The sequence below is a fragment of the Scyliorhinus torazame genome, chromosome 24 (genome assembly GCF_047496885.1).
Source record: "Scyliorhinus torazame isolate Kashiwa2021f chromosome 24, sScyTor2.1, whole genome shotgun sequence".
Lineage (NCBI taxonomy): Eukaryota > Metazoa > Chordata > Chondrichthyes > Carcharhiniformes > Scyliorhinidae > Scyliorhinus > Scyliorhinus torazame.
The window spans coordinates 42,027,693-42,099,781 of NC_092730.1; the positions used below are offsets into that span (position 1 = coordinate 42,027,693).

Genomic DNA, 72,089 nt, shown 5'->3' on the forward strand with positions numbered 1-72,089 from the left:
TAAATACACAATGTAAATAATAATAACAGTAATAATAAATGTAAGTAATATTAGTAAACAATAACAAATCGTAAATAGAGACAAGAGTGAAAAGTTGGGTTAATCGCGTCAGTAAAACGACACAAGCAACATTCAGTTTACGGACACTCCTGGAGCCTGATGAGATCAGCAACTGATGTATTTGCATTGTGATAAGAAGTCTTACAACACTAGGTTAAAGTCCAACAGGTTTCTTTCGAATCACTAGCTTTCGGAGCGCAGCTCCTTTCTCAGGTGAATCGAAAGAAACCTGTTGGACTTAAACCTGGTGCTGTAAGACTTCTTACTGAGCCCACCCAAGTCCAACACCGGCATCCCCACATCATGGCTTACATTATGACGACTAATACAAAAACATGCAATTCGTGGCCATGAGGCGGTAGGTTCAAATCCCACCAGAGTCGGCTTTTGGGTATCACCGTGGTTAACACTCAGGGGCTCGGGGTCAATTCCAGCCTTGGGTTACAGTCTTGCACGTTCTTCCCGTGTCTGCGTGAGTTTCCTCCACTGTCCGAAGATGTCCAGTTTAGATGGATTGGCCATGTTAAATTGGCCCTTAGTGTCCAAACGTTTACGTGGGTATGGGCCGTAGGTTGGGTGCTCCTTGGGGTGATCAGTGCAGACTCGATGGGCCGAATGTCCTCCTTCTGCACAAGAAGTATTCTATGATTGCTTAAACAGGGTGAAGATGGCAGCCTCAGGACACAGAGACAAGGTAAGCTCTCAGGCCAGAGTAAGAGCCCTATGTAATGATTCATAACATTGGAAATAAACTGCATAAATACATTTATTGTGGACTGGTGCCATCTCCTGGCTGAACGGGAGGCGTTCGGCAAAGACTTTTTCATTCATGAGCATTTTAAATTTGGACACTCCTCAAATACAATACACAAAATAATCTTCATTCGTGCGCTTCTTTCTTAAAATCGAGCTTCATTCTTTTTCAGTACAAATGGTTTTTGAACACATGAGTTCTCAGTTAGAAACAATAGTAAACAGCTGGGTTATCCGGGCCAGAAAAATGAGACAAGTACATTTCAGTTTACAAACTGTGTTATGGACACTCCTGGTACCTGGTGAAATGAGCACCTAGGTTACTTACAAAATGATGACTAATTAATAAAAGTGCTGATTTAAGCAGGTTACAAACGGCAGCATCGGGACACAAGGACGAGTTGAGGTCTCAGGCCGCAGTAAGAGTCCTATGTAATTGTACCGTATGGCCTGCCGAAACAGGCGCCGGAACGTGGCTTTTCACAGTAACTTCACTGAAGCCGACTTGTGACAATAAGCGATTGTTGTTACACACAGAACATCAGAAATAAATAGCATCAATAAATGTATTGTGGACTGGTGCCATCTCCTGGCTGAATGGGAGCCTTGCGACACGGACACTTTCGGAACATTCTTAAATTGGAGTGAAATAACATAAACATTGTAAGAATGATTAAAAACAATTTCTCAAGCAAATGCAAAGTGAAGATAAACAATAGTTGGGCCATGGTGAGTCAGCAGTGACGGTATATGGGGAGCATTGCTCCCTTCCCGGCTGTTGACAAGCCTTCAATTTGTTGCGCTGCTTTATTTAGAACTTTCAGTTCGGCTGGTCAGTTTCACAATAAGAGACATTAAAAATTCTGACACATGATAAATTCTGGCAAAAGATGTGACAAAAATAAATTTCACATTGCTTTGTGAATTTTCACAATTCTGGTTCCTGATGAAGTTAATATGAACGTTACTGAGGTGGTGATCTTGTCCTGACAAATCAGAAAATTCAGAGCGAAAGCAGAATGACAAACACAGCTTCAGGGCACAAGAAGATTATTCTGTAATGACATTTCATCAGAAAACAACACCGCATTTTTCGAACAAATGGCTCCAACATGGCCATTAGTTTCGCCGCGAGTAGGGTTCGAACCTACGCGGGGAAACCCCATTCGATTTCGAGTCCAACGCCTTAACCACTCGGCTATCACAGCTTATATCTGCATTGCCAATTCGTTCTATAGAAAGCATTGGAAAAGCAGACACGCGGGATTGCAGTCATGCGATGAACGGTGTCCCAGTCTTTCTATGAGTAGGGATTGAATCTGCGTGGGAAAAAAAAACTTTAGATTTGGCGCCACGCCTTCACATTATTGAGAATGTTGAGCTGAACGAACTGATTTGATAACAGGAACACAAGGTTATGTCGCTGGACTGGGAATCCAGAGGCCTGAACTCACCTTTCGTGACAAGATTTAATAAATCTAGAATTGAAATTTAGTCTCAGTAATGGCGGATAAAGGTTCTGCTGCAGACGGATCGTATTTCCACAACTGGGAACACATTTACACAACAGGGAATGATTAGCACAACCACAGTGAAGATCTGTCACCGGCAGAGTCACGGTTCCGACAGAGAGAACAGTTACACAGCAGAGAGCTCAGTTATACAGCAGACAGCAGAGAGCACAGTTACACAGCAGAGAGCACAGTTACACAGCAGAGAGCTCAGTTACACAGCAGAGAGCACAGTTACACAGCAGGGAGCACAGTTACACAGCAGAGACCTCAGTTCCACGGCAGAGAGCTCAGTTACACAGCCGGGAGCACAATTACACAGCAGAGAGAACCGTTACACAGCAGAGATCTCAGTTCCACGGCAGAGAGCTCAGTTACACAGCCGGGAGCACAATTACACAGCAGAGAGCACAGTTACACAGCAGAGAGCTCAGTTACACAGGAGAGTGTGCAGTTTCACTTCAAAGAGCACAGTTACACAGCAGAGAGCACAGTTACACAGCCGGGAGCACAGTTACACAGCAGAGAGCACAGTTACACAGCCGGGAGCACAGTTACACAGCCGGGAGCACAGTTACACAGCAGCGAGCACGGTTTCACAGCAGGGAGCACGGTTACACAGCAGGGAGCACGGTTACACAGCAGGGAGCACAGTTACACAGCAGGGAGCACGGTTTCACAGCAGGGAGCACAATTACACAGAAGAACGCAGTTCGTTGGACTGGGGTGAGCACAGTAAGAAGTTAACAACACCAGGTTAAAGTCCAACAGGTTTGTTTCAAACACTAGCTTTCGGAGCACTGCTCCTTCTTCAGGTGTCATTCCTCTTCATTCACCTGAGAAAGGAGCAGTGCTCGGAAAGCAAATGTTTGAAACAAACCTGTTGGAATTTTACGTGGTGTTGTAAGACTTCTTACGCAGCAGGGAGCACAGTTACACAGCAGAGAGCACACAGTTACACAGCAGAGAGCACAGTTACACGGCAGAGTGTGCAGTTCCACAGCAGAGAGCAGTTACACAGCAGAGAGCATGGTTACACAGCAGAGTGTGCAGTTACACATCAGAGGGCACAGTTACATAGCAGAGAGCACAGTTAAACAGCAGAGAGCACAGTTACACAGCAGAGAGCTCAGTTACACAGCAGAGAGCACAATTACACAGCAGAGTGTGCAGTTACACAGCAGAGGGCACGGTTACATAGCAGAGAGCACAGTTACACGGCAGAGAGCACAGTTACACAGCAGAGAGCACAGTTACACAGCAGAGAGCACAGTTACACAGCAGTGTACAGTAACACAGCAGGGTGCACAGTTACACAGCAGCGAGCGCAGTTACACAGCCGGGAGCACAGTTACACAGCAGAGAGCACAGTTACACAGCAGAGAGCTCAGTCACACAGCCGGGAGCACAATTACACAGCCGGGAGCACAGTTACAGAGCAGAGAGCATAGTTACACACCAGGGAGCACAGTTACACAGCAGAGTGTGCAGTTACACAACAGAGAGCACAGTTACACAGCAGGGTGCACAGTTACACAGCAGGGTGCACAGTTACACAGCAGAGAGCACAGTTACACAGCAGAGTGTGCAGTTACACAGCAGAGAGCACAGTTACACAGCAGAGTGTGCAGTTACACAGCAGGGTGCACAGTTCCACAGCAGAGTGTGCAGTTACACAGCAGAGAGCATAGTTACACAGCAGAGAGCACGGTTACACAGCAGAGTGTGCAGTTACACAGCAGAGGGCACAGTTACATAGCAGAGAGCACAGTTACACAGCAGAGAGCACAGTTACACAGCAGAGTGTGCAGTTACACAGCAGAGGGCACAGTTACATAGCAGAGAGCACAGTTAAACAACAGAGAGCACAGTTACACAGCAGAGAGCTCAGTTACACAGCAGAGAGCACAATTACACAGCAGAGTGTGCAGTTTCACAGCAGAGGGCCCAGTTACACAGCAGAGAGCACAGTTACACAGCAGGGTGCACAGTTACACAGCAGGGAGCACAGTTACACAGCAGAGAGCACACAGTTACACAGCAGAGTGTGCAGTTACACAGCAGAGAGCACAGTTACACAGCAGAGAGCACGGTTACACAGCAGAGACCTCAGTTCCACGGCAGAGAGCTCAGTTACACAGCCGGGAGCACAATTACACAGCAGAGAGCACAGTTACACAGCAGAGAGCACAGTTACACAGCAGAGAGCACAGTTACACAGCCGGGAGCACAGTTACACAGCCGGGAGCACAGTTACACAGCAGCGAGCACGGTTTCACAGCAGGGAGCACGGTTACACAGCAGGGAGCACAATTACACAGCAGAACGCAGTTCGTTGGACTGGGGTGAGCACAGTAAGAAGTTAACAACACCAGGTTAAAGTCCAACAGGTTTGTTTCAAACACTATCTTTCGGAGCACTGCTCCTTCATCTGGTGTCATTTATCTTCATTCACCTGTGAAAGGAGCAGTGCTCCGAAAGCAAATGTTTGAAACAAACCAGTTGGAATTTTGCGTGGTGCTGGAAGACTTCTTACGCAGCAGGGAGCACAGTTACACAGCAGAGAGCACACAGTTACACAGCAGAGAGCACAGTTACACGGCAGAGAGTGCAGTTACACAGCAGAGAGCACAGTTACACAGCAGAGAGCACAGTTACACAGCAGAGAGCACAGTTACACAGCAGAGAGCACGGTTACACAGCAGAGTGTGCAGTTACACAGCAGAGGGCACAGTTACATAGCAGAGAGCACAGTTAAACAGCAGAGAGCACAGTTACACAGCAGAGAGCTCAGTTACACAGCAGAGAGCACAATTACACAGCAGAGTGTGCAGTTACACAGCAGAGAGCACAGTTACACAGCAGTGTACAGTTACACAGCAGGGTGCACAGTTACACAGCAGAGAGCACAGTTACACAGCCGGGAGCACAGTTACACAGCAGAGAGCACAGTTACACAGCAGAGAGCTCAGTCACACAGCCGGGAGCACAATTACACAGCCGGCAGCACAGTTACACAGCAGAGAGCATAGTTACACAGCAGGGAGCACAGTTACACAGCAGAGTGTGCAGTTACACAGCAGAGAGCACAGTTACACAGCCGGGAGCACAGTTACGCAGCCGGGAGCACAGTTACACAGCAGATAGCACAGCTACACAGCAGAGAGCTCAGTTACACAGCCGGGAGCACAGTTACACAGCCGGGAGTACAGTTACACAGCCGGGAGCACAGTTACACAGCAGACAGCACAGCTACACAGCAGAGAGCTCAGTTACACAGCAGAGAGCGCAGTTACACAGCCGGGAGCACAGTTACACAGCAGAGAGCACAGTTACACAGCAGAGAGCTCAGTTGCACAGCCGGGAGAACAATGACACAGCCGGGAGAACAGTTACACAGCAGAGAGCATAGTTACACAGCAGGGAGCAATGTTACACAGCAGAGTGTGCAGTTACACAGCAGAGAGCATAGTTATACAGCAGGGAGCACAGTTACACAGCAGAGTGTGCAGTTACACAGCAGAGAGCACAGTTACACAGCAGAGAGCTCAGTTACACAGCAGAGAGCACAATTACACAGCAGAGTGTGCAGTTACACAGCAGAGGGCACAGTTACATAGCAGAGAGCACAGTTACACAGCAGAGAGCACAGTTACACAGCAGAGAGCAGAGTTACATAGCAGAGAGCACAGTTACACAGCAGTGTACAGTTACACAGCAGGGTGCACAGTTACACAGCAGAGAGCGCAGTTACACAGCCGGGAGCACAGTTACACAGCAGAGAGCACAGTTACACATCAGAGAGCTCAGTCACACAGCCGGGAGCACAACTACACAGCCGGGAGCACAGTTACACAGCAGAGAGCATAGTTACACAGCAGGGAGCACAGTTACACAGCAGGGTGCACAGTTACACAGCAGAGAGCACAGTTACACAGCAGAGTGTGCATTTACACAGCAGAGAGCACAGTTACACAGCAGAGGGCACAGTTACATAGCAGAGAGCACAGGTAAACAGCAGAGAGCACAGTTACAAAGCAGAGAGCTCAGTTACACAGCAGAGAGCACAATTACACAGCACAGTGTGCAGTTACACAGCAGAGGGCACAGTTACATAGCAGGGAGCACAGTTACACAGCAGAGAGCACAGTTACACAGCAGGGTGCACAGTTACACAGCAGAGAGCACAGTTACACAGCAGAGTGTGCAGTTCCACAGCAGAGTGTGCAGTTACACAGCAGAGAGCACAGTTACACAGCAGAGAGCGCTGTTACACAGCCGGGAGCACAGTTACACAGCAGAGAGCGCAGTTACACAGCAGAGAGCACGGTTACACAGCAGAGAGCAAAGTTACACATCAGAGAGCACAGTTACACAGCAGAGAGCACAGTTACACAGCAGAGAGCACAGTTACACAGGAGAGTATGCAGTTACACATCAGGGTGCACAGTTACACAGCAGAGTGTGCAGTTCCACAGCAGAGTGTGCAGTTACACTGCAGAGAGCACAGTTACACAGCAGAGAGCACAGTTTCACAGCAGAGAGCACAGTTACACAGCAGAGTGTGCAGTTACACAGCAGGGTGCACAGTTACACAGCAGAGAGCACAGTTACACAGCAGGGTGTACAGTTCCACAGCAGAGTGTACAGTTACACAGCAGAGAGCACAGTTACACAGCAGAGAGCGCAGTTACACAGCAGAGAGCGCAGTTACACAGCCGGGAGCACAGTTACACAGCAGAGAGCGCAGTTACACAGCAGAGAGCACAGTTACACAGCAGAGAGCACAGTTACACAGCAGAGAGCACAGTTACACAGCAGAGAGCACAGTTACACAGCAAAGAGCACAGTTACACAGCAGAGAGCACAGTTACACAGCAGAGTGTTCAGTTATACAGCAGACAGCACAGTTACACAGCAGAGAGCACAGTTACACAGCAGAGTATGCAGTTACACATCAGGGTGCACAGTTACACAGCAGAGAGTGCAGTTACACATCAGATAGCTCAACTACACTGCAGAGAGCACAGTTACACAGCAGAGAGCACAGTTACACAGCAGGGTGTGCAGTTCCACAGCAGAGTGTGCAGTTCCACAGCAGAGTTTGCAGTTACACAGCAGGGTGCACAGTTACACAGCAGAGGGCACAGTTAAACAGCTGAGAGCACAGTTACACAGCAGAGTGTGCAGTTACACAGCAGGACGCACAGTTACACAGCAGAGAGCACAGTTACACAGCAGGGAGCACAGTTACACAGCAGGGAGCGCAGTTACACAGCAAACTGTGCAGTTACACAGCAGAGTGTGCAGTTACACAGCAGAGAGCACAGTTACACAGCAGGGAGCACAGTTACACAGCAGAGAGCACAGTTACACAGCAGAGTGTGCAGTTACACAGCAGAGAGCACAGTTACACAGCAGAGAGCATAGTTACACAGCAGAGTGTGCACTTGCAGAGTGTGCACTTACACAGCAGGGAGCACCATAACACAGGAGAGAGCACGGTTACACATCAGAGGGAACAGTTACACAGCCGGGAGCACAGTTACACAGCCGGGAGCACAGTTACACAGCCGGGAGCACAGTTACACAGCCGACAGCACAGCTACACAGCAGAGAGCTCAGTTACACAGCAGAGAGCGCAGTTACACAGCCGGGAGCACAGTTACACAGCAGAGAGCACAGTTACACATCAGAAAGCTCAGTTGCACAGCCGGGAGCACAATGACCCAGCCGGGAGAACAGTTACACAGCAGAGAGCATAGTGACACAGCAGGGAGCAATGTTACACAGCAGAGTGTGCAGTTACACAGCAAAGAGCATAGTTACACAGCAGGGAGCACAGTTACACAGCAGAGTGTGCAGTTACACAGCAGAGGGCACAGTTACACAGCAGGGAGCACAGTTAAACAGCAGAGAGCACAGTTACACAGCAGAGAGCTCAGTTACACAGCAGAGAGCACAATTACACAGCAGAGTGTGCAGTTACACATCAGAGGGCACAGTTACATAGCAGAGAGCACAGTTACACAGCAGAGTGTGCAGTTCCACAGCAGAGTGTGCAGTTACACAGCAGAGAGCACAGTTACACAGCAGAGAGCGCTGTTACACAGCCGGGAGCACAGTTACACAGCAGAGAGCGCAGTTACACAGCAGAGAGCACGGTTACACAGAAGAGAGCAAAGTTACACAGCAGAGAGCACAGTTACACAGCAGAGAGCACAGTTACACAGCAGAGAGCACAGTTACACAGGAGAGTATGCAGTTACACATCAGGGTGCACAGTTACACAGCAGAGTGTGCAGTTCCACAGCAGAGAGCACGGTTACACAGCAGAGAGCACAGTTACACTGCAGAGAGCACAGTTACACAGCAGAGAGCACAGTTTCACAGCAGAGAGCACAGTTACACAGCAGAGTGTGCAGTTACACAGCAGGGTGCACAGTTACACAGCAGAGAGCACAGTTACACAGCAGGGTGTACAGTTCCACAGCAGAGTATACAGTTACACAGCAGAGAGCACAGTTACACAGCAGAGAGCGCAGTTACACAGCAGAGCGCAGTTACACAGCCGGGAGCACAGTTACACAGCAGAGAGCGCAGTTACACAGCAGAGAGCACAGTTACACAGCAGAGAGCACAGTTACACAGCAGAGAGCACAGTTACACAGCAAAGAGCACAGTTACACAGCAGCGAGCACAGTTAAACAGCAGAGAGCACAGTTACACAGCAGAGTATGCAGTTACACATCAGGGTGCACAGTTACACAGCAGAGAGTGCAGTTACACATCAGATAGCTCAACTACACTGCAGAGAGCACAGTTACACAGCAGAGAGCACAGTTACACAGCAGAGAGTGCATTTACACATCAGATAGCTCAATTGCACAGCAGAGAGCACAGTTACACAGCAGGGTGTGCAGTTCCACAGCAGAGTGTGCAGTTCCACAGCAGAGTTTGCAGTTACACAGCAGAGAGCACAGTTACACAGCAGAGAGCACAGTTACACAGCAGAGTGTGCAGTTACACAGCAGGGTGCACAGTTACACAGCAGAGGGCGCAGTTACACAGCTGAGAGCACAGTTGCACAGCAGAGTGTGCAGTTACACAGCAGGATGCACAGTTACACAGCAGAGAGCACAGTTACACAGCAGGGAGCACAGTTACACAGCAGGGAGCACAGTTACACAGCAAACTGTGCAGTTACACAGCAGAATGTGCAGTTACACAGCAGAGAGCACAGTTACACAGCAGGGAGCACAGTTACACAGCAGAGAGCACAGTTACACAGCAGAGTGTGCAGTTACACAGCAGAGAGCACAGTTACACAGCAGAGTGTGCACTTGCAGAGTGTGCACTTACACAACAGGGAGCACAGTAATACAGGAGAGAGCACGGTTACACATCAGAGGGAACAGTTACACAGCAGGGAGCACAGTTACACAGCAGAGAGCACAGTTACACAGCAGAGAGCACAGTTACACAGCAGAGTGTGCAGTTACACATCAGGGTGCACAGTTACACAGCAGAGAGGGCAGTTACACATCAGATAGCTCAATTGCACAGCAGAGAGCACAGTTACACAGCAGAGTGCACAGTTACACAGCAGAAAGCACAGTTACACATCAGAAAGCACGGTTACACAGTAGAGAGCACAGTTACACAGCAGAGAGCACAGTTACACAGCAGAGAGCACAGTTACACAGCATAAAGCACAGTTACACAGCAGAGAGCTCAGTTACACAGCAGAGAGCTCAGTTACACAGCATACAGCACAGTTACACAGCATAGAGCACAGTTACACAGCCGAGACCACAGTTACAAAGCAGAAAGCACAGTTACACAGCAGAGAGCTCAGTTACACAGCAGAGAGCTCAGTTACACAGCAGAAAGCTCAGTTACACAGCAGAGACCTCAGTTACACAGCAGAGAGCACAGTTACACAGCAGAGAGCACAGTTACACAGCACAAAGCACAGTTACACAGCAGAGAGCACAGTTAAACAGCAGAGAGCACAGTTACACAACCGGGAGCACTGTTACACATCAGAGTTTGCAGTTACACATCAGAGAGCACGGTTACACAACGGAGAGCACAATTGCACAGCAGGATATATATTTACAGACGGGGCCTATCATTGTAAAACAGAAAACACATTTTACTAAATAGTTAGTTGTTCTCTCTCAATATCTTGCTGGTTTGCTCGGCACCTATTCTGTGTGTCATTGTGTGTGTGTCCTGATAGTCTCTTCCTGCTTTTCGGTGTGCCTTTCTCTGTCCTCTGTCTGTTACAGACGTGCTGATGATCCGTGTTATTGTCCTGCAAGAGTGAGCTTCACAACACGTGGGTTCTTGATTGAAGGAAAAAATGGAAGAAGTGAATAGTTATCTGGCTGGCACAGAACAGCAATTGTGGACATAGTGGAACTAAAGAGCAGAGTGGCGCAGCGGAAGCGTGCTGGGCCCATAACCCAGAGGTCGATGGATCGAAACCATCCTCTGCTACTTTTATTCTCACTCACACCAAAAGTAAACAAGTCGCGATTCCCCAGCACATCCGCATTTTCTTTTCAGTAAATTAGAATCAAAGTGTTGCTTCCAGTTTGATCCGGAAATTTGTCCCGGGAATTAAACAGACAGCATTACATCACTGTGAAGTTCAAAGTAACAAAATTGGAAGCTCTTCAATCGACTCTCTCGGCGGGAAACAGAGTCCTGTTGCTGTGGTGCGTGAGTATTATTGGTGCCAACATCACATCTCCACTGATTGGAATGGGTTATGTTTTATTAACACAGTCATGGCATTTGGTAAAGATAGAACCAGGAGTGTTTCAATGTTTGAAAATCCTTTAACAGCGAGAAGAGGAAAAGTTTATATAATAACTTCCAGGAATATAACTTCACTGTTGGGACCACAGCTGTTCTCTTTATATATTAACGATCTAGATAACGGGACTGAGGGCATTCTGGCTAAGTTTGCCGATTATACGAAGATAGGTGGAGGGGCAGGTAGTATGGAGAAGGTCGGGAGGCTGCAGAAAGATCTAGACAGTTTAGGAGAGTGGTCCAAGAAATGGCTGATGAAATTCAACGTGGGCAAGTGCGAGGTCTTGCGCTTTGGAAAAAAGAATAGAGGCGTGGACTATTTTCTAAACGGTGACAAAATTCATAATTCTGAAGTGCAAAGGGACTTGGGAGTCCTAGTCCAGGATTCTCTAAAGGTAAACTTGCAGGTTGAGTCCATAATTAAGAAAGCAAATGCAATGTTGTCATTCATCTCAAGAGGCTTGGAATATAAAAGCAGGGATGTACTTCTGAAGCTTTATAAAGCATTAGTTAGGCCCCATTTAGAATACTGTGAGCAATTTTGGGCCCCACACCTCAGGAAGGACATAATGGCAGTGGAGCGGTTCCAGCGGAGATTCACACGGATGATCCCAGGAATGGTAGGCCTAACATACGATGAACGTCTGAGGATCCTGGGATTATATTCATTGGAGTTTAGGAGGTTGAGGGGAGATCTAATAGAAACTTACAAGATAATGAATGGCTGAGATAGGGTGGATGAAGGGAAGTTGTTTCCATTAGCAGGGGAGACTAGCACCCGGGGGCACAGCCTTAGAATAAAAGGGAGTCACTATAGAACAGAGATGAGGAGAAATTTCTTCAGCCAGAGAATGGTGGGTATGTGGAATTCATTGCCACAGAGGACGGTGGAGGCCGGGATGTTGAGTGTCTTTAAGACAGAAGTTGATAAATTCTTGATTTCTCGAGGAATTAAGAGCTATGGAGAGAGAGCGGGTAAATGGAGTTGAAATCAGCCATGATTGAATGGTGGAGTGGGCTCGATGGGCCGAATGGCCTTACTTCCACTCCTATGTCTTATGGTCTTATGGTCTTATGGAATATCCCACAGAGGGGCAATAAGGATATTTAACAATATCCAATAATAAACCAGAATAAGAGCGGAGATCCCAGTTTCCACTCTCGGACGGATGTGAACAATCCATCCAGACTATTTACTACAAGAGAAGAGGAATTTTACCCGGAGTCCTCCCTCCAGCCTCTTCTTCCAGCTCTCTTTCCTCAGTGTGAAACCCACGAAATCACGCAAACGCTTCCGATCAAACCATTATTGCGATGGCCGGGAATCGAAACCGTGTTAATTGCTTGTTATTCACTGCCCAGTAGTTCTGCTCTCACCCACAAGCAGTGACATCCTTTCCACGTCCACTTTGTCAAGACCATTCAAAATCTGATGTACTTCAATCAGATCAACTGTCACACTTCACATCTCCACTGGAAACAAGTGCAGTCTATCTCACCTTTCCTCAATCGCAAACCCGCTCAAAGACCAACAAAGAACAAAGAAAAGTACAGCACAGGAAGAGGCCCTTCGGCCCTCCAAGCGTGTGCCGACCATGCTGCCCGACTAAATTAAAATCTTCTACACTTCCTGGGTCCGTATCCCTCGATTCCCATCCTATTCTTGTATTTGTCAAGATGCCCCTTAAATATCACTATCGTCCCTGCTTCCACCACCTCCTCCGGTAGCGAGTTCCAGGCACCCACTACCCTCTGTGTTAAAAATTTGCCTCGTACATCTACTCCAAACCTTGCCCCTCGCACCTTAAACCTATGCCCCCTAGTAATTGACCCCTCTACCCTGGGGCAAAGCCTCTGACTATCCACTCTGTCTATGCCCCTCATAGTTTTGTAGACCTCTATCAGGTCGCCCCTCAACATCCGTCGTTCCAGTGAGAACAAACCGAGTTTATTCAAACGCTCCTCATAGCTAATGTCCTCCATAACAGGCAAAATCCTGGTAAATCTATTCTGCACCCTCTCTAAAGCCTCCACCCCCTTCTGGTAGTGCGGCGACCAGAATTGAACACGATACGCCAAGTGTGGCCTAACTAACGTTCTATACAGCTGCAACATGACTTGCCAATTATTGTACTCAATGCCCCGGTCAATGAAGGCAAGCATGCCGTATGCGGTCTTGACTACCTTCTCCACCTGTTTTGCCCTTTCAGTGACCTCTGGACCTGTAGACATTGATCTCTCTGACTTTCAATACTGTATATTCCCTACCTGCATTAGACTTCCAAAATGCATTACCTCACATTTGTCCAGATTAAACTCCATCTGCCATCTCTCCGCCCAAGTCGCCAAACGAACTAAATCCTGCTGTATCCGATGACAGACCACGTCGCTATCCGCAATTCCCCCAACCTTTGTGTCATCTGCAAACTTGCTAATCAGACCAGTTCCATTTCCCTCCAAATTATTTATACACACTACAAACAGCAAAGGTCCCAGCACTGATCCCTGCGGAACAACACTAGTCCCAGCCCTCCAATTAGAAAAGCACCCTTCCATTGCTACTCTCTGCCTTCTATGACCTAGCCAGTTATGTATCCACCTTGCCAGCTCACCTCTGATCCCGTGTGACATCACCTTTTATACTACTCTACCATAAGGGACCTTGTCAAAGGCCTTACTGAAGTCCAAATAGACAACATCCACTGCCCTACCTGCATCAATCATCTTTGTGACCTCTTCGAAAAACTCTATCAAGTTAGTGAGACACAAAACCGTGCTGCGTCTCACTAATACGTCCATTTGCTTCCAAATGGGAGTAGATTCTGTCTCGAAGGATTCTCTCCAGTAATTTCCCTACCACTGACGAAAGGCTCATTCCTGGCACCAATCGAGGAAACCTTCTCTGAACCGTTTCCAACGTATTTACATCTTTCCCTAAATAAGGAAACTAAAACTGCACAGAATTAGCGAAATGTGTAGCTCCTGCAATAAAAGGGACAGTAGCAATATGGATATAAATGTGGTTGAATAATAAGAAACAGAATGGAATGGTCAATCGAGACTTTTCGGACTGGAAGAAGGTTTGTAGTGTTCCACATGGGTTCCTACTGGAACATTTGCTTCCCTGATACATAACAATTTGTAGATCATGGTGTACAGGGAACAGTTTCAAATTTGGGGATGGTAAAAACTTGGAAATTTTGAAAACTGAGACGCGGACAGTCTAGAACTTCAAACGACAAAAGATGGTTTTCAGTCTGGAGACGTGTGAGATGATGAATTTTGGTAGGGAAGTATAGAATCACAGAATTTACAGTGCAGAAGGTGGCCATTCGGACCATAGAATCTGCACCGGCTCTTCAAAGAGCTCCCCCATGAAGCCAACACCTCCACCCTATCCCGCACCCCAGCAACCCCATCTAACCGAAGAGCAATTTAGCATGGCCGATCCACCTAATCTGCACATCTTTGGAGTGTGGGAGGAAACCGGAGCTCCCAGCCGAAACCCACGGAGAACACCAAGTGGGAATCGAACCTGAGACACGGCGCTGTGAAGCCATAGTACTAACCACTATGCTACCGTGCTGCCCCTCAACTATTTATGGGATGAAGGAGCCGACAGAGCTGGATGTATATGTGGATAGATCATTGAAGGTGGACAGGTGGAGAGAGCAGGTAATAAAGCAAATCTTATTCTGGGTTTATTACGAGTGGAAAAGAGAACAAGAGCAAGGAGGTTATGCTGAATCTGTACAAGGCGCCAGTTAGACATCAGATGGAATATTTTGCACAGCTCTGGGAGCCACAATATTGGAAGGCTGTGGACGTATTGGGCAGCGTGCAGAAGAGGTTTACAGGATTGATTCCATTTAGGAGGCTAGATTGGAGATATTGGGAACATTCTCCTTGGAGAGGATAAGGCAGAGAGGAGATATGATGGAGAGGTTCAAAATCATGAGGGGGCTAGGCGGAGTAACTAGAGAGAAACTGTTCCCCCGAGAAAAAAGAGCAAGAATGAGAGGGCACAGATTTCAGTTGATTTGCAAAGGAAGCAGCTGTGATGTTTGAAAAAGAAGCACTTCTGCACAACGAGTGCTTCGGGTCTGGAATGCACTGAGGAGTGAATCTTCTTGCACCATTCTCTACACCGATATTCCTAATCCTCTGTCTGATAATCGATTTGAATCACGACACCAGCTTTGGGCAGGAGTTTGGCACCATGAAAACTTGCGGCTTCAGAATCTCCAAAACAGACGCCAGCTTCATCTGGGGCACTGCTGGCAGATTTTGTCTTTCCAGAACCGGCAGCCCAGCCGTGAAAACAAGTCCATCAGAGGATCTCATTACACTGTAAGACGGAGGAGCAGAAGTAGGCCATTCGGCCCATCGTGTCTGCTCCACCATTCAAAGAGGTTATGTCTGATCTGATATAATCCTCAAACCCAGTTTCCCGCCTTATCCCCATAATCCTTGCTTTCCTTTACTGATGAAAAATCTGTCTCAAGGGCAGCACGGTGGTTCAGTAGTTTATACAGCTGCCTCACGGCACCGAAGGCCCATGTTCGATCCCGGCTCTGGGTCACTATCTGCGTCGAGTTTGCATATTCTCCCTGTGTTTGGGTGCGTTTCGCTCCCACAACCAAAAGATGTGCAGGGTCGGTGGATTGGTTGCAAAATTGCCCCTTAATTGGAAAAAATGTTCGTGTACCCTAAATTTAAAAAAAATCTGTCTGTGGCAGCCTTCAACAAATTAACTGACCCACCCTCTACAGCCCTATTCGATTCATACAAACATTTCTACAGATGCTCTTTACTCCGAGAGAAGAAACTACTCATCATTTCTGGTTGAAATGGGCGGCCACTTACTCTGAGATTATTCCTTCTGGTCCTCGACTCTCCCACATGGTGAACCAGCTTCTTAGCATTTATCCTGTCAAGCCCTCCCCCTCCCCCAGGGTGAATATGGAGGGATGTGGGCCAAATGCGGGCAAGTGTGACTAGCTTAGTGATAGAAACTGGGCGGCATGGTCAAGCTGGGCCGAAGGGCCTGTTTCCATGCTGAAACATCTATGACTGTAACCATCTTCCTGAGGACATTAGAATTCCCTCCACAGAATTGTATTGAACCGATTGATACATAATATTTTATTCAATTCTTTATCCAAATCAAGCAGATATTGTGGATTCATTCGGGGGTAAACGAAAGACTAAGATGGGAGAGGAGGGAAAACTGGATTTTCAGCAAATGTTCCACCGGATTTATGTATACAAAGGCCGCGGCAGGACTCGAACCTGCAATCGCCTGATATCATTAATAGAATCACCGAAGTCAGACGCCTTATCCATTAGGCGACGCGGCCACCGGCCGTAACAACTGAGCTGATGTTTAGCCCACGTTAAAAAATACTGCGATTATTTGTGTTTCATTTCTGCTTTTTGATGATCCGCTCTTTCCCAGATCCCAGAAAATATAAGGGAAAGCTCCAGCCGCCGGACATGGTCATTTTCAAAGTGTAAAAGCCCTTCACTGTGTGAGCTGGGAAGATTCATGGAGGCTCGGGGACTCTCAGGCTGGCCAAGGCTCTTTATCCGGCTCCATTCACAGGGAAAGTGACTTCAGTTTCCACAATAACATCCGCTCTCTCTGAAACCCCCAAACTGAAATTCAGACTCACCGTGAAGGTGAAGACTGCGGACTGCGGTTCCCGCTCCTGCTGTTTAATACAGATCACTATAACTGTGTACAGTGAGCAGAAAGAAATTGCTGTTGTTTGTAAACATTTCTTACTGAACTCACTGTCATTCTGCATTAACAGGACGACTTTGAATCTGCTGATATTTGACAAATTTGCTCAAGCGGGTAAATATAAAATATATTACTTGCATCGTGCTTTTGAATGGAGTCATTTCGAGAACATTCCCACACAGAGAGAAATTCCTGGAACCAGCTGCAGAAAAATTCCGTGCGCCTGACGTGATTTCAACGCAACCTTCTGATCTGGAGTCAGGCGCGCTCCCGTTGCGCCGCAAGCGCAAATTAACTCAGAGATTATTTTTATTTATTTACACTTTGACAGTATTCTGTACATCAGCAACTGTGCGAAAGAAACGCAAAGAAGTCAGATTGAGGGATACCAAAGGGCCCTGAAGTAAAGCAGCTGTACCACGTGGTTAAGGTGATGCACAATAATCCATTGTGCTCTGTGCACGTGGCTTCAAATCCCATCCTCGACTGTCACGTGTCTGTTGTGTCTCTGTTTGGTCCACTTCATGAGGATGAAGTGAAAAAGATGCGGCTTTTAGCTGTTGTTTGACGGCTTGAGGGTGAATAGTGGAACACTGTCCATATTGAAACTATATTAAAAATGATGAGAAAGTTACTTATTTCACTCCACTCCCTAATTGCGCCTAAATTCTGAGTTAGAAACCGATTCTCTTCCTCGGTTTGAAACTGACGAAGTCGCGCAAAACTCCACTTCCAAATTACTACTGCGATGGCCGGCAATCGAACCCGGGTCAACTGCTTGTAAGGCAGCTATGCTCACCACTATACCACCATCGCTCACGGAAGAAATGTGACTCATTTTGGTAATTCACATTAGTTTATAAAGCGTTCCGTGAAAAAATCCTGCTCTGCGTAGCTTATTTCCCTCCAATTAAAAATGCTCCTGAATGAATGTATCCGTGTCGCACTGCTCCCGTTCAGCCACCAGATCCATAAATGTCCACCATAAATGTATTTCACCAATTTAATTCTGATGTTCTGTGTGTCATCACATAGGACACTTACTCTGGCCTGAGACCTTATCTTGTCCTTGTGTCCGGATGCTGCCGCTTTCACCATGTTTAAGTTATCACAGAGCCCCTCCAGTGCAAGGGGAGGATCATCGAGTCGGCTGCGGCCCTTGGCCCAATCCCCACTTCACCGGTTGGTCACATCAGTGTGTCAGGATGGCCGGAAGAGAAAATGCTGAAAAATCTCAGTAGGTCCGGAAGCATCTGTAGGGAGAGAAAAGACCGAACGTTTCGAGTCTAATGACGCTTTGTCAAAGCCGAGTCATTGGACTCGAAACGTTAGCTCTTTTCTCTCCCTACAGATGCTGCTCGACTTGCTGAGATTTTCCAGCATTTTCTCTTTCGTTTCAGATTCCAGCATCGGCAGGAATTTGATGTTACCCAATGTTTCTCCCAGAGTGGCCGAGTATTCAGGTCGCAGACTTTTCTGAAGGCGTGGGTTCGAATCCCACCCCTGACATTGACTTTTCCTCCGTGAGGCTCCATCCAAACCCGCGGGATCTCTCACCTGGGAACACAAGGGGAGCAGATACAGAGAAACAGCGGCCACCTGCAAGTTCCACTCCGAGACACACACCATCCTGAGAAATATGTCACCCTTTCTGTGGCTGGCTCACAATCCCGCAACTCGCTCCCTAACAGCACTGTGTGTGTACATACACCACATGGACTTGCAGCGGCTCAAGATTCACGTCACCGCCAAATTCTCAAGGGTAATACATTTTCGACAACAATTGTTGACGGATTCAGCGACACCCACATCCCGTCAAATAACTTTTAAAATATTTTGGAAACCGAGTCCCCTGAACTCAGCTCAGAAAGTTGACTAATCACAAAGCAAATTACTTCAAATGTTGATCATCATAAATAATAAACACAGGAAATGCTGGAAATGCTCAGAATTAAACATCATCTGTGGGGAGAAAACTAGAAGCAGCGTTCCAGCTCTGTGATTGGATCATTTCCTTCTCTCTCAATGTGAAATCCTGGACTCAGCTGATAAACAGCAAGATGCCAATCACCAGTCATCAGTATCAGAAACAATGAACCTTTAGGATAGCGAGGCCGAGCGGTCTGAGGAGATGGGTTTAGGTTTCAGTCTCTTCGAGGATGCGGGTGGAAATCCAACCGCTGCCAACAATTGTAGGAAAAGCGGCTCAGGTGGGAAATGGAAATAAAAGTGAACGATGTTGCAAAACTCTCGCTCTTATCCCAAAAGATCTTTCCGTTACTGACATTGTTGTGTCCTGTGTAAGTCGAGCTGAACTGATTTGGTGCCGCTTGTTCTCACCTTGCAGCCCGTCAGTCTCCGTATTCCAGGGACCATTTATGACATCATCAGAAACACCCTCCCCTACTCTCCCCATTCACCAGACTGAAGGGACAATCCCCTCTGCGACCGCTGCTCGACCGCCAATATCCGCTCACTTTCTATCTGCACCTTTCTTTGCAAGTGCAGGAGATGCAACTCCTGCCTTTTTACGTCCTCTTCATTATCTAGAGCCCGAAACACTCCTTCCAAGTGAACCAGTGAGACACTTGTGCTTTTCATTTTAATCTCCTGTATTTGCTGCCACAATTTGGTCTCATCTACTTCAACAGGCCAGATAACAGACTGTGTGACCGCTTTGATAAATCTCTGTTCAATCCATAATCATGACTCTGAGCTTCCTGCCACTTGTGATTTTAATTCTCCACCTCTCCCACTCTGGCCTTTCTGTCCTTGGTCATCCATGTTCCAATGGCGATTAACCGAAACTCGAGTAAGACCACCTCAACATTTAATATCCACACACAGAATTCCGCCCTCAACATCGAGCTCAGTAATTTCAGATTGCAAAATCTCTCTCCATTTTTTTGGGAGTGTGTCTTGCCCGTCCTTTTTTTTTTTTGCTTCTCGTTGCATTCATTCATTTTGCACTTGCACGGCGGAGAGTCAGCTGGAGATTTTTCTAGAATGAATTGTCGAGGTAAAGGCTCAGACAGCTGAAGACGCGGCCGCCATTGATGGAACAATGAAAAGTGCAAATGAGCAAGAGGACAGGGATGGGTTCAGAAAGAGAAAGGGAAATGTCTGGGAATGGAACCGGAACTCCAGTCTGGTAAGTGAGAAATCTCCACCTGAACCGCTCATGTTCAGACAGCCGCTCATTCCACGTGTCCAGTCGGAAACCTGCCTGAAGCAACATGCAGACTGACAGAGCGCCTGTGATAATCCGCCACTGTCTGATCTAAAGCTGCAACATGAGCTGTTCATTACAGCTGTGATAAACGTGTTGGTGTTAGCATTCAGTGGTGTCGATTCACATCATCCTTATTTGGTGCTGTCTGTCAGGAACAGTCTGGGGGAGTTGACTGAACAGTTGCCCGCTGATGTATATGCCCCGTTTGCAATCTGTCTGAGCAGGGAACAGACTCACTGACGCAGCAGCTTTCAAAGGTTGTATTTTTGTCCTGAATGGTTGTTCTGAAAAGGTGATGGGATTTCTTCTGTGACGTTGATCTGATGGGAAAGGGGAGAGTGACTGGAGTCACCTTTCAGAAGGAGGTTCGGGGCGCAGTTTCACTTATCTGGGGACATTGATAAACCTGTTACTGATTTATTCAAACCTTGCCTAAAACAGACTCTGGTGAGACTCGACCCCACAACCTTTGAATGTTTCATCACGCCAGCAACTAGAAATAACCTACAACCTTTGAATGTCTCATCACGCCAGCAACTAGAAGTCCAATGCGCTACCCGTTGCGCCACAGCGCCACACCTGCTTGCCTAGCTCGATATGAGGATTGCTGTAGTTGACCAACAGGCAGATCAAAAGTTCAGTCATTCGCACAGTGACGACATTTCAAAACTACTTCATTGTCTGGGAATGTTTTGGGCCGCCCTGTGGTTGTGAAAAGCGCGACAGAAATTCCAGTAAAACTCCGAAAGGACACAGCCAGGTTGGTTCAAAGGGAGAACATGTAGCAGACAAGGAATGAGGCGATTTTTTTTTGTAGGAAGAACAGAAGTAGACAATATAAAATCAAGTGTCTATTTACAAAAAAGAGTGCAGGAACAGCGGGACATGTGTCCAAATCATTGAAGGTGACAGGGCAGGCTGTAAGAGTCGTTTATAAATAAAACAGTGTCATGACTTTATTAATAGCGGCACAGAGTACAAGATGACAGAGGGGTCATCTCTCCCTTTTCAGCTCCTGACTGCAGAGGCTTTTCTTGTGAAACCGTTTATTGGAAAACCTCTTTCCCTGGAGGGAGGCGGGAGTTTGAACTCGCTGCCTGAAAGACTGGTGGAGCAGAGACCCTCATAATATCTAAGAAGTGTTTAGATGGGCATTTGCGATCCCAGGGTACACAAGGCTATGTGACAAATGCTGGGGAATGGATGAGAATGGTTCGGTGGTTGTTTTTGACCGGCACAGATCCGATGGGCTGAAGGGCCATTTCTCTGCTGTCTGATTCGATGACTTTATGAATGAAATGCAACATGTGTTTACAGCTGTCTCTGTTTATGTCCTGTTGTATTCACAGGAACAAACAAACTGGGCTGGTCGTTGAGCACCTCGAGACTGTTCTGCCCTACATTTAGATTGAGTAAGGGCTCCGTGTATTTTAACTCCAGCTCCCTGACAGGATTTCAGAAACCCTCCACAAACGGCAGTCTTTTGATTAATAAAGGTCCCAGAGATGGATAATCAGCGACACCCACAGCCAGAGGGACCTGCAATATCCTTCAGTGCAGGAAAGACAACTCATTGTCCTTTGACCCAAAAGCAAAATACTGCGGATGCTGCAAACCCGAGACAAAGACAGAAAATGCTGCAAACATTCATTCAGCTGATCCGGCAGCACCTGTGGAGAGAGGAACAGGTCGTTCCAATGAAAGGTCAGGATCTGAAATATTAACTATTTTTCTTGTCAGAGATACCACAGATCCGTAAAATATTTCAGGCATTCTGTTTTGTTCAGCGGAACATCCTGACACTCTGTAGCTAGATCAATCCCAGCAGAGTGTTATTGCGTTTGACCTGATCTGTGTGATTGAACACTTCCTCCAGAGAGTCACAGAGTCATAGATGTTTACAGCATGGAAACAGGCCCTTCGACCCAGCTTGTCCATGCCGCCCAGTTTCTACCACTGAGTTAGTCCCACTTGCCCACATTTGACCCATATCCCTCTATATCCACCCTGCCCAGGGAAATATCAAACCTGTTTTATAAACGAAAACATTGTACCGACTCTACACTGCCTCTGGCAGCCCATTTCGGATGCTCACCACCCTCTGTGTGAACGGAAATCCTGTCTGGTCTCTATGGCATCTCTCCGCTCTCTCCTTTAACCTGTGCCCTTTAGCTACTCTACCAGTGGAAAAATATGTTGACTCTCTGCCTGATCGCTTCTCATTATTTTATGGACCTCTATCAGATCACCTCGAAGCCTCCGACGCTCCAGGAAAACAAGTCCAAGCCTATATAGCCTCTCCTTATAACTCAGACCACCAAGTCCTGGTAGCATCCTCGTAAATCTCTTCTGCACTCTTTCTAGTTTAACAATATACTTCCCATAATAGGGTGACTAGAACTGAACATAGTATTTCATGTGTGCTCTTAATGTCTTGTACAACTTCAATAAGGCGTCCCAACTCCTGTATTCAATATGCTGAATGGCTTATTCACACCCTGTCCACCTGCGGCTCCGCCTACAAGGAGCTCCGAACTTGTACCCCTAGATCTCTATGTTCTGTAATTCTCCCCAAGAACATAACAGCGCAAAATCTGTCTTTGTCCAGAATTGCAGGTTTAAATTGTCCTTCACTTTCCAATGGATAATTTACAGACATTTTAACACAAGGACTGAATTCAGTCCAATGGTTAAAGCTTTCGACTAGAAATCAACTGGATTTTTCCCTTTGACTTAAGTCCTGCTCCCAGAGAGTCTGTTAAGTATTTAAAATAATGTCTTCTTTTGAGTCCTTTATTTCCACCGAATGTCGACGTTGACATTCCTCACAATTCTCTCCATTGTTATCTACTCTGCAGGTATTGACTACACCGTCTAATGGAGACATGCTCACAGGGCTGTGGGAGAGGCTTTCTTTCAGGTTTTAGGCCTCTTTTGGTCATGAAGCAACAACCGGATATCTGCAGAGGAACTCGGAATGCCAAACCTCTCTTCCCTGGATGAACTTAGTCAGGGGACAAAATGTTGCTTGAATACAGAATAAAAGGGTTGAGGATTTGGGGTGAGATTCCTGGAGTTGTGGGAAGAGAGCGATGTTGTGGAGCAATGTGATAATAGCAGGATACGAGTTTGGGATATTACCCAGTCTGTGTGGGGGGCTGGGGGAAGGAAATTGTCTTGCCTGCCCACCCAAGCTGAATGTTGGGGTTGAGGTGGTGATCAGATTCCGTGCGGAGGGTGAAATCCGTTCACTGAATTTCACGTTTACAGCTCAGGTCCTCGAGGGATCGCTCCTGTATTCCAAGGAGGAGCTTCCATCGAGGACGGGGTTCTCAATAAGAACAAACTGGAGGTGTGGATGTTAGAAACTGTTCAGTACTGATTCACTTTATTCATTGTTGTGTCCTGGAATAAACAAGTGGATTGTAGCTGTCCATTAAAAACACAAATACAATTCGGAAGCTTCTGGCCAGTAACTTCACAATGTCCACTATTACATCACTCAGCACCCTCAGCTGCATCACATCTGGTCCACATGTCATGTGAACATTGCCTACAGCCAGTCTTTCTCGTTCCTCTTCTTTGATAAAAGTTTGATACAAAAGAAAACATTTACGAATGGTCGAAACCTTTGTGATAAAGAAGTGTGATAAAGGAAATTAAAGTAACAATAAGTGGAAGGAATGCGCGGGTTGTTCATGGACTGACTGCAGAATTTGATGATTATTTATTCAATAGAGATTTCAGCCCAAATGTATTTGATGTCGTTAAGGAGATTAACATTGAAGGTGAGGAATTGAACAAACAAATGTGATATAAAATAATTAGTTCAAATATTAGTTACAGTAATGTGGATGTGATCAGTCTAATAGTAGTGAGTTTACAGACAAAGGATTTCAGATGGCATGGCAAGGAAGGGGAAGGGCTGTCTGGTGGAGGATGGGAAAAGGATGCTGGGTAACAAGAGGCCCAGGGTTACGGAATGAGAAGTGAGCCAATCAGGATATATGGCCAGCTCAAGAGGTGTATAGGATGGCCTATGGGAAACTTGTATGTGAAACTTGATGCCATTTGAATGTATTTGTCGAGATTCCTTTGTCTCCGATAAAACCCGGTTCCTAGGGTTTCAGAAGACAGCTTGTGTGTTCTGAGGCTCATTGTGAAGCGAGTCAGACTTGCAAGTTGGTTAAAAATAAATAATAGTGTGCCTACAAATCCATCTCGAGTTTATTAAGGCCAGACTGACGGGTAAAGAATTCAATATTGTCATTTGGTGCCGAAAACCCAGGATTTCTCGAGACGGTCACTGGCCAGCTGCGAAATCAGAATTAGACTGATGTTGGACAAGGAAAGTGGAAACGGGCCCATAATGTGTGTAGCTGGCAAATGACCCACATTGGTTTTCCCCTCTTCTCATGGTCTGATTGGTCTGGTCACTCGCAGTTGGTACGGAAAGATCATCTTGACAAAATCAAAGGTCAGTCTGGGGATTAGAAAATTAAACTGATGGGATATCATAATTGATAGTTCAATTTTGGGTTAATTGTGGAATTGCTGGGACATCTGGAAAGATGATTTAGTTCCACGAGTCTTTTTGATGAACTGATGGGACACCGGAAAGATGGTTCAGTTCTACGAGTGTTTTGGATGAACTGATGAGACATCGGAAGGATGGTTCAGTTCCAGGAGTGTTTTTAAAACTACAGTTGATTCAACTAAAATTGTCTCCTTGGACTGTAGTGGCGAGAAACGCAGTCTTGAGGACTAGTTAGAGATTATGGGGAATTGCTTGGATAAATTTCTAAACGAAGACGCATTCATTGAACTGGATGCTGCATGTTAGTTAAAGCAGAAGGCTCTCAAAAGGTTAACAGCAGCCAAAGTTAAAGACTACGGACAGTGCTTCTCACACGCGCCTTGAGATAACAGCAGCAGCCTGTGGTGTAATCGGATACCTTTCTTTCGAGTCACTGAAACTCCAGCAAAGATACGTTTTGAATCAATTAAAAGAAACCAGTGGGTTTCTAAACCTCTTTGAGAAAAGTTAATTATTTTAGCAAGCAATTGATTGAAATAGCCAGAATCTTAAGTTTGAATTACTTGAAATAATGTTTATTTCATTTTATTTGTGAATTAATAGAAACTTAATGAAACTCACTGACACGATTTTAAAAAGTGTAAATCTGGAGATGACAACCACCGCAGCTAACTGCTTCGTCATTCATAGCAGCCAACATTTTTGTGAATGTAAAAAATAACTTGTGAAAAGAAAAATTGTTAAGAGAAAGAATTAATTAATTTGTAGAAGTTATACAAGTTTGTGTTAAGCAAATCGTAAATTCAGTTCTGAGTTGAGATCAGAGCTGAGCTTGCAGTTTGCAGTAATTCAATTTGAATTTTCAAACATTTTAAGTTTGAAAAGAACACTGTTAAAACCTTTTAAATAACTTTGCCAAGTAGCAAAAATTGCCATTGGTTATAAATAGGCAAATAAATAAATAAAAAAAGAGCCAAAGTATGAAAGCTAAAGAGTTAATTGGATTATGGAGACAATATTGTCAAGAGGAGAGGGATAGGATCATGTTATAAGTTGGCAAGAAAATGACCTTAAAATGGGGATTCCAATTAGTGAAGGGGGGAACCAGAAAATTCTGGAGACCTTGAAAAAGGAGTGTGCATTCAAAAACACGCGCAAGTAAAGAGAGGGTGGACTGGAGGAAAAAAAAGGGCTACGTAGTTCAATGGCTGGCCTTGCATTGACAGACGCAGATGATGACCTAGAGAATTGGACCATGTCGGCGAGAGTCCCGACTGCACCAGTAGCATTGTCTGCACTAATTCCGGAACCACCAGGGCATCATAATTTATATCCAGTCACTGCTCCCAAATTCAAATCATGCCAGCCTCTCCAGCCCCTTCGTTTAATAGTATGGGCCCTATTTCTGCACCTTCACCATCTGTTAGAGAAGGGGAGCTCTGTTCCACAAGCCCAATTAGCTCTAGGACCCGATCTTGGACAAAGAGAGAGGGGCCTGATCCGATTCAGAAACAATTACGCATACGACCTAGATTCATTAAGACCGATATAGTAGGACAGAAAAGGAAGAGAACAAAGAGAGAGGATGGGAATGGTTCTGAGGAGATGGAACTCCCCTAGTGGAAGGGAAGGACGGCGAAGTCTTTGAAGAGCCAGAGGAATCTGCTAAAGCGCCCCCTAATGAGACTCTGAGACAGTTGCCGCTTTGGAAAATACACAACCCTGATGTTGCAACAGCAGCAGCCCAGCCCACGATAGACGTTTATTTCCCATGGCGACCCAGTGAGATGATGGCTATGCTGGCTGCAATCCCAGACAGGAAGAAATCTCCTGCTGCTTTCGTGGACTATCTGAGAAGTACCATCTCAGTTTATCAAGCTGACTATAGAGACCTTTGGTCCCTAGTCCAGCGGCTTTTAACCCCAGCAGAGCTCCGCCGTTCCCTCAACCACTTGAATTATACTAGCCACGCCGCACTTCAGCAAGCCCATGCCTTGGACGATGATAGACGAGCACAAATCCTGAATGCGTTGAATGCCACATTTCAAAAGCCCATAAACATCTCTGCTATACTGAAGAGCCAGAGGAATTTCTGGAACCTTTTTAATGACATCTCCCGTGGGCAGTCAGGTGACATGCTGTCCCAGAGTGATCAGAATTCCCTTCAATATTATGCTGTATTAATGTATTGCCTACCACCTTCCGTGCCTACTGCCGTGAAATGTGGTAACATGAATTGGACAGAGAACGACCCTTCCCAGATGGCCCGGGCAGTCAGATTTTATTGTAAGGAGGGTGTAGACCAGGAAGGAGACTCAGTTACAAAGATTAAGACTGAGTTTATAATGAAAGAGGATGATCTGAGACCCCAACCAGCGGCAGATATAGATGGAACAATGCATGTTTTAATTGTGGCCGTACAGATCACTGGCATCAGGAACGGCCCTTTAAAAGACGGGCAGCAGAAGGAGACTACCCGACCCTAAAGGAGGGGGTACCCACCAAGGGGAGGACAGACGAGGTAGACCTTATTATATTATTAGCATTGCGCATGTCAAGGAGACACAGCCGGAGTAAGAGATACAGACAGTGAGAATTTGGTAGTTTGGTGCAGTGAGGTAACCAGGAAAGCTAAGTGGTTAATCTAATTGTGCTGTTTTTCAGTTGAAAGTGCAGGGTAGATTAGTGTCTGATTGGCTGCAGCTGCCCCCACCATAAACTTAAATTAAACTAATTAATTAATTAGTGATGGCTGGTCAGGTGATGTGCTTGAGCTGCTTGATGTGCGAGCTGGCAACTCGAAGAGCTCCGGCTCAGAGTTGATGAGCTGGCGTCTGAGCTTCAAACACTGAGGCACATCCGGGAGGGGGAGACTTACCTGGACACTGTGTTTCAGGAGGCAGTCACACCTGTCAGAGTAAGTAGTTTAAATCCTGCCAGTGGCCAGGGACAGCAGGGTGTGACTGCAAGTCAGGCAGGTAAAGGGAACCAGCAGTCAGGAATTCAGGAGCCTCAGCCCTTGACTCTGTCCAACAGGTATGAGGCACTTGCTCCCTGTGTGGATGGCGAACAGGGTTGCAGGAAGGATGAGTCAGCTGACCAAGGCACCATGGTTCAGCAGGCCATTCAAGGGAGTAAATAGGCAAGTCGTAGTTCTGGGGATTCTATTATCAGGGGGATAGATAGTATCCTTTGCGAGCAGGATAAAGAGTCCCGCATGGTATGTTGCCTGCCCGGTGCTAGGGTGTGGGACATCTCTGACCGGCTTGAAAGGATACTGGAGAGGGAGGGGGAGGATCCAGTTGTTGTGGTCCATGTCGGTACCAACAACATAGGCAAGTCTAGGAAAGAGGACCTGTTTAGAGATTATAAAGAGCTAGGATTCAAATTAAAAAACAGGTCCTCAAGGGTCATAATCTCCGGATTACTGCCCGAGCCACGTGCAAATTGGCATAGGGAGGCAAGAATAAGGGAAGTTAACACGTGGCTGAAAGAGTGGTGTGGGAATGAGGGGTTCCTTTTCATGGGACACTGGCATCAGTTTTGGGACGGGGGGACATACACCGTTGGGATCGTCTCCACCTGAACCGAGCTGGGACCAGTGTTCTGGCGAAAAGAGTCAATAGGGTGGTCAATAGGACTTTAAACTAAAGATTGGGCGGGAAGGGAAAGTCAGGGAACCAAGAGGTGAAGTAATCAGCGGGGAGCGTAGCTGCTGAGGAATACAAAAAAACACGAACAGACAAAACTCAAGAGTGGTTACGATTGTCCCCATCCCACAAAATATGACACAGCGTATGGAAAGGCTCAGTAAACCAAGGTCCACCACACTAAGAAAACAAAACGGGACGATCAATAGAGAATTACTGGTGCTATATTTAAATGCGCGCAGTGTACGGAACAAGGTGGATGAGCTTGTGGCCCAGATTGTGACTGGCAGGTATGATGTGGTAGGCATCACAGAGACATGGTTGCAGGGGGTCCAGGACTGGCATTTAAACATCCAGGGATTCACAACCTCTCGAAAAGAGAGAGAGGTGGGCAGAGGGGGCGGGGTTGCCTTGTTAATTAGGAATGAAATTAAATCATTAGCACTAAACGACATAGGGTCAGATGATGTGGCGTCTGTGTGGGTAGAGTTGAGGAACCACAAAGGCAAAAAAACCATAATGGGAGTTAGGTACAGGCCTCCTAACAGTGGTCAGGATCGGGGGCACAAAATGCACCACGAAATAGAAAGTGCATGTCAGAAAGGCAAGGTCACAGTGATCATGGGGGACTTCAATATGCAGGTGGACTGGGTAAATAATGCTGCCAGTGGACCGAAGGAAAGGGAATTCATTGAATGTTTACAGGTGGGCTTTTTGGAACAGCTTGTGAGAAGCCCACGAGGGAACAGGCCATTCTGGACTTAGTGTTATGTAATAAGCCAGACTTGATAAAAGATCTTAAAGTAAGGGAGCACTTAGGAGGCAGTGATCATAATATGGTCGAATTCAATCTCCAATTTGAGAGAAAGAAGGTAGAATCAGATGTAAAGGTGTCACAGTAAAATAAAGGTAACTACAGGGGCATAAGGGAGGAACTCACGAAGATCAACTGGGAGCAGAGCCTAGTGGGAAAGGCAGTAGAACAGCAATGGCAGGAGTTCCTGGGAGTAATTGAGGACACAGTACAGAGGTTCATCCCAAACAAAAGAAAGGTTATCAGAGGGGGGATTAGGCAGCCATGGCTCAAAAAGGAAGTTAGGGAATGCATCAAAGCAAAAGAATCATAGAATTTACAGTGCAGAAGGAGGCCATTCGGACCATCGAGTCTGCACCGGCTCTTGGAAAGAGCACCCTACCCAAGGTCAACACCGCCACCCTATCCCCATAAACCAGTAATCCCACCCAACACTAAGGGCAACTCTGGACACTAAGGGCAATTTATCATGGCCAATCCACCTAACCTGCACATCTTTGGACTGTGGGAGGAAACCGGAGCACCCGGAGGAAACCCACACACACACGGGGAGGATGTGCAGACTCCGCACAGACAGTGACCCAAGCCAGAATCGAACCTGGGACCCTGGAGCTGTGAAGCAATTGTGCTATCCACAAGGCTACCGTGCTGCCTTTAAGAATAAATTAATCTACACTATATCATTCTACCGTAATCCATGTACCTATCCAATATCTGCTTGAAAGTCCCTAATGTTTCCGACTCAACTACTTCCACAGGCAGTGCATTCCATGACCCCACTACACTCTGGGTAAAGAACTTACCTCTGACATCCCCCCTATATCTTCCACCATTCACCTTAAATTTATGTCCCCTTGTAATGGTTTGGTCCACCCAGGGGAAACGTCTCTGACTGTCTACTCTATCTATTCCCCTGATCATCTATCAAGTCGCCCCTCACCCTTCTCTGTTCTAATGAGAAAAGGCCGAGCACCCTCAATCTTTCCTCGTAAGACGTACTCTCCATTCCATGCAACATCCTGGCAAATCTCCTTTGCACCTTTTCCAAAGCTTCCACATCCTTCCTAAAATGAGGCAACCAGAAAGATAAAGCCTATAATGTGGCAAAGAGTAGTGGGAAGTCAGAAGATTGGGAATACTACAAAAACAAACAGAGGATAACAAAGAGAGAAATAAGGAAAGAGAGGAGCAAATTTGAAGGTAGGCTCGCCAGTAACATTAGGAATGATGGTAAAAGTTTCTTTAAATACATTAAAAACAAACGGGAGGCAAAAGTTGACATTGGGCCGCTCCAAAATGACGCTGCTTATTTTGTGATGGGAGACAAGGAAATAGCTGAGGAACTGAATAAGTACTTTGCATCAGTCTTCACAGTAGAAGACATGAGTAATATCCCAACAATTCCAGAGAGTCAGGGGGCAGAGTTGAATATGGTAGCCATCACAAAGGAGAAAGTGCTAGAGAAACTAAGAGGTCTAAAAATTGATAAATCTCCGGGCCCAGATGGGCTACATCCTAGAGTTCTAAAGGAGATAGCTGAAGAAATACTGGAGGCGTTAGTTATGATCTTTCAAAAGTCACTGGAGTCAGGGAAAGTCCCAAAGGATTGGAAAATCGCTGTTGTAACCCCCCTGTTGAAGAAGGGAACAAGGAAAAAGACGGAAAATTATAGGCCAATTAGCCTAACCTCGGTTGTTGGCAAGATTCTAGAATCCATTGTTAAGGATGAGATTTCTAAATTCTTGGAAGTGCAGGGTCGGATTAGGACAAGTCAGCATGGATTTAGTAAGGGGAGTTCGTGCCTGACAAACCTGTTAGAGTTCTTTGAAGAGATAACAAATAGGTTAGACCAAGGAGAGCCAATGGATGTTATCTATCTTGACTTCCAAAAGGCGTTTGATAAGGTGCCTCACGGGAGACTGCTGAGTAAAATAAGGGCCCATGGTATTCGAGGCAAGGTACTAACATGGATTGACGATTGGCTGTCAGGCAGAAGGCAGAGAGTTGGGATAAAAGGTTCTTTTTCGGAATGGCAACCGGTGACGAGTGGTGTCCCGCAGGGTTCAGTGTTGGGGCCTCAGCTGTTCTCTTTATATATTAACGATCTAGATGACGGGACTGGGGGCATTCTGGCTAAGTTTGCCGATGATACAAAGATAGGTGGAGGGGCAGGTAGTATGGAGGAGGTGGGGAGGCTGCAGGAAGATTTAGACAGTTTAGGAGATTGGTCCAAGAAATGGCTGATGAAATTCAATGTGGGCAAGTGCGAGGTCTTGCACTTTGGAAAAAAGAATAGAGGCGTGGACTATTTTCTAAACGGTGACAAAATTCACGATGCTGAAGTGCAAAGGGACTTGGGAGTCCTAGTCCAGGATTCTCTAAAGGTAAACTTGCAGGTTGAGTCCGTAATTAAGAAAGCAAATGCAATGTTGTCATTCATCTCAAGAGGCTTGGAATATAAAAGCAGGGATGTACTTCTGAAGCTTTATAAAGCATTAGTTAGGCCCCATTTAGAATACTGTGAGCAATTTTGGGCCCCACACCTCAGGAAGGACATACTGGCACTGGAGCGGGTCCAGCGGAGATTCACACGGATGATCCCAGGAATGGTAGGCCTAACATACGATGAACGTCTGAGGATCCTGGGATTTTCTTCATTGGAGTTTCGGAGGTTGAGGGGAGATCTAATAGAAACTTACAAGATAATGAATGGCTTAGATAGGGTGGATGTCGGGAAGTTGTTTCCACTAGCAGGGGAGACGAGGACCCGGGAGCACAACCTTAGAATAAAAGGGAGTCACTTTAGAACAGAGATGAGGAGAAATTTCTTCAGCCAGAGAGTGGTGGATCTGTGGAATTCATTGCCACAGAGGGCGGTGGAGGCCGGGACGTTGAGCGTCTTTCAGACAGAAATTGATAAATTCTTGATTTCTCAAGGAATTAGGGGCTATGGAGAGAGAGCGGGTAAATGGAGTTGTAATCAGCCATGATTGAATGGTGGAGTGGACTCGATGGGCCGAATGGCCTTACTTCCACTTCTATGTCTTATGGTCTTATAGACCGACTTCTCCCAGGCAAACCCTTTCCCAACACAAGATTGACTAGCTAATTTAGTCATAAGTAATCTCCAATCGGACAGTGAACCTATTATCTCTCTGCAGACAGGAGATCAACATTACCCATTTGCAATCGACACTGGAGCAGCCATGTCTTCGGTGCAATCAGAACTTCGACTACCACTATCCGACCACACCCAGCATTTGGCGGGGCCCCAAGGATACGTGTGTGAGTATCCTATTTCTGAACCTGTGACAATCATTTATGAGAATAGGTCTACAGATCATCAGTTTGTGGTGACTACTGGATTCGACTGTAACTTGTTGGCCCGAGATTTATTGTGTATCTTCCAGCTACAGCTAGAGTGCAGAGACGAAGGGGTAACGGTTCAATCATGGAGGATGAGACAACAGTGCTATATTTCCATCACACCCTAGTGGTGGACGTTAGACATTGAGCATTCACTGCTCCACGTTACCCTGGCCTATGCCAGAACCGGACAGAACAGAGAGTTGGAGGACAAATACCGGACGTTAATTTGGACCGAATGACCAGTCAAGATTACAGCCACAGTCACGGGAAAAGATTTTGTTACAATACCACCACATTTATGGGCACAGTCAGCTTCTGTCGGCCCTCATATTACACGTCAGGTCCATGACTACCATGCCAAGGATCTGGGGCCTATGGTAAGGAGGGCAGTGGATCATTCAGATCTAACAGGGTACGCACTTCAAGCCATGCCAGACGGCACTTCCATAAAATATTTTGAGGTCCCTGAAACGATTAACACTCGACTTCAGTTAACCCACAGCTCTGGAAGAATAGGGGATTGCGTACCTCGGCCATCACGGAAAAGATCCCGCCGGGGTTTAGTTGATGACCTACTGCGGGCTCTCCTTATGTCCGCGCAGATTTCCGTCATTAAATGCGCTGCCCATACAAACGGTAAGACCCCAGTTGACGTTGGTAATGAACAAGCAGATTGTGCAGCGCGGACAGCCCTCAAATTCAGCGGTGCCTAAAATGCTAAGTCAGACAAAACGATCTGCTTTAAATAGATCTGCTTCTGACAAGCCAGTGCCAACCATCCAAGACATCAGAAGGTTACAGCAGGACGCTCCTGAGAGTGATAAACAAATGTGGAAACGGTTAGGTTGTACATATGATTCTGTTTATTCTTTATGGACCACGCCAGCACATCTGACTTGTATGTCTGAGGTACTGGCTTTGTGGGTCATCGAATGTGCATACTTTACAACGCATTGTGGGGCTCGGGGGACTAGTGATTTGTTGCTGGACACTTGGTGGCACACTAAAATGCAGGGGCTGGCCCAGAGTATCAGTAATCGGTGTTTGATTTGTCAGCAATATAACACCGGCAAAGGTATCCCTTGCGGAATGAGGCAAGCCCCATTGCCCAGTGGTCCCTTTGAGACGCTCCAAATGGATTACATTGAGTTGGAAAGGTGTGAATGTTGTCAATGTTTTAAATATGTTTTGGTTATTGTGGATGTGTTCAGCAGATGGGTTGAGGTGTAACCGACTACCGAGATTTTGAAAGATCGCGCCCTAGTTTCGGGGGCCGTTCGGAGGAGGAGGAGCAGTCTCTGTCAGGGAGAGAACCTGAGAACATCTAAGACACTCAGAAGGTAAGAAGGTAAGTAAGTCATTTTTACTCATTATTACTTTTATACCTTTTTCAAATTGTGTGTGTCGGGGGGGAAACTGAAGTGACATCACAGAAAAGCTGTGACCTGAGTGGCTGGTTGGGAATCTACACTGAATTAAAAAAATTAAGCATTGGTAACTAATTAAACATAATTACTGAATTATAATTTAGAGAGGTATCTAAGCCACAGATCGGAGAGTACTATATTTAGCTTTCGCATTTATATTAGAAATCTAGTGCTAGGAAACAGATAGTTAACAGTAACTTTTAAAAAATTAAAATAAAAATAATAATTTAAAAAAAAAACGTTTAATTTTAATTAATTGACGCAATGTCAGTTAGAGGGGTGCAATGCTCTGACTGTGAGATGTGGCAGGTCCGGAAGGTTTCCAGCGTCCCGGATGGCTTCATCTGCAGAAAGTGCACCCAACTGGAGCTCCTCACAGACCGCCTGGTTCGCTTGGAGCAGCAATTGGATGCACTTAGGAGCATGCAGGTGGCGGAAAGCGTCATAGATCGCAGTTATATAAATGTGGTCACACCCAAGGTGCAGGCAGAGAAATGGGTGGCCACCAGAAAGGGCAGGCAGTCAGTGCAGGAATCCCCTGTGGTTGTCCCCCTCTCGAACAGGTATACCCCTTTGGATACTGTCGGGGGAGGGGGTGTATCCTATCAGGGAAAAACAGGAGCAGCCAGAGCAGTGGCACCACGGCTGGCTCTGATGTTCAGAAGGGTGGGTCAAAGCGCAGAAGAGCAATAGTAATAGGGGACTCTATAGTCAGGGGCACAGATAGGCGCTTCTGTGGACGTGAAAGATACTCCAGGATGGTATGTTGCCTCCCTGGTGCCAGGGTCCAGGATGTCTCCGAATGGGTAGAGGGCATCCTGAAGGGGGAGGGCAAACAGGCAGAGGTCGTTGTACATATTGGTACTAACGACATAGGCAGGAAGGGGCATGAGGTCCTGCAGCAGGAGTTCAGGGAGCTAGGCAGAAAGTTAAAAGACAGCACCTCTAGCATTGTAATCTCGGGATTACTCCCTGTGCCACGTGCCAGTGAGGCTAGAAATAGGAAGATAGAGCAGCTAAACACGTGGCTAAACAGCTGGTGTAGGAGAGAGGGTTTCCGTTATCTGACCCACTGGGAGCTCTTCCGGGGCAGGTGTGACCTATATAAGAAGGACGGGTTGCATCTAAACTGGAGAGGCATAAATATCCTGGCCGCGAGGTTTGCTAGTGTCACACGGGAGGGTTTAAACTAGTATGGCAGGGGGGTGGGCACGGGAGCAATATGTCAGAAGGTGAGAGCATTGAGGGAGAACTAGGGAATAGGGACAGTGGGGCTCTGAGGCAGAGCAGACAGGGAGAAGTCGCTGAACACAGTGGGTTTGGTGGCTACCACGATCTTTTTACCCAGAAATCCGTTCACCTGAATGAAACCAAACCACGTTTCCATTCGCTGCCGTTGCTGCTTCTCCTTCCAAACGTTGCAGGAAACGTTATTATTTATTGGTTGTTGTTTTGAGTGCGAGCTTCTTTATATTTCGTTCAGTTACCAAATGAAAGGGTAAATATCTGACTGAACTCGATATAGGTTCAAACCGTTCATTTCCAAACATTCCGATTTATTCTCGAGTCAGTGGCTTGTGCGGGGAGTTCAGCAAATATTTCGAATCACAGTCGCTGCGAGCAGGGCTCGACCCTGCACGGGGAAATCCCATTGGATTTCAAGTCCAACGCCTTAACCACGTCGGCTATCGCAGCTGCGTCTAGTGCGTCATTCATTAGTAATTTGGTCGATAGAATACATTCTAAAACCAGCCTGGAATCACTCCAGGAAGTTACTGCATTCAAACGATCAACGGGGCCCCGGTGTTTATGTGATATTGAATCTTCATGGAAAATGACCATTGGATTTGGAGAGAAGCCTTGAGAGACTCGAAAACCTCACAATTCCACCGATTGAATAGATTGTGGAACAACATCAGTTACATTGGAAATATATTAGAAATTCAAATGGAACAGGTACACAGTTTACAGTCTGGAAGAAAATTTAAATGATGAAATCTGGAAATTACAGCACAGAAGGAGACCTGTGCAGGCCGAACGGTCACCTGATGACCCGATGACGCAACTAAAATGATCACGTGTCGGGATTCCGGCAGTTCCTCGGATCGCGGTCAGAGCACAAGCCAGGAGGACCTGCTCAATTATTAAGTCAGTTGTTTTTTATTACATGTCCTCGGTCGTCAGTCATTGAGAGACCAGCATTTCTACATGGTGTCAGGAATGGGCAGTATGGCAGAAGGACTTCACCGCATCAACCTCCTTGAATCATAGAATCGTAGAATCTCCAGCGCAGGAGGCCATTCAGCCCAACAAGTCAGCACTGACCCTCCGAATGAGAACCGCAGCAACTCTCTTCAAAAAATGTTTAATTGACACTGCATCAGCAGACCGGCTAGCTCAGTCGGTAGAGCATGGGACTCTTAATCCCAGGGTCGTGGGTTCGAGCCACACGTTGGGCGCTTCCTAGTTATTATCCGAAAATATTGATGCTGAATGAACTGTCTTCATAACAGGAGCACAAGGTTATGACCCTTGACTGGGAATCCAGAGGGTCTAAACGAACATTTCGAACAAAACGAGAATTAATAAATATGGAATTAAAATTTTGTCTCATTAACGGCGCAGAAAGGTTCTGCTTCCGACGGTTCTTATTTCCACAACTGGGAACACATTGACGCAACTACAGTGAAGATCTGTCACCGGCAGTGTCACGGTTCCACGACAGAGAGCTCAGTTACACAGCAGAGAGCACAGTTACACAGCAGGATATACATTTACAAACAATCACCTTCTCTGCGCCAGATAATCAAATGCAGTCGGCATACGGTGTCTGTGTTGTTTTAACAAGAGTGATACAAGAACCGGAACACATTTACACAATATCAGGGAATAAGACGTAGGAGCAGAAGTAGACCATTCAGCCCATCGAACATTCCTGCAGGATGTTTGAGGTGAGGGATGCCGTTAGTGTCCCTGCTGATTTTACCTGCAGGAAGTGCTGCCATCTCCAGCTCCTCCAAGACCGAGTTAGGGAACTGGAGCTGGAGTTGGAAGAACTTCGGATCATTCGGGAGGCAGAGGGGGTCATAGATAGCAGCTTCAGGGAATTAGTTACACCAAAGATTGGAGATAGATGGGTAACTGTAAGAGGGACGGGGAAAAAACAGTCAGTGCAGGGATCCCCTGCGGTCGTTCCCCTGAGAAACAAGTATACCGCTTTGGATACTTGTGGGGGGGACGACTTACCAGGGTAAGCCATGGGGTACGGACCTCTGGCACAGAGTCTGTCCCTGTTGCTCAGAAGGGAAGGGGGGAGAGGAGCAGAGCATTAGTAATTGGGGACTCTATAGTGAGGGGCACAGAGAGGAGATTTTGTGGGAGCGTGAGAGACTCACGTTTGGTATATTGCCTTCCAGGTGCAAGGGTACGTGATGTCTCGGATCGTGTTTTCCGGGACCTTCAGGGGGAGGGGGAGCAGCCCCAAGTCGTGGTCCACATTGGCACTAACGACATAGGTAGGAAAGGGGATAAGGATGTCAGGCAGGCTTTCAGGGAGCTAGGATGGAAGCTCAGAACTAGAACAAACAGAGTTGTTATCTCTGGGTTGTTGCCCGCGCCACGTGATAGTGAGATGAGGACTAGGGAGAGAGAGCAATTAAACACGTGGCTACAGGGATGGTGCAGGCGGGAGGGATTCAGATTTCTGGATAACTGGGGCTCTTTCTGGGGAAGGTGGGACCTCTACAGACAGGATGGTCTACATCTGAACCTGCGGGGCACAAATATCCTGGGGGGGAGATTTGTTAGTGCTCTTTGGGGGGTTTAAACTAATGCAGCAGGGGCATGGGAACCTGGATTGTAGTTTTAGGGTAGGTGGTTTGAAGTGTGTCTACTTCAATGCCAGGATTATACGAAATAAGGTAGTGGAACTGGCAGCATGGGTTGGAACCTGGGACTTCGATGTTGTGGCCATTTCGGAGACATGGATAGAGCAGGGACAGGAATGGATGTTGCAGGTCCCGGGGTTTAGGTGTTTTAGTAAGCTCAGAGAAGGAGGCAAAAGAGGGGGAGGTGTGGCGCTGCTAGTCAAGAGCAGTATTACGGTGGCGGAGAGGATGCTAGATGGGGACTCATCTTCCGAGGTAGTATGGGCTGAGGTTAGAAACAGGAAAGGAGAGGTCACCCTGTTGGGAGTTTTCTATAGGCCTCCAAATAGTTCTAGGGATGTAGAGGAAAGGATGGCGAGGATGATCCTGGATAAGAGCGAAAGTAATAGGGTAGTTATTATGGGAGACTTTAACTTTCCAAATATTGACTGGAAAAGATATAGTTCGAGTACATTAGATGGGTCGTTTTTTGTACAGTGTGTTCAGGAGGGTTTCCTGACACAGTTTGTTGACAGGCCAACAAGAGGCGAGGCCACATTGGATTTGGTTTTGGGTAATGAACCAGGCCAGGTGTTGGATTTGGAGGTAGGTGAGCACTTTGGGGACAGTGACCACAATTCGGTGACGTTTACGTTAAGGATGGAAAGGGATAAGTATACACCGCAGGGCAAGAGTTATAGCTGGGGGAAGGGAAATTATGATGCCATTAGACGTGACTTGGGGGGGATAACGTGGAGAAGTAGGCTGCAAGTGTTGGACACACTGGATAAGTGGAGCTTGTTCAAGGATCAGCTACTGCGTGTTCTTGATAAGTATGTACCGGTCAGGCAGGGAGGAAGGTGCCGAGCGAGGGAACCGTGGTTTACCAAAGAAGTGGAATCTCTTGTTAAGAGGAAGAAGGAGGCCTATGTGAAGATGAGGTGTGAAGTTTCAGTTGGGGCGATGGATAGTTACAAGGTAGCGAGGAAGGATCTAATGAGAGAGCTAAGACGAGCAAGGAGGGGACATGAGAAGTATTTGGCAGGAAGGATCAAGGAAAACCCAAAAGCTTTCTATAGGTATGTCAGGAATAAGCGAATGACTAGGGACAGAGTAGGACCAGTCAAGGACAGGGATGGGAAGTTGTGTGTAGAGTCTGAAGAGATAGGCGAGATACTAAATGAATATTTTTCGTCAGTATTCACTCAGGAAAAAGATAATGTTGTGGCGGAGAATGCTGAGCTCCAGGTAAATAGATTAGATGGCATTGAGGTACGTAGGGAAGAGGTGTTGGCAATTCTGGACAGGCTGAAAATAGATAAGTCCCCGGGACCTGATGGGATTTATCCTAGGATTCTCTGGGAGGCCAGGGAAGAGATTGCTGGACCATTGGCTTTGATTTTTATGTCATCATTGGATACAGGAATAGTGCCAGAGGACTGGAGGATAGCAAATGTGGTCAGAGTGGGAGAGGTGGAGAATTGAAATGACAAGTGGCAGGAAACTCAAAGTCATGATTGTGGATTGAACAGAGATTTATCAAAGCGGTCACAGTCTGTTATCTGACCTGTTGAAGTAGATGAGACCAAATTGTGGCAGCAAATACCGTTGGGGGCGAATGGCCTCCTTCTGCACTGTAAATTCTATGATAATCTATGATACAGGAGATTAAACTGAAAAGCACAAGTGTCTCACTGGTTCACTTGGGATGAGTGTTTTGGGCCCTTGGATAATGAGGAGGGAGGGGGTAAAAAGGCAGGAGTTGCATCTCCTGCACTTGCAAAGAAAGGTGCAGATAGAAAGTGAGCGGATATTGGCGGTGGAGCAGCGGTCGCGGAGGGGATTGTCCCTTCACTCTGGTGAATGGGGAGAGCAGGGGAGGGCGTTTTTGATGATGTCATAAATGGTCTCTGGAATACGGAGACTGACGGGCTGCAAGGTGAGAACAAGCGGCACCAAATCAGTTCAGCTCGACTTACACAGGACACAACAATGTCAGTAACGGAAAGATCTTTTGGGATAAGAGCAAGTGCTTTGCAACATCGTTCACTTTTATTTCCATTTCCCACCTTAGCCGCTTTTCCTACAAATGTTGGCAGCGGTTGGATTTCCACCCGCATCCTCGAAGAGACTGAAACCTAAACCCATCTCCTCAGACCGCTCGGCCTCGCTATCCTAAAGGTTCATTGTTTCTGATACTGATGACTGGTGATTGGCACCTTGCTGTTTATCAGCTGAGTCCAGAATTTCACATTGAGAGAGAAGGAAATGATCCAATCACAGAGCTGGAACGCTGCTTCTAGTTTTCTCCCCACAGATGCTGTTTAATTCTGAGCATTTCCAGCATTTCCTGTGTTTATTATTTATGATGATCAACATTTGAAGTAATTTGCTTTGTGAACTTTCTGAGCTGAGTTCAGGGGACTCGGTTTCCAAAATATTTTTTAAAATATTTGACGGGATTTGAGTGTCGCTGAATCCGTCAACAATTATTGTCCAAAATGTATTACCCTTGAGAATTTGGCGGTGACGTGAATCTTGAGCCGCTGCAAGTCCATGTGGTGTATGTACACACACAGTGCTGTTAGGGAGCGAGTTCCAGGATTGTGAGCCGGCCACAGAAAGGGTGATCTATTTCCCAGGATGGTGTGTGTCTCGGAGTGGAACTTGCAGGTGGTCGCTGTTTCTCTGTATCTGTTCCCAGGTGAGAGATCCCGCGGGGTTGGATGGACCCTCGCGGAGGAACAGTCAATGTCAGGGGTGGGATTTCAATCCTCGCCTCCAGAGGAGACTGCGACCTGAACTACGAACTGGCCTTAGACCCGCTCGGCCATCCTGACACACGATGCACTATCAGAAACTCCCAGCGCAAATGATATCAAATCCATAACTGCAGTGACCTGGGCTAAGTTTCTGAGTCAGCACCCACACAAACATTACCTACAGCCTAGAGCTCAATGACTGAAGATCGAGTTTGTCTTTCCAATGAAGATGGTTGGAGTGTGAACAATTTCCTGTCCTTCCTTTGATTTTCTCCAGGCCTGTGGGGAAGTTGCTGGGTGACAGGTACAATATTGAAGTGAGGAAAATGGAAAAGTGAATTGGTGCAATGACGCACCCTTTGTTTCTGTGCAGTTTTTATTGAGGGGAGTTTCTGTTGGTTCACTTGGTGAGGATCACTGACTGTATGTGATTGTGGAGCAGGCAGAGGATGTGACACATGTCCGGAAGCAGCCGAGTTTGTGGATGTTGCTCCATGAATCTTCACGGCTCACAGGGTGAAAGGAGTTTTCGACGTCGAAAATGACTATGTCCGGCAGCTGGAGCTTTCCCTTGTATTTTATGGAATATGGGAATCAGCGGATCATCAAAACACAGAAATGAAACACGTCTAGTCACAGTATTTTCTCACATGATGTTAACATCAGTTATCTCAGCGCAGCAGGTGGCTGCGTGGCCTAACGGATAAGGTGAATCTAGTGACAATATCAGAAAACTGCAGGTTCGAGTCCTGCCGCGGCCGTTTCAAACAGAAATCACGTTGCTGGTTTTCCTTCCTCAGCTCAAAGTTCCGCGTTTCCGTCTATACATTTCCCGACTTGTCTCAGAATCTATTTTCTTGCTATTTTGTTCATTCAATTGTCTCTCATCTTGGTATTCTGCTTAGATCCTAAGGAATCCACAATTTCTGTTTGATCTGGATAAACAGTCGAAGCTCCATCCAGAACAAAATGTTTTGTGTCAATCGGTTCAATGAGATTCTGTGGCGGGAATTCTAATCTACTCAGGAAGATGTTTAGTAATGAGCTGAATGGACGGTTTTTGTTAACTGGGGTGAAAGGTTATGACACTGGATTGAGAAACCAGCGGCCCGAACTAATCTTTGGGACAGAGAATAAATCCCAACATGGCCTCTGGTGACAGTTACATTCACTGATTTAATAAATCTGGAATTGAAAGGCATCGGAGCTGGTTAACTTTAGTCAGGTGTAAGCTGGTACGTTTTCTGATTGGTTAGATAATGCACCGCAGTCAATACTGCACTTCTTCACCAACTGCGCCCAACTGACCGCAATATTTTTTAAAAAAACATGAATTTCTGGAATATCTGTAACTGATATTGTTACACCAACAATTTAATCAGTCGAACAGTGCGTTTAGGGAGCTGAGATTTTCGAATAGGTCAAGGGTTGGACTCCAAATCCAATGGTCTTTTTCCACGGAGATTCTATCCCTTCTCACATACAGTAAGAAGTCCAACAGGTTTGTTTCAAATCACTAGCTCTCGGAGCGCTGAATGGAGAGGTAGGTTCCAGAAACATTTATATAGACAAAGTCAAAGATGCAAGACTTTAAATGCGAGCATTTGCAGGTAATTAAGTCTTTACAGAGCCAGAGAGAGGGGTAACCCCAGGTTAAAGAGGTGTGAATTGTTTCAAGCCAGGACAGTTGGTCGGATTTCGCAAGCAAAGGCCAGATGGTGTTTGGAAAGTTATCAATAGTTGTCTATAGAGTCCTGTATCTTTTGGGGAGTGGTCAGGATTTGTAGTTGATATACTGTTTACTGTGTGTTTATAAAATGTTAACTGGATTCATGTAATTAAAATACTTTTGTTTTAAACATACTTTAGATCTCTGTTGCATCACACCTGTAAAATGGGCCCTTGTGCTCCCCATAACCAAAATGTATTTAAAGTTGTGGGTCAGGTGAACTCCGTGATATACTTTGGGGTTCTCTAAACCCTGGCCCATAATACGTGGACCGAGGTACAGTGAAAAGTATTGTTCTACATACAGTCCAGACAGATCGGTTCATACATGTAAAACATAAGACATGCATAAATACACAATGTAAATAATAATAACAGTAATAATAAATGTAAGTAATATTAGTAAACAATAACAAATCGTAAATAGAGACAAGAGTGAAAAGTTGGGTTAATCGCGTCAGTAAAACGACACAAGCAACATTCAGTTTACGGACACTCCTGGAGCCGGATGAGATCAGCAACTGATGTATTTGCATTGTGATAAGAAGTCTTACAACACTAGGTTAAAGTCCAACAGGTTTCTTTCGAATCACTAGCTTTCGGAGCGCAGCTCCTTTCTCAGGTGAATCGAAAGAAACCTGTTGGACTTAAACCTGGTGCTGTAAGACTTCTTACTGAGCCCACCCAAGTCCAACACCGGCATCCCCACATCATGGCTTACATTATGACGACTAATACAAAAACATGCAATTCGTGGCCATGAGGCGGTAGGTTCAAATCCCACCAGAGTCGGCTTTTGGGTATCACCGTGGTTAACACTCAGGGGCTCGGGGTCAATTCCAGCCTTGGGTTACAGTCTTGCACGTTCTTCCCGTGTCTGCGTGAGTTTCCTCCACTGTCCGAAGATGTCCAGTTTAGATGGATTGGCCATGTTAAATTGGCCCTTAGTGTCCAAACGTTTACGTGGGTATGGGCCGTAGGTTGGGTGCTCCTTGGGGTGATCAGTGCAGACTCGATGGGCCGAATGTCCTCCTTCTGCACAAGAAGTATTCTATGATTGCTTAAACAGGGTGAAGATGGCAGCCTCAGGACACAGAGACAAGGTAAGCTCTCAGGCCAGAGTAAGAGCCCTATGTAATGATTCATAACATTGGAAATAAACTGCATAAATACATTTATTGTGGACTGGTGCCATCTCCTGGCTGAACGGGAGGCGTTCGGCAAAGACTTTTTCATTCATGAGCATTTTAAATTTGGACACTCCTCAAATACAATACACAAAATAATCTTCATTCGTGCGCTTCTTTCTTAAAATCGAGCTTCATTCTTTTTCAGTACAAATGGTTTTTGAACACATGAGTTCTCAGTTAGAAACAATAGTAAACAGCTGGGTTATCCGGGCCAGAAAAATGAGACAAGTACATTTCAGTTTACAAACTGTGTTATGGACACTCCTGGTACCTGGTGAAATGAGCACCTAGGTTACTTACAAAATGATGACTAATTAATAAAAGTGCTGATTTAAGCAGGTTACAAACGGCAGCATCGGGACACAAGGACGAGTTGAGGTCTCAGGCCGCAGTAAGAGTCCTATGTAATTGTACCGTATGGCCTGCCGAAACAGGCGCCGGAACGTGGCTTTTCACAGTAACTTCACTGAAGCCGACTTGTGACAATAAGCGATTGTTGTTACACACAGAACATCAGAAATAAATAGCATCAATAAATGTATTGTGGACTGGTGCCATCTCCTGGCTGAATGGGAGCCTTGCGACACGGACACTTTCGGAACATTCTTAAATTGGAGTGAAATAACATAAACATTGTAAGAATGATTAAAAACAATTTCTCAAGCAAATGCAAAGTGAAGATAAACAATAGTTGGGCCATGGTGAGTCAGCAGTGACGGTATATGGGGAGCATTGCTCCCTTCCCGGCTGTTGACAAGCCTTCAATTTGTTGCGCTGCTTTATTTAGAACTTTCAGTTCGGCTGGTCAGTTTCACAATAAGAGACATTAAAAATTCTGACATATGATAAATTCTGGCAAAAGATGTGACAAAAATAAATTTCACATTGCTTTGTGAATTTTCACAATTCTGGTTCCTGATGAAGTTAATATGAACGTTACTGAGGTGGTGATCTTGTCCTGACAAATCAGAAAATTCAGAGCGAAAGCAGAATGACAAACACAGCTTCAGGGCACAAGAAGATTATTCTGTAATGACATTTCATCAGAAAACAACACCACATTTTTCGAACAAATGGCTCTAACATGGCCATTAGTTTCGCCGCGAGTAGGGTTCGAACCTACGCGGGGAAACCCCATTCGATTTCGAGTCCAACGCCTTAACCACTCGGCCATCACAGCTTAAATCTGCATTGCCAATTCGTTCTATAGAAAGCATTGGAAAAGCAGACACGCGGGATTGCAGTCATGCGATGAACGGTGTCCCAGTCTTTCTATGAGTAGGGATTGAATCTGCGTGGGAAAAAAAAACTTTAGATTTGGCGCCACGCCTTCACATTATTGAGAATGTTGAGCTGAACGAACTGATTTGATAACAGGAACACAAGGTTATGTCGCTGGACTGGGAATCCAGAGGCCTGAACTCACCTTTCGTGACAAGATTTAATAAATCTAGAATTGAAATTTAGTCTCAGTAATGGCGGATAAAGGTTCTGCTGCAGACGGATCATATTTCCACAACTGGGAACACATTTACACAACAGGGAATGATTAGCACAACCACAGTGAAGATCTGTCACCGGCAGAGTCACGGTTCCGACAGAGAGAACAGTTACACAGCAGAGAGCTCAGTTATACAGCAGACAGCAGAGAGCACAGTTACACAGCAGAGAGCACAGTTACACAGCAGAGAGCTCAGTTACACAGCAGAGAGCACAGTTACACAGCAGAGACCTCAGTTCCACGGCAGAGAGCTCAGTTACACAGCCGGGAGCACAATTACACAGCAGAGAGAACCGTTACACAGCAGAGATCTCAGTTCCACGGCAGAGAGCTCAGTTACACAGCCGGGAGCACAATTACACAGCAGAGAGCACAGTTACACAGCAGAGAGCTCAGTTACACAGGAGAGTGTGCAGTTTCACTTCACAGAGCACAGTTACACAGCAGAGAGCACAGTTACACAGCCGGGAGCACAGTTACACAGCAGAGAGCACAGTTACACAGCCGGGAGCACAGTTACACAGCCGGGAGCACAGTTGCACAGCAGCGAGCACGGTTTCACAGCAGGGAGCACGGTTACACAGCAGGGAGCACGGTTACACAGCAGGGAGCACAGTTACACAGCAGGGAGCACGGTTTCACAGCAGGGAGCACAATTACACAGAAGAACGCAGTTCGTTGGACTGGGGTGAGCACAGTAAGAAGTTAACAACACCAGGTTAAAGTCCAACAGGTTTGTTTCAAACACTAGCTTTCGGAATTTTACGTGGTGTTGTAAGACTTCTTACGCAGCAGGGAGCACAGTTACACAGCAGAGAGCACACAGTTACACAGCAGAGAGCACAGTTACACGGCAGAGTGTGCAGTTCCACAGCAGAGAGCAGTTACACAGCAGAGAGCATGGTTACACAGCAGAGTGTGCAGTTACACATCAGAGGGCACAGTTACATAGCAGAGAGCACAGTTAAACAGCAGGGAGCACAGTTACACAGCAGAGAGCTCAGTTACACAGCAGAGAGCACAATTACACAGCAGAGTGTGCAGTTACACAGCAGAGGGCACGGTTACATAGCAGAGAGCACAGTTACACGGCAGAGAGCACAGTTACACAGCAGAGAGCACAGTTACACAGCAGAGAGCACAGTTACACAGCAGTGTACAGTAACACAGCAGGGTGCACGGTTACACAGCAGCGAGCGCAGTTACACAGCCGGGAGCACAGTTACACAGCAGAGAGCACAGTTACACAGCAGAGAGCTCAGTCACACAGCCGGGAGCACAATTACACAGCCGGGAGCACAGTTACAGAGCAGAGAGCATAGTTACACACCAGGGAGCACAGTTACACAGCAGAGTGTGCAGTTACACAACAGAGAGCACAGTTACACAGCAGGGTGCACAGTTACACAGCAGGGTGCACAGTTACACAGCAGAGAGCACAGTTACACAGCAGAGTGTGCAGTTACACAGCAGAGAGCACAGTTACACAGCAGAGTGTGCAGTTACACAGCAGGGTGCACAGTTCCACAGCAGAGTGTGCAGTTACACAGCAGAGAGCACAGTTACACAGCAGAGAGCACGGTTACACAGCAGAGTGTGCAGTTACACAGCAGAGGGCACAGTTACATAGCAGAGAGCACAGTTACACAGCAGAGAGCACAGTTACACAGCAGAGTGTGCAGTTACACAGCAGAGGGCACAGTTACATAGCAGAGAGCACAGTTACACAGCAGAGAGCTCAGTTACACAGCAGAGAGCACAATTACACAGCAGAGTGTGCAGTTACACAGCAGAGGGCACAGTTACACAGCAGAGAGCACAGTTACACAGCAGGGTGCACAGTTACACAGCAGGGAGCACAGTTACACAGCAGAGAGAACACAGTTACACAGCAGAGTGTGCAGTTACACAGCAGAGAGCACAGTTACACAGCAGGGAGCACAGTTATATAGCAGAGACCTCAGTTCCACGGCAGAGAGCTCAGTTACACAGCCGGGAGCACAATTACACAGCAGAGAGAACCGTTACACAGCAGAGATCTCAGTTCCACAGCAGAGAGCACAGTTACACAGCCGGGAGCACAGTTACACAGCAGAGAGCACAGTTACACAGCCGGGAGCACAGTTACACAGCCGGGAGCACAGTTACACAGCAGCGAGCACGGTTTCACAGCAGGGAGCACGGTTACACAGCAGGGAGCACGGTTACACAGCAGGGAGCACAGTTACACAGCAGGGAGCACGGTTTCACAGCAGGGAGCACAATTACACAGAAGAACGCAGTTCGTTGGACTGGGGTGAGCACAGTAAGAAGTTAACAACACCAGGTTAAAGTCCAACAGGTTTGTTTCAAACACTAGCTTTCGGAATTTTACGTGGTGTTGTAAGACTTCTTACGCAGCAGGGAGCACAGTTACACAGCAGAGAGCACACAGTTACACAGCAGAGAGCACAGTTACACGGAAGAGTGTGCAGTTCCACAGCAGAGAGCAGTTACACAGCAGAGAGCATGGTTACACAGCAGAGTGTGCAGTTACACATCAGAGGGCACAGTTACATAGCAGAGAGCACAGTTAAACAGCAGGGAGCACAGTTACACAGCAGAGAGCTCAGTTACACAGCAGAGAGCACAATTACACAGCAGAGTGTGCAGTTACACAGCAGAGGGCACGGTTACATAGCAGAGAGCACAGTTACACGGCAGAGAGCACAGTTACACAGCAGAGAGCACAGTTACACAGCAGAGAGCACAGTTACACAGCAGTGTACAGTAACACAGCAGGGTGCACGGTTACACAGCAGCGAGCGCAGTTACACAGCCGGGAGCACAGTTACACAGCAGAGAGCACAGTTACACAGCAGAAAGCTCAGTCACACAGCCGGGAGCACAATTACACAGCCGGGAGCACAGTTACAGAGCAGAGAGCATAGTTACACACCAGGGAGCACAGTTACACAGCAGAGTGTGCAGTTACACAACAGAGAGCACAGTTACACAGCAGGGTGCACAGTTACACAGCAGGGTGCACAGTTACAGAGCAGAGAGCACAGTTACACAGCAGAGTGTGCAGTTACACAGCAGAGAGCACAGTTACACAGCAGAGTGTGCAGTTACACAGCAGGGTGCACAGTTCCACAGCAGAGTGTGCAGTTACACAGCAGAGAGCACAGTTACACAGCAGAGAGCACGGTTACACAGCAGAGTGTGCAGTTACACAGCAGAGGGCACAGTTACATAGCAGAGAGCACAGTTACACAGCAGAGAGCACAGTTACACAGCAGAGTGTGCAGTTACACAGCAGAGGGCACAGTTACATAGCAGAGAGCACAGTTACACAGCAGAGAGCTCAGTTACACAGCAGAGAGCACAATTACACAGCAGAGTGTGCAGTTACACAGCAGAGGGCACAGTTACACAGCAGAGAGCACAGTTACACAGCAGGGTGCACAGTTACACAGCAGGGAGCACAGTTACACAGCAGAGAGCACACAGTTACACAGCAGAGTGTGCAGTTACACAGCAGAGAGCACAGTTACACAGCAGAGAGCACGGTTACACAGCAGAGACCTCAGTTCCACGGCAGAGAGCTCAGTTACACAGCCGGGAGCACAATTACACAGCAGAGAGCACAGTTACACAGCAGAGAGCACAGTTACACAGCAGAGAGCACAGTTACACAGCCGGGAGCACAGTTACACAGCCGGGAGCACAGTTACACAGCAGCGAGCACGGTTTCACAGCAGGGAGCACGGTTACACAGCAGGGAGCACAATTACACAGCAGAACGCAGTTCGTTGGACTGGGGTGAGCACAGTAAGAAGTTAACAACACCAGGTTAAAGTCCAAAAGGTTTGTTTCAAACACTAGCTTTCGGAGCACTGCTCCTTCTTCAGGTGTCATTCCTCTTCATTCACCTGAGAAAGGAGCAGTGCTCCGAAAGCAAATGTTTGAAACAAACCAGTTGGAATTTTGCGTGGTGTTGTAAGACTTCTTACGCAGCAGGGAGCACAGTTACACAGCAGAGAGCACACAGTTACACAGCAGAGAGCATAGTTACACGGCAGAGTGTGCAGTTACACAGCAGAGAGCACAGTTACACAGCAGAGAGCACAGTTACACAGCAGAGAGCACGGTTACACAGCAGAGTGTGCAGTTACACAGCAGAGGGCACAGTTACATAGCAGAGAGCACAGTTAAACAGCAGAGAGCACAGTTACACAGCAGAGAGCTCAGTTACACAGCAGAGAGCACAATTACACAGCAGAGTGTGCAGTTACACAGCAGAGAGCACAGTTACACAGCAGTGTACAGTTACACAGCAGGGTGCACAGTTACACAGCAGAGAGCGCAGTTACACAGCCGGGAGCACAGTTACACAGCAGAGAGCACAGTTACACAGCAGAGAGCTCAGTCACACAGCCGGGAGCACAATTACACAGCCGGCAGCACAGTTACACAGCAGAGAGCATAGTTACACAGCAGGGAGCACAGTTACACAGCAGAGTGTGCAGTTACACAGCAGAGAGCACAGTTACACAGCCGGGAGCACAGTTACGCAGCCGGGAGCACAGTTACACAGCAGACAGCACAGCTACACAGCAGAGAGCTCAGTTACACAGCCGGGAGTACAGTTACACAGCCGGGAGCACAGTTACACAGCCGGGAGCACAGTTACACAGCAGACAGCACAGCTACACAGCAGAGAGCTCAGTTACACAGCAGAGAGCGCAGTTACACAGCCGGGAGCACAGTTACACAGCAGAGAGCACAGTTACACAGCAGAGAGCTCAGTTGCACAGCCGGGAGCACAATGACACAGCCGGGAGAACAGTTACACAGCAGAGAGCATAGTTACACAGCAGGGAGCAATGTTACACAGCAGAGTGTGCAGTTACACAGCAGAGAGCATAGTTACACAGCAGGGAGCACAGTTACACAGCAGAGTGTGCAGTTACACAGCAGAGAGCACAGTTACACAGCAGAGAGCTCAGTTACACAGCAGAGAGCACAATTACACAGCAGAGTGTGCAGTTACACCGCAGAGGGCACAGTTACATAGCAGAGAGCTCAGTTACACAGCAGAGAACACAGTTACACAGCAGAGAGCAGAGTTACATAGCAGAGAGCACAGTTACACATCAGTGTACAGTTACACAGCAGGGTGCACAGTTACACAGCAGAGAGCGCAGTTACACAGCCGGGAGCACAGTTACACAGCAGAGAGCACAGTTACACATCAGAGAGCTCAGTCACACAGCCGGGAGCACAACTACACAGCCGGGAGCACAGTTACACAGCAGAGAGCATAGTTACACAGCAGGGAGCACAGTTACACAGCAGGGTGCAAAGTTACACAGCAGAGAGCACAGTTACACAGCAGAGTGTGCAGTTACACAGCAGAGAGCACAGTTACACAGCAGAAGGCACAGTTACATAGCAGAGAGCACAGTTAAACAGCAGAGAGCACAGTTACAAAGCAGAGAGCTCAGTTACACAGCAGAGAGCACAATTACACAGCAGAGTGTGCAGTTACACAGCAGAGGGCACAGTTACATAGCAGGGAGCACAGTTACACAGCAGAGAGCACAGTTACACAGCAGGGTGCACAGTTACACAGCAGAGAGCACAGTTACACAGCAGAGTGTGCAGTTCCACAGCAGAGTGTGCAGTTACACAGCAGAGAGCACAGTTACACAGCAGAGAGCGCTGTTACACAGCCGGGAGCACAGTTACACAGCAGAGAGCGCAGTTACACAGCAGAGAGCACGGTTACACAGCAGAGAGCAAAGGTACACATCAGAGAGCACAGTTACACAGCAGAGAGCACAGTTACACAGCAGAGAGCACAGTTACACAGGAGAGTATGCAGTTACACATCAGGGTGCACAGTTACACAGCAGAGTGTGCAGTTCCACAGCAGAGTGTGCAGTTACACTGCAGAGAGCACAGTTACACAGCAGAGAGCACAGTTTCACAGCAGAGAGCACAGTTACACAGCAGAGTGTGCAGTTACACAGCAGGGTGCACAGTTACACAGCAGAGAGCACAGTTACACAGCAGGGTGTACAGTTCCACAGCAGAGTGTACAGTTACACAGCAGAGAGCACAGTTACACAGCAGAGAGCGCAGTTACACAGCAGAGAGCGCAGTTACACAGCCGGGAGCACAGTTACACAGCAGAGAGCGCAGTTACACAGCAGAGAGCACAGTTACACAGCAGAGAGCACAGTTACACAGCAGAGAGCACAGTTACACAGCAGAGAGCACAGTTACACAGCAGAGTGTTCAGTTACACAGCAGACAGCACAGTTACACAGCAGAGAGCACAGTTACACAGCAGAGTATGCAGTTACACATCAGGGTGCACAGTTACACAGCAGAGAGTGCAGTTACACATCAGATAGCTCAACTACACTGCAGAGAGCACAGTTACACAGCAGAGAGCACAGTTACACAGCAGGGTGTGCAGTTCCACAGCAGAGTGTGCAGTTCCACAGCAGAGTTTGCAGTTACACAGCAGGGTGCACAGTTACACAGCAGAGGGCACAGTTAAACAGCTGAGAGCACAGTTACACAGCAGAGTGTGCAGTTACACAGCAGGACGCACAGTTACACAGCAGAGAGCACAGTTACACAGCAGGGAGCACAGTTACACAGCAGGGAGCGCAGTTACACAGCAAACTGTGCAGTTACACAGCAGAGTGTGCAGTTACACAGCAGAGAGCACAGTTACACAGCAGGGAGCACAGTTACACAGCAGAGAGCACAGTTACACAGCAGAGTGTGCAGTTACACAGCAGAGAGCACAGTTACACAGCAGAGAGCATAGTTACACAGCAGAGTGTGCACTTGCAGAGTGTGCACTTACACAGCAGGGAGCACCATAACACAGGAGAGAGCACGGTTACACATCAGAGGGAACAGTTACACAGCCGGGAGCACAGTTACACAGCCGGGAGCACAGTTACACAGCCGGGAGCACAGTTACACAGCAGACAGCACAGCTACACAGCAGAGAGCTCAGTTACACAGCAGAGAGCGCAGTTACACAGCAGAAAGCTCAGTTGCACAGCCGGGAGCACAATGACCCAGCCGGGAGAACAGTTACACAGCAGAGAGCATAGTTACACAGCAGGGAGCAATGTTACACAGCAGAGTGTGCAGTTACACAGCAAAGAGCATAGTTACACAGCAGGGAGCACAGTTACACAGCAGGGTGTGCAGTTACACAGCAGAGGGCACAGTTACACAGCAGCGAGCACAGTTAAACAGCAGAGAGCACAGTTACACAGCAGAGAGCTCAGTTACACAGCAGAGAGCACAATTACACAGCAGAGTGTGCAGTTACACAGCAGAGGGCACAGTTACATAGCAGAGAGCACAGTTACACAGCAGAGTGTGCAGTTCCACAGCAGAGTGTGCAGTTACACAGCAGAGAGCACAGTTACACAGCAGAGAGCGCTGTTACACAGCCGGGAGCACAGTTACACAGCAGAGAGCACGGTTACACAGCAGAGAGCAAAGTTACACAGCAGAGAGCACAGTTACACAGCAGAGAGCACAGTTACACAGCAGAGAGCACAGTTACACAGGAGAGTATGCAGTTACACATCAGGGTGCACAGTTACACAGCAGAGTGTGCAGTTCCACAGCAGAGAGCACGGTTACACAGCAGAGAGCACAGTTACACTGCAGAGAGCACAGTTACACAGCAGAGAGCACAGTTTCACAGCAGAGAGCACAGTTACACAGCAGAGTGTGCAGTTACACAGCAGGGTGCACAGTTACACAGCAGAGAGCACAGTTACACAGCAGGGTGTACAGTTCCACAGCAGAGTGTACAGTTACACAGCAGAGAGCACAGTTACACAGCAGAGAGCGCAGTTACACAGCAGAGCGCAGTTACACAGCCGGGAGCACAGTTACACAGCAGAGAGCGCAGTTACACAGCAGAGAGCACAGTTACACAGCAGAGAGCACAGTTACACAGCAGAGAGCACAGTTACACAGCAGAGAGCACAGTTACACAGCAAAGAGCACAGTTACACAGCAGAGAGCACAGTTACACAGCAGAGAGCACAGTTACACAGCAGAGTATGCAGTTACACATCAGGGTGCACAGTTACACAGCAGAGAGTGCAGTTACACATCAGATAGCTCAACTACACTGCAGAGAGCACAGTTACACAGCAGAGAGCACAGTTACACAGCAGAGAGTGCATTTACACATCAGATAGCTCAATTGCACAGCAGAGAGCACAGTTACACAGCAGGGTGTGCAGTTCCACAGCAGAGTGTGAAGTTCCACAGCAGAGTTTGCAGTTACACAGCAGAGAGCACAGTTACACAGCAGAGAGCACAGTTACACAGCAGAGTGTGCAGTTACACAGCAGGGTGCACAGTTACACAGCAGAGGGCACAGTTACACAGCTGAGAGCACAGTTACACAGCAGAGTGTGCAGTTACACAGCAGGATGCACAGTTACACAGCAGAGAGCACAGTTACACAGCAGGGAGCACAGTTACACAGCAGGGAGCACAGTTACACAGCAAACTGTGCAGTTACACAGCAGAGTGTGCAGTTACACAGCAGAGAGCACAGTTACACAGCAGGGAGCACAGTTACACAGCAGAGAGCACAGTTACACAGCAGAGTGTGCAGTTACACAGCAGGGTGCACAGTTACACAGCAGAGGGCACAGTTACACAGCTGAGAGCACAGTTACACAGCAGAGTGTGCAGTTACACAGCAGGATGCACAGTTACACAGCAGAGAGCACAGTTACACAGCAGGGAGCACAGTTACACAGCAGGGAGCACAGTTACACAGCAAACTGTGCAGTTACACAGCAGAGTGTGCAGTTACACAGCAGAGAGCACAGTTACACAGCAGGGAGCACAGTTACACAGCAGAGAGCACAGTTACACAGCGGAGTGTGCAGTTACACAGCAGAGAGCACAGTTACACAGCAGAGTGTGCACTTGCAGAGTGTGCAAATACACAACAGGGAGCACAGTAATACAGGAGAGAGCACGGTTACACATCAGAGGGAACAGTTACACAGCAGGGAGCACAGTTACACAGCAGAGAGCACAGTTACACAGCAGAGAGCACAGTTACACAGCAGAGTGTGCAGTTACACATCAGGTTGCACAGTTACACAGCAGAGAGTGCAGTTACACATCAGATAGCTCAATTGCACAGCAGAGAGCACAGTTACACAGCAGAGTGCACAGTTACACAGCAGAAAGCACAGTTTCACATCAGAAAGCACGGTTACACAGTAGAGAGCACAGTTACACAGCAGAGAGCACAGTTACACAGCAGAGAGCTCAGTTACACAGCAGAGAGCACAGTTACACAGCAGAGAGCACAGTTACACAGCATAAAGCACAGTTACACAGCAGAGAGCTCAGTTACACAGCAGAGAGCTCAGTTACACAGCATACAGCACAGTTACACAGCAGAGAGCACAGTTACACAGCCGAGACCACAGTTACAAAGCAGAAAGCACAGTTACACAGCAGAGAGCTCAGTTACACAGCAGAGAGCTCAGTTACACAGCAGAAAGCTCAGTTACACAGCAGAGACCTCAGTTACACAGCAGAGAGCACAGTTACACAGCAGAGAGCACAGTTACACAGCACAAAGCACAGTTACACAGCAGAGAGCACAGTTAAACAGCAGAGAGCACAGTTACACAGCCGAGAGCACTGTTACACATCAGAGTGTGCAGTTACACATCAGAGAGCACGGTTACACAACGGAGAGCACAATTGCACAGCAGGATATATATTTACAAACGGGGCCTATCATTGTAAAACAGAAAACACATTTTACTAAATAGTTAGTTGTTCTCTCTCAATATCTTGCTGGTTTGCTCGGCACCTATTCTGTGTGTCATTGTGTGTTTGTCCTGATAGTCTCTCCCTGCTTTTCGGTGTGTCTTTCTCTGTCCTCTGTCTGTTACAGACGTGCTGATGATCCGTGTTATTGTCCTGCAAGAGTGAGCTTCACAACACGTGGGTTCTTGATTGAAGGAAAAAATGGAAGAAGTGAATAGTTATCTGGCTGGCACAGAACAGCAATTGTGGACATAGTGGAACTAAAGAGCAGAGTGGCGCAGCGGAAGCGTGCTGGGCCCATAACCCAGAGGTCGATGGATCGAAACCATCCTCTGCTACTTTTATTCTCACTCACACCAAAAGTAAACAAGTCGCGATTCCCCAGCACATCCGCATTTTCTTTTCAGTAAATTAGAATCAAAGTGTTGCTTCCAGTTTGATCCGGAAATTTGTCCCGGGAATTAAACAGACAGCATTACATCACTGTGAAGTTCAAAGTAACAAAATTGGAAGCTCTTCAATCGACTCTCTCGGCGGGAAACAGAGTCCTGTTGCTGTGGTGCGTGAGTATTATTGGTGCCAACATCACATCTCCACTGATTGGAATGGGTTATGTTTTATTAACACAGTCATGGCATTTGGTAAAGATAGAACCAGGAGTGTTTCAATGTTTGAAAATCCTTTAACAGCGAGAAGAGGAAAAGTTTATATAATAACTTCCAGGAATATAACTTCACTGTTGGGACCACAGCTGTTCTCTTTATATATTAACGATCTAGATAACGGGACTGAGGGCATTCTGGCTAAGTTTGCCGATTATACGAAGATAGGTGGAGGGGCAGGTAGTATGGAGAAGGTCGGGAGGCTGCAGAAAGATCTAGACAGTTTAGGAGAGTGGTCCAAGAAATGGCTGATGAAATTCAACGTGGGCAAGTGCGAGGTCTTGCGCTTTGGAAAAAAGAATAGAGGCGTGGACTATTTTCTAAACGGTGACAAAATTCATAATTCTGAAGTGCAAAGGGACTTGGGAGTCCTAGTCCAGGATTCTCTAAAGGTAAACTTGCAGGTTGAGTCCATAATTAAGAAAGCAAATGCAATGTTGTCATTCATCTCAAGAGGCTTGGAATATAAAAGCAGGGATGTACTTCTGAAGCTTTATAAAGCATTAGTTAGGCCCCATTTAGAATACTGTGAGCAATTTTGGGCCCCACACCTCAGGAAGGACATAATGGCAGTGGAGCGGTTCCAGCGGAGATTCACACGGATGATCCCAGGAATGGTAGGCCTAACATACGATGAACGTCTGAGGATCCTGGGATTATATTCATTGGAGTTTAGGAGGTTGAGGGGAGATCTAATAGAAACTTACAAGATAATGAATGGCTGAGATAGGGTGGATGAAGGGAAGTTGTTTCCATTAGCAGGGGAGACTAGCACCCGGGGGCACAGCCTTAGAATAAAAGGGAGTCACTATAGAACAGAGATGAGGAGAAATTTCTTCAGCCAGAGAATGGTGGGTATGTGGAATTCATTGCCACAGAGGACGGTGGAGGCCGGGATGTTGAGTGTCTTTAAGACAGAAGTTGATAAATTCTTGATTTCTCGAGGAATTAAGAGCTATGGAGAGAGAGCGGGTAAATGGAGTTGAAATCAGCCATGATTGAATGGTGGAGTGGGCTCGATGGGCCGAATGGCCTTACTTCCACTCCTATGTCTTATGGTCTTATGGTCTTATGGAATATCCCACAGAGGGGCAATAAGGATATTTAACAATATCCAATAATAAACCAGAATAAGAGCGGAGATCCCAGTTTCCACTCTCGGACGGATGTGAACAATCCATCCAGACTATTTACTACAAGAGAAGAGGAATTTTACCCGGAGTCCTCCCTCCAGCCTCTTCTTCCAGCTCTCTTTCCTCAGTGTGAAACCCACGAAATCACGCAAACGCTTCCGATCAAACCATTATTGCGATGGCCGGGAATCGAAACCGTGTTAATTGCTTGTTATTCACTGCCCAGTAGTTCTGCTCTCACCCACAAGCAGTGACATCCTTTCCACGTCCACTTTGTCAAGACCATTCAAAATCTGATGTACTTCAATCAGATCAACTGTCACACTTCACATCTCCACTGGAAACAAGTGCAGTCTATCTCACCTTTCCTCAATCGCAAACCCGCTCAAAGACCAACAAAGAACAAAGAAAAGTACAGCACAGGAAGAGGCCCTTCGGCCCTCCAAGCGTGTGCCGACCATGCTGCCCGACTAAATTAAAATCTTCTACACTTCCTGGGTCCGTCTCCCTCGATTCCCATCCTATTCTTGTATATGTCAAGATGCCCCTTAAATATCACTATCGTCCCTGCTTCCACCACCTCCTCCGGTAGCGAGTTCCAGGCACCCACTACCCTCTGTGTTAAAAATTTGCCTCGTACATCTACTCCAAACCTTGCCCCTCGCACCTTAAACCTATGCCCCCTAGTAATTGACCCCTCTACCCTGGGGAAAAACCTCTGACTATCCACTCTGTCTATGCCCCTCATAGTTTTGTAGACCTCTATCAGGTCGCCCCTCAACATCCGTCGTTCCAGTGAGAACAAACCGAGTTTATTCAAACGCTCCTCATAGCTAATGTCCTCCATAACAGGCAAAATCCTGGTAAATCTATTCTGCACCCTCTCTAAAGCCTCCACCCCCTTCTGGTAGTGCGGCGACCAGAATTGAACACGATACGCCAAGTGTGGCCTAACTAACGTTCTATACAGCTGCAACATGACTTGCCAATTATTGTACTCAATGCCCCGGTCAATGAAGGCAAGCATGCCGTATGCGGTCTTGACTACCTTCTCCACCTGTTTTGCCCTTTCAGTGACCTCTGGACCTGTAGACATTGATCTCTCTGACTTTCAATACTGTATATTCCCTACCTGCATTAGACTTCCAAAATGCATTACCTCACATTTGTCCAGATTAAACTCCATCTGCCATCTCTCCGCCCAAGTCGCCAAACGAACTAAATCCTGCTGTATCCGATGACAGACCACGTCGCTATCCGCAATTCCCCCAACCTTTGTGTCATCTGCAAACTTGCTAATCAGACCAGTTCCATTTCCCTCCAAATTATTTATACACACTACAAACAGCAAAGGTCCCAGCACTGATCCCTGCGGAACAACACTAGTCCCAGCCCTCCAATTAGAAAAGCACCCTTCCATTGCTACTCTCTGCCTTCTATGACCTAGCCAGTTATGTATCCACCTTGCCAGCTCACCTCTGATCCCGTGTGACATCACCTTTTATACTACTCTACCATAAGGGACCTTGTCAAAGGCCTTACTGAAGTCCAAATAGACAACATCCACTGCCCTACCTGCATCAATCATCTTTGTGACCTCTTCGAAAAACTCTATCAAGTTAGTGAGACACAAAACCGTGCTGCCTCTCACTAATACGTCCATTTGCTTCCAAATGGGAGTAGATTCTGTCTCGAAGGATTCTCTCCAGTAATTTCCCTACCACTGACGAAAGGCTCATTCCTGGCACCAATCGAGGAAACCTTCTCTGAACCGTTTCCAACGTATTTACATCTTTCCCTAAATAAGGAAACTAAAACTGCACAGAATTAGCGAAATGTGTAGTTCCTGCAATAAAAGGGACAGTAGCAATATGGATATAAATGTGGTTGAATAATAAGAAACAGAATGGAATGGTCAATCGAGACTTTTCGGACTGGAAGAAGGTTTGTAGTGTTCCACATGGGTTCCTACTGGAACATTTGCTTCCCTGATACATAACAATTTGTAGATCATGGTGTACAGGGAACAGTTTCAAATTTGGGGATGGTAAAAACTTGGAAATTTTGAAAACTGAGACGCGGACAGTCTAGAACTTCAAACGACAAAAGATGGTTTTCAGTCTGGAGACGTGTGAGATGATGAATTTTGGTAGGGAAGTATAGAATCACAGAATTTACAGTGCAGAAGGTGGCCATTCGGACCATAGAATCTGCACCGGTTCTTCAAAGAGCTCCCCCATGAAGCCAACACCTCCACCCTATCCCGCACCCCAGCAACCCCATCTAACCGAAGAGCAATTTATATGGCCGATCCACCTAATCTGCACATCTTTGGAGTGTGGGAGGAAACCGGAGCTCCCAGCCGAAACCCACGGAGAACACCAAGTGGGAATCGAACCTGAGACACGGCGCTGTGAAGCCATAGTACTAACCACTATGCTACCGTGCTGCCCCTCAACTATTTATGGGATGAAGGAGCCGACAGAGCTGGGTGTATATGTGGATAGATCATTGAAGGTGGACAGGTGGAGAGAGCAGGTAATAAAGCAAATCTTATTCTGGGTTTATTACGAGTGGAAAAGAGAACAAGAGCAAGGAGGTTATGCTGAATCTGTACAAGGCGCCAGTTAGACATCAGATGGAATATTTTGCACAGCTCTGGGAGCCACAATATTGGAAGGCTGTGGACGTATTGGGCAGCGTGCAGAAGAGGTTTACAGGATTGATTCCATTTAGGAGGCTAGATTGGAGATATTGGGAACATTCTCCTTGGAGAGGATAAGGCAGAGAGGAGATATGATGGAGAGGTTCAAAATCATGAGGGGGCTAGGCGGAGTAACTAGAGAGAAACTGTTCCCCCGAGAAAAAAGAGCAAGAATGAGAGGGCACAGATTTCAGTTGATTTGCAAAGGAAGCAGCTGTGATGTTTGAAAAAGAAGCACTTCTGCACAACGAGTGCTTCGGGTCTGGAATGCACTGAGGAGTGAATCTTCTTGCACCATTCTCTACACCGATATTCCTAATCCTCTGTCTGATAATCGATTTGAATCACGACACCAGCTTTGGGCAGGAGTTTGGCACCATGAAAACTTGCGGCTTCAGAATCTCCAAAACAGACGCCAGCTTCATCTGGGGCACTGCTGGCAGATTTTGTCTTTCCAGAACCGGCAGCCCAGCCGTGAAAACAAGTCCATCAGAGGATCTCATTACACTGTAAGACGGAGGAGCAGAAGTAGGCCATTCGGCCCATCGTGTCTGCTCCACCATTCAAAGAGGTTATGTCTGCTCTGATATAATCCTCAAACCTAGTTTCCCGCCTTATCCCCTTGCTTTCCTTTACTGATGAAAAATCTGTCTCAAGGGCAGCACGGTGGTTCAGTAGTTTATACAGCTGCCTCACGGCACCGAAGGCCCATGTTCGATCCCGGCTCTGGGTCACTATCTGCGTCGAGTTTGCATATTCTCCCTGTGTTTGGGTGCGTTTCGCTCCCACAACCAAAAGATGTGCAGGGTCGGTGGATTGGTTGCAAAATTGCCCCTTAATTGGAAAAAATGTTCGTGTACCCTAAATTTTAAAAAAATCTGTCTGTGGCAGCCTTCAACAAATTAACTGACCCACCCTCTACAGCCCTATTCGATTCATACAAACATTTCTACAGATGCTCTTTACTCCGAGAGAAGAAACTTACTCATCATTTCTGGTTGAAATGGGCGGCCACTTACTCTGAGATTATTCCTTCTGGTCCTAGACTCTCCCACATGGTGAACCAGCTTCTCAGCATTTATCCTGTCAAGCACCCCCCCCCCTCCCCCAGGGTGAATATGGAGGGATGTGGGCCAAATGCGGGCAAGTGTGACTAGCTTAGTGATAGAAACTGGGCGGCATGGTCAAGCTGGGCCGAAGGGCCTGTTTCCATGCTGAAACATCTATGACTGTAACCATCTTCCTGAGGACATTAGAATTCCCTCCACAGAATTGTATTGAACCGATTGATACATAATATTTTATTCAATTCTTTATCCAAATCAATCAGATATTGTGGATTCATTCGGGGGTAAACGAAAGACTAAGATGGGAGAGGAGGGAAAACTGGATTTTCAGCAAATGTTCCACCGGATTTCTGTATACAAAGGTCGCGGCAGGACTCGAACCTGCAATCGCCTGATATCATTAATAGAATCACCGAAGTCAGACGTCTTATCCATTAGGCGACGCGGCCACCGGCCGGAACAACTGAGCTGATGTTTAGCCCACGTTAAAAAATACTGCGATTATTTGTGTTTCATTTCTGCTTTTTGATGATCCGCTCTTTCCCAGATCCCAGAAAATATAAGGGAAAGCTCCAGCCGCCGGACATGGTCATTTTCAAAGTGTAAAAGCCCTTCACTGTGTGAGCTGTGAAGATTCATGGAGGCTCGGGGACTCTCAGGCTGGCCAAGGCTCTTTATCCGGCTCCATTCACAGGAAAAGTGACTTCAGTTTCCACAATAACATCCGCTCTCTCTGAAACCACCAAACTGAAATTCAGACTCACCGTGAAGGTGAAGACTGCGGACTGCGGTTCCCGCTCCTGCTGTTTAATACAGATCACTATAACTGTGTACAGTGAGCAGAAAGAAATTGCTGTTGTTTGTAAACATTTCTTACTGAACTCACTGTCATTCTGCATTAACAGGACGACTTTGAATCTGCTGATATTTGACAAATTTGCTCAAGCGGGTAAAAATAAAATATATTATTTGCATCGTGCTTTTGAATGGAGTCATTTCGAGAACATTCCCACACAGAGAGAAATTCCTGGAACCAGCTGCAGAAAAATTCCGTGCGCCTGACGTGATTTCAACGCAACCTTCTGATCTGGAGTCAGGCGCGCTCCCGTTGCGCCGCAAGCGCAAATTAACTCAGAGATTATTTTTATTTATTTACACTTTGACAGTATTCTGTACATCAGCAACTGTGCGAAAGAAACGCAAAGAAGTCAGATTGAGGGATACCAAAGGGCCCTGAAGTAAAGCAGCTGTACCACGTGGTTAAGGTGATGCACAATAATCCATTGTGCTCTGTGCACGTGGCTTCAAATCCCATCCTCGCCTGTCACGTGTCTGTTGTGTCTCTGTTTGGTCCACTTCATGAGGATGAAGTGAAAAAGATGCGGCTTTTAGCTATTGTTTGACGGCTTGAGGGTGAATAGTGGAACACTGTCCATATTGAAACTATATTAAAAATGATGAGAAAGTTACTTATTTCACTCCACTCCCTAATTGCGCCTAAATTCTGAGTTAGAAACTGATTCTCTTCCTCGGTTTGAAACTGACGAAGTCGCGCAAAACTCCACTTCCAAATTACTACTGCGATGGCCGGCAATCGAACCCGGGTCAACTGCTTGTAAGGCAGCTATGCTCACCACTATACCACCATCGCTCACGGAAGAAATGTGAGTCATTTTGGTAATTCACATTAGTTTATAAAGCGTTCCGTGAAAAAATCCTGCTCTGCGTAGCTTATTTCCCTCCAATTAAAAATGCTCCTGAATGAATGTATCCGTGTCGCACTGCTCCCGTTCAGCCACCAGATCCATAAATGTCCACCATAAATGTATTTCACCAATTTAATTCTGATGTTCTGTGTGTCATCACATAGGACACTTACTCTGGCCTGAGACCTTACCTTGTCCTTGTGTCCGGATGCTGCCGCTTTCACCATGTTTAAGTTATCACAGAGCCCCTCCAGTGCAAGGGGAGGATCATCGAGTCGGCTGCGGCCCTTGGCCCAATCCCCACTTCACCGGTTGGTCACATCAGTGTGTCAGGATGGCCGGAAGAGAAAATGCTGAAAAATCTCAGTAGGTCCGGAAGCATCTGTAGGGAGAGAAAAGACCGAACGTTTCGAGTCTAATGACGCTTTGTCAAAGCCGAGTCATTGGACTCGAAACGTTAGCTCTTTTCTCTCCCCACAGATGCTGCTCGACTTGCTGAGATTTTCCAGCATTTTCTCTTTCGTTTCAGATTCCAGCATCGGCAGGAATTTGATGTTACCCAATGTTTCTCCCAGAGTGGCCGAGTATTCAGGTCGCAGACTTTTCTGAAGGCGTGGGTTCGAATCCCACCCCTGACATTGACTTTTCCTCCGTGAGGCTCCATCCAAACCCGCGGGAACTCTCACCTGGGAACACAAGGGGAGCAGATACAGAGAAACAGCGGCCACCTGCAAGTTCCACTCCGAGACACACACCATCCTGAGAAATATGTCACCCTTTCTGTGGCTGGCTCACAATCCCGGAACTCGCTCCCTAACAGCACTGTGTGTGTACATACACCACATGGACTTGCAGCGGCTCAAGATTCACGTCACCGCCAAATTCTCAAGGGTAATACATTTTCGACAACAATTGTTGACGGATTCAGCGACACCCACATCCCGTCAAATAACTTTTAAAATATTTTGGAAACCGAGTCCCCTGAACTCAGCTCAGAAAGTTGACTAATCACAAAGCAAATTACTTCAAATGTTGATCATCATAAATAATAAACACAGGAAATGCTGGAAATGCTCAGAATGAAACATCATCTGTGGGGAGAAAACTAGTTCCAGCTCTGTGATTGGATCATTTCCTTCTCTCTCAATGTGAAATCCTGGACTCAGCTGATAAACAGCAAGATGCCAATCACCAGTCATCAGTATCAGAAACAATGAACCTTTAGGATAGCGAGGCCGAGCGGTCTGAGGAGATGGGTTTAGGTTTCAGTCTCTTCGAGGATGCGGGTGGAAATCCAACCGCTGCCAACAATTGTAGGAAAAGCGGCTCAGGTGGGAAATGGAAATAAAAGTGAACGATGTTGCAAAACTCTCGCTCTTATCCCAAAAGATCTTTCCGTTACTGACATTGTTGTGTCCTGTGTAAGTCGAGCTGAACTGATTTGGTGCCGCTTGTTCTCACCTTGCAGCCCGTCAGTCTCCGTATTCCAGGGACCATTTATGACATCATCAGAAACACCCTCCCTGCTCTCCCCATTCACCAGACTGAAGGGACAATCCTCTCTGCGACCGCTGCTCGACCGCCAATATCCGCTCACTTTCTATCTGCACCTTTCTTTGCAAGTGCAGGAGATGCAACTCCTGCCTTTTTACGTCCTCTTCATTATCTAGAGCCCGAAACACTCCTTCCAAGTGAACCAGTGAGACACTTGTGCTTTTCATTTTAATCTCCTGTATTTGCTGCCACAATTTGGTCTCATCTACTTCAACTGGCCAGATAACAGACTGTGTGACCGCTTTGATAAATCTCTGTTCAATCCATAATCATGACTCTGAGCTTCCTGCCACTTGTGATTTTAATTCTCCACCTCTCCCACTCTGGCCTTTCTGTCCTTGGTCATCCATGTTCCAATGGCGATTAACCGAAACTCGAGTAAGACCACCTCAACATTTAATATCCACACACAGAATTCCGCCCTCAACATCGAGCTCAGTAATTTCAGATTGCAAAATCTCTCTCCATTTTTTTGGGAGTGTGTCTTGCCCGCCCGTTTGTTTGTTTTGCTTCTCGTTGCATTCATTCATTTTGCACTTGCACGGCGGAGAGTCAGCTGGAGATTTTTCTAGAATGAATTGTCGAGGTAAAGGCTCAGACAGCTGAAGACGCGACCGCCATTGATGGAACAATGAAAAGTGCAAATGAGCAAGAGGACAGGGATGGGTTCAGAAAGAGAAAGGGAAATGTCTGGGAATGGAACCGGAACTCCAGTCTGGTAAGTGAGAAATCTCCACCTGAACCGCTCATGTTCAGACAGCCGCTCATTCCACGTGTCCAGTCGGAAACCTGCCTGAAGCAACATGCAGACTGACAGAGCGCCTGTGATAATCCGCCGCTGTCTGATCTAAAGCTGCAACATGAGCTGTTCATTACAGCTGTGATAAACGTGTTGGTGTTAGCATTCAGTGGTGTCGATTCACATCATCCTTATTTGGTGCTGTCTGTCAGGAACAGTCTGGGGGAGTTGACTGAACAGTTGCCCGCTGATGTATATGCCCCGTTTGCAATCTGTCTGAGCAGGGAACAGACTCACTGACGCAGCAGCTTTCAAAGGTTGTATTTTTGTCCTGAATGGTTGTTCTGAAAAGGTGATGGGATTTCTTCTGTGACGTTGATCTGATGGGAAAGGGGAGAGTGACTGGAGTCACCTTTCAGAAGGAGGTTCGGGGCGCAGTTTCACTTATCTGGGGACATTGATAAACCTGTTACTGATTTATTCAAACCTTGCCTAAAACAGACTCTGGTGAGACTCGACCCCACAACCTTTGAATGTCTCATCACGCCAGCAACTAGAAATAACCTACAACCTTTGAATGTCTCATCACGCCAGCAACTAGAAGTCCAATGCGCTACCCGTTGCACCACAGCGCCACACCTGCTTGCCTAGCCCGATATGAGGATTGCTGTAGTTGACCAACAGGCAGATCAAAAGTTCAGTCATTCGCACAGTGACGACATTTCAAAACTACTTCATTGTCTGGGAATGTTTTGGGCCGCCCTGTGGTTGTGAAAAGCGCGACAGAAATTCCAGTAAAACTCCGAAAGGACACAGCCAGGTTGGTGCAAAGGGAGGGCATGTAGCAGACAAGGAATGAGGCGATTTTTTTTTGTAGGAAGAACAGAAGTAGACAATATAAAATCAAGTGTCTATTTACAAAAAAGAGTGCAGGAATAGCGGGACATGTGTCCAAATCATTGAAGGTGACAGGGCAGGCTGTAAGAGTCGTTTATAAATAAAACAGTGTCATGACTTTATTAATAGCGGCACAGAGTACAAGATGACAGAGGGGTCATCTCTCCCTTTTCAGCTCCTGACTGCAGAGGCTTTTCTTGTGAAACCGTTTATTGGAAAACCTCTTTCCCTGGAGCGAGGCGGGAGTTTGAACTCGCTGCCTGAAAGACTGGTGGAGCAGAGACCCTCATAATATCTAAGAAGTGTTTAGATGGGCATTTGCGATCCCAGGGTACACAAGGCTATGTGACAAATGCTGGGGAATGGATGAGAATGGTTCGGTGGTTGTTTTTGACCGGCACAGATCCGATGGGCTGAAGGGCCATTTCTCTGCTGTCTGATTCGATGACTTTATGAATGAAATGCAACATGTGTTTGCAGCTGTCTCTGTTTATGTCCTGTTGTATTCACAGGAACAAACAAACTGGGCTGGTCGTTGAGCACCTCGAGACTGTTCTGCCCTACATTTAGATTGAGTAAGGGCTCCGTGTATTTTAACTCCAGCTCCCTGACAGGATTTCAGAAACCCTCCACAAACGGCAGTCTTTTGATTAATAAAGGTCCCAGAGATGGATAATCAGCGACACCCACAGCCAGAGGGACCTGCAATATCCTTCAGTGCAGGAAAGACAACTCATTGTCCTTTGACCCAAAAGCAAAATACTGCGGATGCTGCAAACCCGAGACAAAGACAGAAAATGCTGCAAATATTCATTCAGCTGATCCGGCAGCACCTGTGGAGAGAGGAACAGGTCGTTCCAATGAAAGGTCAGGATCTGAAATATTAACTATTTTTCTTGTCAGAGATACCACAGATCCGTAAAATATTTCAGGCATTCTGTTTTGTTCAGCGGAACATCCTGACACTCTGTAGCTAGATCAATCCCAGCAGAGTGTTATTGCGTTTGACCTGATCTGTGTGATTGAACACTTCCTCCAGAGAGTCACAGGGTCATAGATGTAAACAGCATGGAAACAGGCCCTTCGACCCAGCTTGTCCATGCCGCCCAGTTTCTACCACTGAGTTAGTCCCACTTGCCCACATTTGACCCATATCCCTCTATATCCACCCTGCCCAGGGAAATATCAAACCTGTTTTATAAACGAAAACATTGTACCGACTCTACACTGCCTCTGGCAGCCCATTTCGGATGCTCACCACCCTCTGTGTGAACGGAAATCCTGTCTGGTCTCTATGGCATCTCTCCGCTCTCTCCTTTAACCTGTGCCCTTTAGCTACTCTACCAGTGGAAAATATGTTGACTCTCTGCCTGATCGCTTCTCATTATTTTATGGACCTCTATCAGATCACCTCGAAGCCTCCGACGCTCCAGGAAAACAAGTCCAAGCCTATATAGCCTCTCCTTATAACTCAGACCACCAAGTCCTGGTAGCATCCTCGTAAATCTCTTCTGCACTCTTTCTAGTTTAACAATATACTTCCCATAATAGGGTGACTAGAACTGAACATAGTATTTCATGTGTGCTCTTAATGTCTTGTACAACTTCAATAAGGCGTCCCAACTCCTGTATTCAATATGCTGAATGGCTTATTCACACCCTGTCCACCTGCGGCTCCGCCTACAAGGAGCTCCGAACTTGTACCCCTAGATCTCTATGTTCTGTAATTCTCCCCAAGAACATAACAGCGCAAAATCTGTCTTTGTCCAGAATTGCAGGTTTAAATTGTCCTTCACTTTCCAATGGATAATTTACAGACATTTTAACACAAGGACTGAATTCAGTCCAATGGTTAAAGCTTTCGTCTAGAAATCAACTGGATTTTTCCTTTTTACACGAATCCTGCTCCCAGAGAATCTGTTAAGTATTTAAAATAATGTCTTCTTTTGAGTCCTTTATTTCCACCGAATGTCGACGTTGACATTCCTCACAATTCTCTCCATTGTTATCTACTCTGCAGGTATTGACTACACCTTCGAATGGAGACATGCTCACAGGGCTGTGGGAGAGGCTTTCTTTCAGGTTTTAGGCCTCTTTTGGTCATGAAGCAACAACCGGATATCTGCAGAGGAACTCGGAATGCCAAACCTCTCTTCCCTGGATGAACTTAGTCAGGGGACAAAATGTTGCTTGAATACAGAATAAAAGGGTTGAGGATTTGGGGTGAGATTCCTGGAGTTGTGGGAAGAGAGCGATGTTGTGGAGCAATGTGATAATAGCAGGATACGAGTTTGGGATATTACCCAGTCTGTGTGGGGGGCTGGGGGAAGGAAATTGTCTTGCCTGCCCACCCAAGCTGAATGTTGGGGTTGAGGTGGTGATCAGATTCCGTGCGGAGGGTGAAATCCGTTCACTGAATTTCACGTTTACAGCTCAGGTCCTCGAGGGATCGCTCCTGTATTCCAAGGAGGAGCTTCCATCGAGGACGGGGTTCTCAATAAGAACAAACTGGAGGTGTGAATGTTAGAAACTGTTCAGTACTGATTCACTTTATTCATTGTTGTGTCCTGGAAGAAACAAGTGGATTGTAGCTGTCCATTAAAAACACAAATACAATTCGGAAGCTTCTGGCCAGTAACTTCACAATGTCCACTATTACATCACTCAGCACCCTCAGCTGCATCATATCTGGTCCACATGTCATGTGAACATTGCCTACAGCCAGTCTTTCTCGTTCCTCTTCTTTGATAAAAGTTTGATACAAAAGAAAACATTTACGAATGGTCGAAACCTTTGTGATAAAGAAGTGTGATAAAGGAAATTAAAGTAACAATAAGTGGAAGGAATGCGCGGGTTGTTCATGGACTGACTGCAGAATTTGATGATTATTTATTCAATAGAGATTTCAGCCCAAATGTATTTGATGTCGTTAAGGAGATTAACATTGAAGGTGAGGAATTGAACAAACAAATGTGATATAAAATAATTAGTTCAAATATTAGTTACAGTAATGTGGATGTGATCAGTCTAATAGTAGTGAGTTTACAGACAAAGGATTTCAGATGGCATGGCAAGGAAGGGGAAGGGCTGTCTGGTGGAGGATGGGAAAAGGATGCTGGGTAACAAGAGGCCCAGGGTTACGGAATGAGAAGTGAGCCAATCAGGATATATGGCCAGCTCAAGAGGTGTATAGAATGGCCTATGGGAAACCTGTATGTGAAACGTGATGCCATTTGAATGTATTTGTCGAGATTCCTTTGTCTCCGATAAAACCCGGTTCCTAGGGTTTCAGAAGACAGCTTGTGTGTTCTGAGGCTCATTGTGAAGCGAGTCAGACTTGCAAGTTGGTTAAAAATAAATAATAGTGTGCCTACAAATCCATCTCGAGTTTTATTAAGGCCAGACTGACGGGTAAAGTATTCAATATTGTCATTTGGTGCCGAAAACCCAGGATTTCTCGAGACGGTCACTGGCCAGCTGCGAAATCAGAATTAGGCTGATGTTGGACAAGGAAAGTGGAAACGGGCCCACAATGTGTGTAGCTGGCAAATGACCCACATTGGTTTTCCCCTCTTCTCATGGTCTGATTGGTCTGGTCACTCGCAGTTGGTACGGAAAGATCATCTTGACGAAATCAAAGGTCAGCCTGGGGATTAGAAAATTAAACTGATGGGATATCATAATTGATAGTTCAATTTTGGGTTAATTGTGGAACTGCTGGGACATCTGGAAAGATGATTTAGTTCCACGAGTCTTTTTGATGAACTGATGGGACACCGGAAAGATGGTTCAGTTCTACGAGTGTTTTGGATGAACTGATGAGACATCGGAAGGATGGTTCAGTTCCAGGAGTGTTTTTAAAACTACAGTTGATTCAACTAAAATTGTCTCCTTGGACTGTAGTGGCGAGAAACGCAGTCTTGAGGACTAGTTAGAGATTATGGGGAATTGCTTGGATAAATTTCTAAACGAAGACGCATTCATTGAACTGGATGCTGCATGTTAGTTAAAGCAGAAGGCTCTCAAAAGGTTAACAGCAGCCAAAGTTAAAGACTACGGACAGTGCTTCTCACACGCGCCTTGAGATAACAGCAGCAGCCTGTGGTGTAATCGGATACCTTTCTTTCGAGTCACTGAAACTCCAGCAAAGATACGTTTTGAATCAATTAAAAGAAACCAGTGGGTTTCTAAACCTCTTTGAGAAAAGTTAATTATTTTAGCAAGCAATTGATTGAAATAGCCAGAATCTTAAGTTTGAATTACTTGAAATAATGTTTATTTCATTTTATTTGTGAATTAATAGAAACTTAATGAAACTCACTGACACGATTTTAAAAGTGTAAATCTGGAGATGACAACCACCGCAGCTAACTGCTTCGTCATTCATAGCAGCCAACATTTTTGTGAATGTAAAAAATAACTTGTGAAAAGAAAAATTGTTAAGAGAAAGAATTAATTAATTTGTAGAAGTTATACAAGTTTGTGTTAAGCAAATCGTAAATTCAGTTCTGAGTTGAGATCAGAGCTGAGCTTGCAGTTTGCAGTAATTCAATTTGAATTTTCAAACATTTTAAGTTTGAAAAGAACACTGTTAAAACCTTTTAAATAACTTTGCCAAGTAGCAAAAATTGCCATTGGTTATAAATAGGCAAATAAATAAATAAAAAAAGAGCCAAAGTATGAAAGCTAAAGAGTTAATTGGATTATGGAGACAATATTGTCAAGAGGAGAGGGATAGGATCATGTTATAAGTTGGCAAGAAAATGACCTTAAAATGGGGATTCCAATTAGTGAAGGGGGGAACCAGAAAATTCTGGAGACCTTGAAAAAGGAGTGTGCATTCAAAAACACGCGCAAGTAAAGAGAGGGTGGACTGGAGGAAAAAAAAGGGCTACGTAGTTCAATGGCTGGCCTTGCATTGACAGACGCAGATGATGACCTAGAGAATTGGACCATGTCGGCGAGAGTCCCGACTGCACCAGTAGCATTGTCTGCACTAATTCCGGAACCACCAGGGCATCATAATTTATATCCAGTCACTGCTCCCAAATTCAAATCATGCCAGCCTCTCCAGCCCCTTCGTTTAATAGTATGGGCCCTATTTCTGCACCTTCACCATCTGTTAGAGAAGGGGAGCTCTGTTCCACAAGCCCAATTAGCTCTAGGACCCGATCTTGGACAAAGAGAGAGGGGCCTGATCCGATTCAGAAACAATTACGCATACGACCTAGATTCATTAAGACCGATATAGTAGGACAGAAAAGGAAGAGAACAAAGAGAGAGGATGGGAATGGTTCTGAGGAGATGGAACTCCCCTAGTGGAAGGGAAGGACGGCGAAGTCTTTGAAGAGCCAGAGGAATCTGCTAAAGCGCCCCCTAATGAGACTCTGAGACAGTTGCCGCTTTGGAAAATACACAACCCTGATGTTGCAACAGCAGCAGCCCAGCCCACGATAGACGTTTATTTCCCATGGCGACCCAGTGAGATGATGGCTATGCTGGCTGCAATCCCAGACAGGAAGAAATCTCCTGCTGCTTTCGTGGACTATCTGAGAAGTACCATCTCAGTTTATCAAGCTGACTATAGAGACCTTTGGTCCCTAGTCCAGCGGCTTTTAACCCCAGCAGAGCTCCGCCGTTCCCTCAACCACTTGAATTATACTAGCCACGCCGCACTTCAGCAAGCCCATGCCTTGGACGATGATAGACGAGCACAAATCCTGAATGCGTTGAATGCCACATTTCAAAAGCCCATAAACATCTCTGCTATACTGAAGAGCCAGAGGAATTTCTGGAACCTTTTTAATGACATCTCCCGTGGGCAGTCAGGTGACATGCTGTCCCAGAGTGATCAGAATTCCCTTCAATATTATGCTGTATTAATGTATTGCCTACCACCTTCCGTGCCTACTGCCGTGAAATGTGGTAACATGAATTGGACAGAGAACGACCCTTCCCAGATGGCCCGGGCAGTCAGATTTTATTGTAAGGAGGGTGTAGACCAGGAAGGAGACTCAGTTACAAAGATTAAGACTGAGTTTATAATGAAAGAGGATGATCTGAGACCCCAACCAGCGGCAGATATAGATGGAACAATGCATGTTTTAATTGTGGCCGTACAGATCACTGGCATCAGGAACGGCCCTTTAAAAGACGGGCAGCAGAAGGAGACTACCCGACCCTAAAGGAGGGGGTACCCACCAAGGGGAGGACAGACGAGGTAGACCTTATTATATTATTAGCATTGCGCATGTCAAGGAGACACAGCCGGAGTAAGAGATACAGACAGTGAGAATTTGGTAGTTTGGTGCAGTGAGGTAACCAGGAAAGCTAAGTGGTTAATCTAATTGTGCTGTTTTTCAGTTGAAAGTGCAGGGTAGATTAGTGTCTGATTGGCTGCAGCTGCCCCCACCATAAACTTAAATTAAACTAATTAATTAATTAGTGATGGCTGGTCAGGTGATGTGCTTGAGCTGCTTGATGTGCGAGCTGGCAACTCGAAGAGCTCCGGCTCAGAGTTGATGAGCTGGCGTCTGAGCTTCAAACACTGAGGCACATCCGGGAGGGGGAGACTTACCTGGACACTGTGTTTCAGGAGGCAGTCACACCTGTCAGAGTAAGTAGTTTAAATCCTGCCAGTGGCCAGGGACAGCAGGGTGTGACTGCAAGTCAGGCAGGTAAAGGGAACCAGCAGTCAGGAATTCAGGAGCCTCAGCCCTTGACTCTGTCCAACAGGTATGAGGCACTTGCTCCCTGTGTGGATGGCGAACAGGGTTGCAGGAAGGATGAGTCAGCTGACCAAGGCACCA

General features: G+C 46.6%; 9 non-coding genes across 9 annotated transcripts; 3 read left to right on the plus strand and 6 right to left on the minus strand.

The window, feature by feature from the left end:
* Nucleotides 1-1,939: 1,939 nt before the first annotated feature.
* On the minus strand, nucleotides 1,940-2,021 carry trnas-cga (transfer RNA serine (anticodon CGA)). The gene has a single exon. It is a non-coding gene; the product is annotated as a tRNA-Ser (tRNA).
* An 8,736-nt stretch (nucleotides 2,022-10,757) lies between these two features.
* trnam-cau (transfer RNA methionine (anticodon CAU)) lies at nucleotides 10,758-10,829 on the plus strand. Its single transcript has one exon. It is a non-coding gene; the product is annotated as a tRNA-Met (tRNA).
* A 5,592-nt stretch (nucleotides 10,830-16,421) lies between these two features.
* On the minus strand, nucleotides 16,422-16,510 carry trnar-ucg (transfer RNA arginine (anticodon UCG)). Its single transcript is given in 2 exon segments — nucleotides 16,422-16,457; nucleotides 16,474-16,510. It is a non-coding gene; the product is annotated as a tRNA-Arg (tRNA).
* A 1,130-nt stretch (nucleotides 16,511-17,640) lies between these two features.
* Nucleotides 17,641-17,712, minus strand: trnav-uac (transfer RNA valine (anticodon UAC)). The gene has a single exon. It is a non-coding gene; the product is annotated as a tRNA-Val (tRNA).
* A 17,825-nt stretch (nucleotides 17,713-35,537) lies between these two features.
* trnas-uga (transfer RNA serine (anticodon UGA)) lies at nucleotides 35,538-35,620 on the minus strand. The gene has a single exon. It is a non-coding gene; the product is annotated as a tRNA-Ser (tRNA).
* Nucleotides 35,621-36,311: 691 nt separating this feature from the next.
* On the plus strand, nucleotides 36,312-36,384 carry trnak-cuu (transfer RNA lysine (anticodon CUU)). Its single transcript has one exon. It is a non-coding gene; the product is annotated as a tRNA-Lys (tRNA).
* An 8,185-nt stretch (nucleotides 36,385-44,569) lies between these two features.
* On the minus strand, nucleotides 44,570-44,651 carry trnas-cga (transfer RNA serine (anticodon CGA)). The gene has a single exon. It is a non-coding gene; the product is annotated as a tRNA-Ser (tRNA).
* Nucleotides 44,652-55,084: 10,433 nt separating this feature from the next.
* trnam-cau (transfer RNA methionine (anticodon CAU)) lies at nucleotides 55,085-55,156 on the plus strand. The gene has a single exon. It is a non-coding gene; the product is annotated as a tRNA-Met (tRNA).
* Nucleotides 55,157-61,963: 6,807 nt separating this feature from the next.
* Nucleotides 61,964-62,035, minus strand: trnav-uac (transfer RNA valine (anticodon UAC)). Its single transcript has one exon. It is a non-coding gene; the product is annotated as a tRNA-Val (tRNA).
* Between the last annotated feature and the right edge of the window lie 10,054 nt (nucleotides 62,036-72,089).